This window comes from Cajanus cajan, chromosome 9 (assembly GCF_000230855.2).
Source record: "Cajanus cajan strain Asha chromosome 9, NIPB_CcT2T_4, whole genome shotgun sequence".
Taxonomy (NCBI): Eukaryota; Viridiplantae; Streptophyta; class Magnoliopsida; order Fabales; family Fabaceae; genus Cajanus; species Cajanus cajan.
The window spans coordinates 4,347,762-4,413,346 of NC_138525.1; the positions used below are offsets into that span (position 1 = coordinate 4,347,762).

The following is a 65,585-nucleotide window of genomic DNA, read 5'->3' on the forward strand; positions in this document are numbered from 1 at the left end:
ATTAGACCTCCGGAAAGATGGAAGAGTTGTCCATGCTGTAATACAGTACTTGTCATATTAAGTTGGACATCATTCTTTTCTTGAAGATAGACAAAACATCTATACTTGGAAAGAGTGAGTTTCGGGTTCAAGATAGATGCGTAGCATTTTTGGGTGATAGAATATTGGATTAAGAAATTTATATAGTTAAACAATAATCCCGTCATTTTTCGTCTCTGCCCCGTGATTTGTTATATAACATGTAGAATGGAAAAGAGTGATGAGGCTTTATATTTAATTAAGCCATTAATTATTATTTGCAAGAATTCTCCATAGGAAAATTAATGTGTTTTGATGACGGATTGAACATAATTTGCTACTCAGTAGTGTCGTGATTCCAAGCATTAACACGTCTGCAATGGAGGTTGAAATTCTTTTGGCGCTAAATGATCTATTAGGTAGTGGGATTGTCAGTGTTTGTGTTTGTGTTTTTATGGAGGAAAAAAACTATTTGAGAAATTATTTTATATTTGCAAGCTGTGTTTTTTTTCTTCTTGAAATATAAGTTATTTATTTTAAGTTTTTCCTTAGAATATAAGTAGGTTTTATAAATTTTATTTTATTTTTTAAAGGCTATTTTTAAGTTGATTTATTATATTAAAATTGGTTTTTTATAGTATCAAAACGAAATTAAGCTTAAACCTTTTTTTCCTTAAATAGTATCATAATAAAAGTTGTTTTAATTATAACCTGCAATAATAATAATTGATTATTCAAATAATTGTTTATTAAAATAACTTTTTTTCGAAGGTTTTTTCCAAACGCTCAATTGTTTTTTGGGTAAGGTCGTAAGTTTTTAATATGGCTAAAGTTTATGTTATCCGAGATGATAGGAAGGTGTAGCTAGCAACTACAGCTCTAGCCGTTTTCTACTGTCTTGTATATTTCTAAATGGTCTACGGTTGCCCTCCTTAGCTGCACTAATTTTAAATGTATATTCGATGAGGTTTGACATTTATTTTTCTTATCTTTGTTATTTTTATTTCTTAGTCATTAACAAATTTTGTTAAAAGCAGTGTTGTAAAGTAGTCGAAATAGTGTGGACACATTTGGAGCGTGAAAAATTACATTAAGATTTTTTTAAAAAAAATAAAGTGTTATAATATAAACTTATGCGGGAAATGTGGGAATTCACGTTAGAAATGGGTAGCCAACACATTTAAAGTGTCCATAGTATAAATACATTTTCACCATTTCAAAACAAGTTCTTATATAACATATTTGACTATTGTCAAACATTGTATTACATGAGATAAAATAAGTATAAATTATCGTATGACACAAGTATTGTGACACAAATTTAATATATGTGAAACAATATATATATATATAATATATATATATATATATATATATATGTGTATATATATATATATGTGTGTGTATGTATGTATTGCACCAAAGAATTTGTTGTCGTGATTATTTTCATTTCATGCTGGCGTAATACATGGATTGGTTGCAATATATATGCATATGAGCGTGTTGAGACGATAGAATTAGGGAAAGAATCAAGTGACATGATAGCAAAAAGACATGGAAGAAAATGTTAAGCAATGTGTGTTAATAATTGGCTAGGTAAAAACAATTTATACAGCTTTGCTGGTGATTCCGTGATCAAATCATAGAAGGGAACTATGTGGTCATCACCCATCTCCATCTAATGAACTTAAAATTCCATGTATGAAAGGGAACATTATGCATTCAAACAAGTTTATAACCATAATTTTTTCTTGTTATCTTAGTTTCCTAATTTATTTTAGCAGCTTTAAATTTGTTCAAAATATAAGTTTGGTGTAGAACGATGCCATTACAGATCAAAAAAATATAGCTTTCAACTAAAATTAGAGATGGAAAGATAAGAATTGACACATAATAATTTTTACAAGAAAAATCTTCAATTGATAAAAGAATATTTTCATTAAGTGAAAAAGAAATTATAACTTCTCTCCGAATATCAGGAGAAAACAATGACACAAATTCTCTTCCAATGAAAGAATATACTCATTTAAAAAATTCTTACTTCTAAGTTCTAACTCTATCAAAGGAGGAACAACATTTTTGCGATGCCTAAACTGAAGCATAAGGGCTGTTATTTGTGGATAGAATATGGAGCATTATCTATCAAATAATGTAGAAAATTTCTACTTTTCGACACGGATAAACTTATTTTAGCCTATGCCTTCCTTTTGTTGCCACAAAAGTGGCTTTAAACTCACATAGTTTCACACCAGTAATGTAAACTAAATTAATTATTTATGTTTCAAAATAAATATTTATTCTAGTTTTATATTCATATTTATATTAAAAACAAAATGTTTATGAAGAACATGTGAAGCAGAGCAATAAAAATAATTGAAGATAACAAGTGTTATGGATCAATTTCTGTTATGGATCAATTTCTTTATCTAAGATGATCAATTAAGATTAAATTTTCGAAGCTTGACCTAAGTGTTATATAACAACAATTTATTATAGAGTCACGAGGTTGTCTTGCATGTATTTTAGACTAGTATTTGTGTGTGTGTGAATATATAAAGTGTTTTATAACAAAAACATCCCCTTAGTTACTTAAGACATTTAACAACATTATAAAAAAACCAGTTAGATATTTTGTAGTAGGTGATCCTTTTTTTTTCTCCACACATAACTTGTGTCTTAATCTCTTCCAACATCATTATTTAATTCAAATACCGCTTGTGTCTAAAATAACAATTTAGCTATCTAAAAGCATTAATAGCAATGAACATGATCAAAAAATTAATAAATATCTTATTAATAACAATTTAAACATGAAAATCATTTATACAATAGTAATGTTCTTAGCTAAGAGGTAATATTTTTTCTTTAAGATCTTTAAATATATATATGATGTTTTACACAAACGTGACTATTTTATATAATTAAGATTGCAAAATTACAACTTAATCCTTTTTGCATAATATCAAGTTCACTACAATTTGCAAAAAGTTCTCAAATAAACAGAAAATAAATATATCGATAATATATTGAAATTACTTTTTATTAATATTTAGCTACATTTTTCAATTTAAAAAATCACTCTTTATTGGTTTAGTTGCTCAATTAACACTCAATTGACAAGCATCTAATGGAATATTTTCTTTTTCACACACACATTTCTTTACTTTTTGAGAGCTCCATTCTCACATTTGATTTTGTTCAAATTTTTTAATTAGTTGAAGAGAAATGAATAAGAAGATTTTTTCATAATTTTTTTTGTTTGGTTTAATTTATAGGAATGGAGAGTGAAAGGATTTAAAAACATTTTTAGTGTAATGTCTAAATTATTCTTACTTTTATTTTTAAATTCAAAATTATAAAGATATAAAAATATATATTTTTAAATCGCTCTTATTTTTTATGAATCAAACAAAAACACAATTTTTGGTTGAAGGGAAATGAATGGAAGGGGAATGAAAGGAGGTGGTTTTAAAAAAAAGTTTATTATTTTGTTAAATTTCTAATAGGGGAGGGAATATATTTTAACCTTTTTTGCTTTTCTTCTCATCTAATTTTAACCTCCTTTAGAGAGAAAGAGAAATATTTTAATTTTTTTTAACATATTATTCAAAATATTCTTACTTATATTTTTAAAATTAAAATTATAAAGATACAATAGTAAATTAATTTTTAAAATCACTCACCTCCTCTTCCCTCCTTTTAATTATGCATGTGGGACATCATAAAACTCATTCAAAATTAAACTATATTTATATACTATAAATTTTAATTATGGTATAATTTAAATATTTATTTATTATAAATCGTATGCATATAATTTTGAAAATATTTATGTATTACAACTTCTTAATTTTTAAGAATAGGTGTAAATTGAAAGATATCAAAGAATTTTAAAACTAAAATATGATTTAAATCTGAAGGTGAAAGACATCACAAGTTTTTGTGTAATTAATATATTTAAATTATAAATTGAATTAGAAACATAAAATAAAGAAAAATAAAAAGATAATTAGTTATCATGTTAACAGATAATTATTATGTCACAACATTTTTTTTTTAGGGTTATGTCACAACATATAGTTATCATAAACTAATGGAATTTTTAACGTTAGTAATTGAATAATTTAATTAAAGATCTTTAAATTTCAAGAATCTTTTTAAAGTGTGTTTAACTACATGGACTTGATTAAAAATTTGATAAAACTATAGGACCAAAAAATCAAATTAATCTTAATATTAATATATAATTTATTTATCATAAATTTAAAATATAATTTAAAATTTTACAATTTATTTATTTATTTTTGTAAAAAATATTTATCTCTTGAAAGTTTTTTTTTTGTTCGTTCCTGGAGTATCCACCGCCAATAGCAGTGACTATTGATGGTTTTAATTATATAAAATAAAACTATTTTATACTACATTCATTTTTATTTATAAGATCCAACTTTTGTTCTTTTATATAATTTAATACCTTACTCATAATTTTCAATTTAATTATTTAATATTTATTTCATAAATCAATCAAATTAATTATCTTTTATATATATATATATATATATATATATATTTATTGAGTCAAGTTAATATGTAACAAGTTACTTGTCATGCAATATTTATATAGCTATTACAAAATTTGAAATTGTTATACAATTTTATAAATTTTTTATCATTTATAATTTAAATTTTAAACATTACCAGGTAAAAAAACCACACCATAGTTAGATTTATTTACACAAAAGTGATTTTTGGTACACCAAAACTATATATAACTGATACGACATTTAGATGAAGAAAAATATTTTATTTAATACAGATTTTTCTTCTTACTTATACCACAGGTTCACATCCCAAGTTGATATAGATTTATTATAGAATTGACATGGTTAGTAGGAAGTAGATAGTACGTGACCACCAATATATATCAAAGTTTGTTGATTTTGTGAAAATACGAACGAAGTTAACCCAATGCCTTGAAACGTTACTGAATTTCCAATAGCATCAATAGTCCAACTGGTACCGAGAAATACAATCGAAGTAACCGTGGTGAAAAGTATAACTAAGTGATAGATCCATCTCTTTAAGATTTTAAAAAATACATACATATATCAAGAACAATAAAACAATAAATATAAAAGAAATAAGTGAGAACGTTTATCGAATAAAAAATTAATTAATTAACAATACATATAAATATTTTCATATCATTATTAATCACAATTTTAGATTATTACTCTATTGAGGGATTTGAATTGTTTTTGTAGTGACTAGTCATGATAAATGAGTATAATCATAGTACCAAATAATACAATGATATTTCACCTTAAATATTCATTTAAATTCTCAAAATTAAACTTTAAACTACAAATTAATTCAAGTCCATTGATAATTTATTATAAGAAATTAAAATTTACAGTTACTACTATTTAAAGATATATATATATATATATATATATATATATATATATATATATATAATCAACCAAATAATAGTAACTAGATAATAAAGTTAGAAATATATTTAAACTAAATAAATGATAGTTAAAATTAACAGAAAATAATTAAACAAAATAAATTATGGATATCTCATTAATTAATTAAAGTTAAAACTAACATACATTGAATAAGTAAGATGAGGTTAGGGACATCCTATCAAATAAATATAAATAAGAATAACTTAGAGTAAACAACTAAAATAATATAAAAATTTAAAAGAGGCAAAAGTCTCCTCCCCATACCTTAATAAAATAGTGAAATCGTTTAGAGACAGCTTAAAACAAAGTAAAATGAATTTTCGCACTTTTTTTTCTCGTGCTCTTTCTCTTCATTCTTTCTCAATTTTTCTTATATGAATCCATGCCTATTTATAAGTGCCTACTTATAAGCAAATTGGTAATGATCACCAATAACTTATTTTTTAGTTAGAATTGAATAACAAATTCTAATATCATTTGTTAGAGATAACCTCATTACTTATAGATGAACATCCGTACAAACGGTAGATTTATTTGTTACATTATTTATTTATAAATTTCTTCTCTTTTTCTTCTAACTACCTATGATATATATATTTAAAAAATTTAAAATAATTTTATTACTTATATTACATATTTAAGATTTTATAATTTAAATATTTATACTTCATAATAATAATGTAATTAAAATATTATTCAGGAAAACATTATAAATAGGGTTTTAAAATTTTATAATATAATTAAATATTATATATTTCCATTTTATTTTACTGGAAATATTGTAATAAAATTTTTAAAGTATTACAATTATATAAAAATATTGTTCTTAATCTCTATTTATTTTAAAATATGACAACTAGAAATTTATATTATTATTTTAAAAACATAATAATAATAATAAATTTGAGAATGCTAAAACTATATAATATTATAATTAAACATTGTTTTAAAAATTTGGAATGTTACATATAAAACCCTAATTCAAATTATCTCATATTTTAATTTTTTAGACTAAAATACCCTTGATGAAAGTGTATTTTCTTAATTTGATAAAATGAATTAATTATAAATACTTTAAAGAGTATATATTTTAATTGGTTAAAAAATATATGTATATTGATTAAAAAGGAAAAATAGTATAAGAATAGTTTTCAAAAGAGAAAAAATTATATAAATAGATCAAATTTATCATTATTAACTAAATTAATTATCTTTCTTTATTAAATTAAGTAATTGAATCTTAACGGAAATAATATATTGTACAAGTTAAACTATTAGTTAATTAACGAAGAGAATAAAAAAAATGTGAGAACCTTACTTTCAAATTATGTTCTACTTTAATTTATACAAAGAGTAAATGATGTTTTTTTTAAAAAATATATTTTTAATTTTTAGTTTTATTAGTTAAACATGAAAAAATCCGTACAGTACAAAATAAAATTGAATTTATTAAAAGCGCGTTTGTTTGAGCAATAACACCTCGTAATGTACTAAAATAAAGAACCAACAACAAAAAACTGTAAAGTAAGTTTGTTTGACAACGAGAAAGTGAAAACTAGAAACAAGGAAAAACAAAACATACAAGAGAATCTCATTCTTTCAACTGTTTCTGTTTTAATATGCATTATTTCTGTTTTAATGTCTATCGTTTACTTTCCTAAACATATCTTTAAAGAAAAAACAAATGTCAAACAGCGCACTAATTATAGGGGTTTAATTTTGCTAAGGGCACTCTCTTGCTGCTTCCAAGGAAAGAACCAATTGGAACATTTGATAAGGGCACTCCCTATATATACACAAACTCTAAAACCTTGTCTCTCACTCACCTTTTCCTCAGTTACCCTCACTTTGTTGGCGTCTGTTAACAATATTGATACTGTCTCCAAACACACTCACAAACACAAGCCCATTACATCACTTCACTGTCAAAACCCTAATCTTTCACCATTCTTCTGCTGCTACACCGACCCAACTCTTTCTCTCGTTCAAACTTCTCAAAAGGAACCTTTTTTACCATACCCACTTGAGATTTTCTTCTCTTCAGTGTTGTGCTGCTCAGTATCGTTGATTCAGTAGGCAAGTGAAGGTTCAATTTTCTTGTCGTGTTTTTGCGTTTTTGGTGAATCTCTGAGTACCCTTTAGATTGGTAGTTTGGAGTGTTGTGTTTTTTTTCTTGTTTTTGCAAGAGGGGTTTAGAGGGGGAAATCTTGGGAGTTGGGTGGATTGGTGAGAGAAAAAGCAGTTATGGTGACTGCTGAGAATGAGATTGGTGAGGATCAGAAGGAGATTGGTGTCCCCAAGTCTCCATGGAAGACCCCTAATGTTGATGGGAAGGGAGGTGATGTGCCTGTGATGATGGGCACTGAGTCTTGGCCAGCTCTCTCTGATGCACAAAAACCCAAGAATGTTGAGACTGCTGCTGCTTCTGTGTCAAGTGCTGGTGAGGTTGCTCAAAGACCTCCCTCTATGCAGGTTAGTATGTTCTTCTTTGTGTGGCATTGTATTGACTGATTGTGATATGGAAAATGTAATTCATAGATTCATGGAGATGTAATATTTTCTTTAGTTCAGAGAGGTATGTTTTCGTTTTGTATCCTGACAGAATTTACTTGTTCAGGATATCATTTGTGTTTTATTATGGTTTTCATGATTTTAGCCTAAATGTTGCCAGCATGACAATTGTGATATGGAATATGTAATGCATAGATTCTTGGAAATGTAATACTTTCTTGAGTTTGTATCGTGACTTTTGTTGTTTTGTATTGTAATAGAATTTGTTTGTTGAGGATATCATTGGTGTTTTATCATGGTTTTCATGATTTTAGCCTAAATATTGCAAGCATGTCAATTGTGATATGGAATACGTAATGCATAGATTCATGGAAATGTAATAGGTTCTTGAGTTTGTATCGATATTTTTGTTGTCTTGTATGTAGCAGAATTTTTTTGTTGAGGATATCATTTGTGATTTATTATGTTTTTCATGATTTTATCGTAAATATTACAATCGCGATAATTGTGGTTATTGATTAACATTGGATGGTATGTAAATAAGCAGTAAATAACATTTTGTTCTTATGGTTAAACAAATATTTTAGGTGCTTGTTTTTTTCCCCATTAATACCGCTGTTGTCGTGACGGTAATAAATGTTATAAGCTTATTGATGCATGATTCTTGTGTTTTGGTATTGAATACGATTTCTTGTTTGTATCTGCCTCGGTTTGTTATTCAACAGAAGGTGAATGGTTCTGGAAACCCTAACCCAATGCATAAGTTGCCATCGTCACGCCATCAAAAGTCGGGTGCTAAGCGCAACTCAAGTGGTGCACCTCCCTTTCCTGTACCAATGGCTTATCATCATCATCCAGTTCATCCATTTTATCACGCTATGGTACCTCCTCCTCACATTGCTGTTCATGGTTATGCTTTCCCACCTGGTCCAGGACCTTTTCCAGGTGTAGAAAGCCCTTTAGTGAAGCCTGTATCTCAGGCGCCAGCACAAGCCTTTGCTCCACCTGCTCATGCTGTCGATGCAAAAAATGTTCAGCCTCCTGTGCAAGGGGATCCAAATGCCTATGCTGCTAATTTTTCTAATGGAAGACCAAATATCCAAGAACAAGGTGACCATCTAAATCATGGTTGGCATCATCAAAGACCTTTCCCTTCCAGAGCAAACATTCCTATGCAACAAGGTTTTGGCCCAAGACCCTTTATAAGACCTCCATTTTATGGTCCACCTCCAGGATACATGGTTGGTCCAAGCTACCCAGGTATAATTTCAATTCACAATCCTCATAGGTTGTGCAATTACACAGACACACACGTTTACTTCCGTTTGTGCAGTGCCACTTGTAGATTTCTCAACTTGAATGCTGCTGTGTGAGGATTTTTCTTTGATTTTTTTGAAATTTGTGCATCAGTTAGTCTGTAATCATATTTTTATCTTCTGGACAGGACCTGCACCTGTTTGGTGTGTCCCTATGCCACCTCCCGGCTCCATTAGAGGACCCCATCCTCGACACTTTGTTCCATATCCTGTCAACCCTACACCTCAGCCACCGCCTCCGGAAACTGCATCTTTGAGGGCTAGTATTGTTAAACAGATAGACTATTATTTTAGGTAAGTTAATTGTTGACCATGGCCTCTATATCATATTTGGTCTTTAATCTGTTAGCTAAGATTAAACATATCTTAAATACATAATATAGTGACTGTCTTTTGGCTGTTCTTTTTATCTTGCTTCTGCTTATCTATATTGTGAGAATGATATTTCTAACTTTTGTTAATGTCATTGTATTGTCATTTTATTTTCTTACTGAGAAATGCCATACTTTTAGATTCATACACACAAAAACTGTGTCATAGGATGATTTCATAAATTTAACTTTTAGACGGGACTGTTTGAGAATTATTGCCAAAGATGAAGTGGAATTGATTTGTAGTGTTTGGACTTTGAATTGTTAAAGCAACATGAATGAGCTAATGAACATTAGAAATTGAACAGGAGCTCCTGTAATGATATCCATTTTCTGTGAAAATAAACAAAAGTAATTCATATAATAAAATATAATTTATACAACAAAGCAAACTGCTGACTTCGGAGCCTTCTCTTGGCAGTGATGAAAATCTGGAGGATGACCATTACCTTATTTCCTTGATGGATGACCAAGGATGGGTTCCCATATCCACTGTTGCCGATTTTAAAAGGGTTAGTCCCAATCATATTTTGCCTCCCTAATTTGTTTTAATTTTACTGATGTATGTTATCTGTTAGCATGTTCTAATTCATGTTATTCCCTGTTTCTCACTAGCCTTTTATGATATGAATTATCTTGTAGGTCAAGAGGATGTGCAGAGACATACCTTTCATTCTTGACGCACTTCAGAGCTCTAATACTGTGGAAGTCCAGGTTATTTTGCTTTTCTTGGTTTTGTTTTATACTGCATGCTTGCTGGTGTAAACAGGCCTAAGCTTCTCATTACCTCTAGAATCTAGTTTGTTGCTTTAATTACCGTTGCTCCTAAGCTGAATTATTTTTATTTTTGTTCTTGTACTTCTCTGCTATTAATATTGGGAGTTGGTAGTTTTAAATGTTTGTGTGATTTGTACGTAGTTTTTTTTATAAATATTTTAAAGTGATGGGATGCAATTTCATGTTAGTCAGAAGTTTAGATTTCAACACATTTTTCAGTTGTTGATGGTGTTTTTCTTCGTTCCTCAATTTATAATTTTTCTGGTTAACACTTGTAGTTCTGTTGGAAGCTTGGAGCCAGCTTTAAATGACAACTTCATTAAGTGCATGAAAAATTGCGGATAACTTACCAACTACTTATTTTTTTTTTGCCCAAGTATAATTCATTTTCTTAGTTGCCTTCACTTGTAACTTATATTTTTGTAGGGTGACTTAATAAGGAAACGCAGTAATTGGTCAAAATGGATTCAAGTTTCCTCAGGAAACTCAGGATCATCAAATGCTCAGATTCAACAGAGCCAACTTGTAGAGGGTCCTGACAATTCTCTTGAGGATGGTGATGCTGTTGGGGATTCAAAAAAAGAGACTTTGGAAGCGAATCTTAAAGATGCTGCTCATAGTTCAATTTTGGCTGAGCATACTCAGCCAAAAAAAGATATGTTGCAAGTTTCACATATGAACCGAGAACAAAACACTGAGAGCCATCATTCCAATGATAAACCACATGCAATAACTGGTGAAACTGTCAAGTTCCGTGATTTTGATACAACTAATAGTAATTTATGTAGCCAACAAGAAACTGAGCCTAAAATATTTGACAATAATGAGGCTGGAAACATGGATGTATTGACTGACATGGATGTCCGAGACCTTTCCAATGATTTTGGCAATACTTTTATGCTTGATGAAGAGATTGAGCTTGAGCAGAAGATTCTAAGGAAGACAGAGCTTTCTTCTAGTGCAAGGTACTACATAGTTCTGTCTTATCTTGTTTATATATATCCGGTGGAATATGCATTATGTGTTTTATTTATAGATTCTGACACCTGGCTGGCTCGTGATCCTGTGTATATTTTCCATAATTTTATTTGTAGTCTATAGAAGACAACTCTCTTGATTTCTTTGGAACGTGAAATTCAAAGATTTCTCTCTTTTCCCCCTTGTTAAAACAATGTGTTAATCTTCTGCTTGAGAAGTTAGAATACTTCTCTTTTTTTTGACATCCCATATGGAATGATATTTGGTGATTTTTGTGCCATTGTCATTAAGTATATGTTTACTTTTTTGTTTAAACATTCATCTAATTGAAGTTGTTGCCTAAAAGGATTGATGATGAAGATGATGAGATGGCTGTCATTGAACAGGATGTTCAGAGACTAGTAATTGTTACCCAGGTATTGCTGTTGATAGTTTGATTAACATTAAGTTCACATTTTTTTCTTTCCTATAAATTGGGTTATCATTCATATTAGATTTCAATTTTACATTGCCAGATTGCTCAAACAGCAAGACTGATGAAAACTAAAACAATTTGAGGGTCTTTTGATTTGATGGCTGTTCAGAGGCCAGAACTACATAATAACTTTAATGCGCTCTATACTAAATTATAAGTTATAACTATAAGGCTATGTAATGTCTGTTTTTTGGTTTGAAATGAAAACTGATTTAACCATAATCTGTTAAAATGTTTTAAGATGAATTGATTATTTAGTATTTTTCTATTTTAATGTACAGAATAGTGATCCTAAACAAGGATCTAGAATTGGTGCTAAAGAATCAAAATCCATTTCCAACGAGCTTGCTTCTGCAATAAATGATGGGCTTTACTTCTACGAGCAGGTTGAGTCACCATTCTTGTATTTTACCTGTTGTTATTTATTTTTCAGATCATCATCTTTATTTAATTTTTTGTTGCCCCCACCTAAACATCAACAGGAACTGAAACATAGGCGGTCTAATCGTAGAAAGAATAACTCTGATAGTAGAGATCGAAACATAAAATCCCCAAGCCATAATTCTGGTGTATCAAATATAAAGGTGGTTGAGAGTAATGGTGGAACCAGCTTTGAAGAATCTGGAATCAATAATTCTCGAAGGAAACAAAAAGTCTTTCACAAGCAACCATCTTCCCTAAAACAGCGGTTTTTCTCAAGTAATTTTAGAAACCACGGAACTGGACGTAACTCTCATGGAATCATATCTGAAAGCCCGCCTAGTAATTCGGTTGGGTTTTTCTTTGCTTCTACACCTCCTGAAAATCATGGGTCAGTTCTAAATGATTCTTCCCAGTAGCAATGCCTGTTATATTGGTTTGCGTAGTCTATTTCTTTCACTTTTGTCCTTTACTAGAAGAATATTAAGTTAGTATCTTATAAAAAAAAAGAATATAAAGTAACAGTTGTTTTAGAGATCATGAGTTGACAACATGTTGATTGTTTTGTTTGACAATTGAAAAGCAATTTCGAATAATTATCTTAATTTTGCAGTTTCAAGCCTTCAAAATTGAGTAGTTCACCTCATGGGGGTCTTTCTGGTAGTTCACCACATGCCGGTCTTTACGGTAGTTCACCACATGGGGGTCTATCTGGTAGTCCACCTGTGGGTTCCTTGCCAAAGTCTTTTCCACCGTTTCAGCACCCAAGTCACCAACTTTTAGAAGAAAATGGTTTCAAACAACAGAAGTAAGTGATAAATGATAATGCTTACTGTTCATATGCATGAGCAATCCTAGGCTAGGATATAGCCATATAGGATAGAATGTATTGCATTTTAAAAACTCATGTAATTATTCTTCCTTTCAGGTACTTAAAGTATCATAAACGGTGCTTGAATGATAGAAAGAAGCTTGGAATTGGTTGCAGCGAGGTGAACTTCATTTCTTAAGTTTTGATGAAAAATAACATTTGTGAAGATTGAATGCTGAACTAAACAAAATTTTGTTGTCCAAATTGGTAGTGCACAGATAGCTCATTCTCTCAATACTAATGTTTCTTTATGTTCTCGTTACCTTTATTCTGCATTGTCTGTCTTTTTATCAATTAATTTTGAGTTATCTTATAAAATACTTTTTGTATGGATATGCTGTAATATTTCTTTAGTGAAAACTGTTGAATAGTTACTACAGTTGGCATTTACATTATTGGTTTGCAGTGCTTAACTCTTTCTCTTTTTAACATGAACGACCAATAGCTGAAGCTATCATATCATATCAAAATGAGCCTGAAAATGCAGTACTCTGATCTTCATTAGCTTAGTTTGTGCATTATGCATACACTTTGTTATACATTTTGAATTTTCATATTATTTGCAAACTTAGTATTTATATTTTCTCACATTATACTTCTTTTTCAATCATACACTTGCTTATTCTGGTAGTTTTTTTTATTACGTTTTGTGTGTCTGCAGGAAATGAATACATTATACAGATTCTGGTCCTATTTTCTTCGAGACATGTTTGTGCCTTCTATGTATAATGAATTTAAGAAATTAGCCAAGGAAGATGCTGCAGCTAATTATAATTATGGCATAGAGTGCCTCTTTAGATTCTACAGGTATAAATATCAAATTTTACTCTTCTCACGTGTTTGAGAAGCTAGAACCATCATTTAGATTTCATCTTCTAGTCCATTTTGTTGAGGAAAGTAACAAGCTGATTTCAAGTCTTTTGAATATTCATATATTGTTTCTTTGGAGAAACTGATTAGATTGCTTTATGGCTGTGAAGACATTCATGCATAGTTCTGATTTTTTAACAATTCATTGTTCAGTTATGGATTGGAGAAAGAATTTAGAGACGATTTATACAAGGATTTTGAACAACTTACTCTGGATTTCTACCATAAGGGCAATCTATATGGCCTAGAAAAATATTGGTAAAACCAATTTACCCTTGCTTCTTATTATTTTACTGCATGTTTTCTGTTTTGTAATTTTATTTAGTCCTTTTCCTAATTTCATATGAGATTTGTCATAGTGAAAGAAGTTAATCATATTGTTTAGTTAGTGCACAACCAAAGTTGTATTCTGTTTTGGCGCTTATCTTCACGCCATCGTCACTCTTTAGGACTTATGCTTTGTTAATATTTATGGCATTGGCAGGGCATTTCATCACTATCGCAGGATCCGCGACCATAAAGAGCCCTTGAATAAACACCCTGAACTGGACAGGTTGCTCCGAGAAGAGTATCGTAGTTTGGAGGATTTCCGTGCCAAAGAAAATAACGCTGTGAAAGAAGACCTTAATTAGGTTGATGACTGATAAAACACCTTAATGGTAAATACACATGGCACAGAGTTTTGATGGTTGCATCTTCAATTTTGATGAGAAGTCTAACAACATAACAATATGAGTTGTGGAGTAGCGGCCTGCTTTTCGGTTTGAATGGAAAGTGGAAGATTGTTTGTTTGTTATATATTTGGTTGGTTGGTTGAATTGATTATGCCTCTTGAGAGGATTGCTGATTGACAAGCCTTTTCAGGTTTCTTTGATGGATCATTCTATATTATACTCACTGCATCCTTTCTTTGGTGGATCTTGCAGACTTTAGGGGACACCTTTTCTTGTCTCCAAATGTTGTACATAAGATGATAGACTAGAAGTTGTGACATTGTTACAGCATAAGAGAAAGAGGTTCTTGTTTTTATTGGTGGGGGGGTGAAAAGGGAGGAAAGGATTGTACCTTATATCTTGCAAAATTTGAACAATAAGAGTGAGATTCTTCTTACTTTTTTACTTGGTGTGCTCATTTGGTTTATCTGCAACATTTCTTGCCTCACCAAATTTGTATGGTTGAAAAAGGAAAATGTTTTTGGTAACACTAACATGGGACAGTGTCTATTTGATTTCGGGAGAGTATTTTTGAAATGTTTGTATATGAACAGGATAAAAGGTAAGATAAAAATTATCCCATGAATTGTGAATTATTTGATGTTCAAGTAATGGAATTGAGATTGGAACAAATATATTTTCAACTATGCCATGAAGTGGCTATTACCTTCATGTTAATTCAAGCTGGCCAAAAAAAGGGTTCTTGGTTCAAATATGTTTATTCTTTACAAAATAAGTATATTTTGAATTTGCTCCCTATAAGAAGTTTTCTAAAAAGTTCAAATATGATAGCCTATTAGAGTACGAGACCTAAGATTAGCAAAAGTTTTTATACTAAAAAAAAAATTAACTTTTTTTTTTTTTTAGAAAATCAAATATCTAAATTAAAGGAAAAGATATAAGAAATTAAAACTAAAAGTAAATCTTTAGAGATTGGGCACGCTACTCCATAGATTGAATTATTCTTCCATTGATTGAATTCTTTACAAGCTCGATAAATTGATTTGTAAAACTTGTTTTAAATAACTCAATTTATTCTCTCAAGTTTGACTAGTAAGTTTGGTAAAACAAACTGATATAATTATAATGCTTAACTAGCATAGAAAGTAAAAAATAAAAAATAAAAAACTGACGTAAAAAAAATATCATACCTTGTATTCTTTTTAAAAAATGAAAATAAAATAAATGATAAAAATAATTAATAAATATATGTGGATAGTTTATTAGATAATGCGAGTGATTATCAGTAGTTATTTATATTTTAGAGAAATGAAAATTTTGAAAAATAAATTTACAGAAAAATAATAACAAAAAACTAAATAAAAAATATGATCGAGAGAAAAAACGTTTTGAAAGTTAAAAGACAAATCAGTAATACAAATATATATACCAAAAATTGGCTAACATTTTTATTAATGGTATAGATTTAATTCATTCAATATTAGTTAAAAGAATCTACTGAATTCAAATTTGAATTGTCTTCTTTCCAAACAAAAAAAAAAAACCAGTAGTAGTGTCAATGAATTAGAATCTGAAAATGATTTCATTATAAAAATGTGACAATTCTATATATCTTAATCAGTGCCGTCAATCTTTCCACATATAAAGGTTTGTGTACCGGAGAGACCGTATCGGTCACGTGGGCCAACACGTGCCATTTCGTCAGACACCCATGCATAGCCACGTACAAGCATCACCATCAACGTCGGCTCGGCATGAGGCCGAGAACCGACATCAGTCTGGTTAATGCAAATATGGACCATCATCACTCATCGATTCGGCTCGGTCAGGTACCGTTCCGACACAGAACATACCGGAAGTATACAGGCTGCCGTATACGGACTAGACGGCTCGGTCATTTGCCGTTCCGACTAGTATTCATTAGTCGGCTCGGCCTCTTGCCGAAGGGTTAAGCAAGTCATAACAAGTAATCACAATCAAGAAAGGTAAGTACATGATTAAAGCCTAAACGACCAATTAGTACCGTATTACCTAATTTGGTAAATATCTGAGAGGGCCCATCACGCTCAGGCCCATGTCAGATGCTATAAATAGGTCACACGTAACAAGGTATGTCACTGTTCATTCATTACCCTAGAAAATCGTGCCCACACTGACTTAAGCATCGGAGTATCTTTTGCAGGTACCTCCCCCTCCGAAGAATCCACCTAGAGTTCTCGTTCGGTCCTCATATTCCCCTGAAGATTACGAGTGTACCCTCAGGCAGGTACAGTTTGGTTCACAAAGCAACCAAGGATCCAAGATGGTATAGGTATCATGTTTCATTCTTTCATTAAAATTGATAATTGGAATTTGGCGTTCAATATTAATTGAATTCTTATCGATAAATATCCTCTACGAGCTCGATATTTTTTCTGTTACCAAAAAAGTATTTAATATAATTGATTGAAAACCGTCAAAAGAATATCATGAATTCAAATTTGAATTAATTTCTTTCCAAACGCATAGTGACAATTAATTAAAAATTAAAATTAGGAAATGATTTTTGCTTTCATTCTAAAAATGTGACAATGCTATATGCATCTCAATTTTTACCTGTCAATCTTTCCATATACATTATTTTGGACCTTGACTCTATATATTCATTGACTTCCAAAAAGTAAAACTCTCATATTGAGACTTGAAATCTTATTTAGTAAAAAATAGAATAGATATTAGATAGACAAAGGCATTGAAAAAAATGGAGATTTTGAGTTTAAAAAAAATGGTGTTGATAATAATGATGATGGTGTTGTTAAACATTGTGAAATCAGAACTTCACTACGTTGGAGGGGACAAGACTAGTTGGGGACCCAAAGTCAACTTGACAGAATGGTCAAGTCATGAACACTTCCATTTGGATGATTGGCTTTGTAAGATTTCTTCTCTTCCCTTTTTTTTTCTTCTAATGTGTTTGGTTTTTTCTTAGGGTAAGTGATGGTTGGAATAGCAAGAATTTAACGAATCATATGAATTTTATGTGATAAAAATCTAAATCATAACACAATAATCAAATTTTCGAATTTCAATACCCTCTCAATTAGGGATACAGAAAATCATTTTTCTTTCAATTATTATTTATGATTTTAACCCTTATCAATCTAATCTTTTCCATACCATTATTTTTTAGTTTTTTTTGTTGCCTAATCATTTTTTCATTACTTGTTTTTAAATTTTTGAATTCAACGCTGAGTGTGTACAAGAGAGTAAAGAATTTACTTGTTTCAAACATTACAAAATTGGCAAATTTAACTCCCTAATTGGTTTGTCTAAATTTACTTATAAAATTTTAAGAAAACATTTTGTTAAAGACTACGATGCAATTCCCTCCATCCTATTCCGATAACCCCAACCCATGACATGATAAATAATTTATGATGGTAATGATGCTATCACTGTTTAGACTTAAAAAAAAAAAATTTCATTCAAATACTTGAATATATATATATATATATATATATATATATATATATATATAAAGTGAATAATATAATAAATCAAGATAATGTTTCTAATTTTCTCATAATAATTGTTTTTTTTTCAACAATTATTTTCTATTCTTAAAATTATAGACTAATTTCACTCGCAATATTATTATTGGTTTAACAAGTTTTGACACAGTTAAAATCAAATACAAGATCTATTATTTAGTAAAAAAATTGTGTTTGATTTCTTGTTTGAAAGACTCGTTAAACTAACAATAATTAAAATATGGCTAGTGAGATTAATCTTTAATATAATAGACTAGAAAATACCCTTTATAAAACAAAAAAAAAAGTCAAATCACATAATTAATGAGAGACGAAAATTTTGCTAAAATAGTCTCAAATGGATGCACAACAAATTGCAATCCCCAAATAAATTACAATGGTCAAGTTTTATGCATATCTTGACTCTAATTTACTTTCTTTCCACTTGTATAATTTCCGAATGAGGGATGGAGAAGGAGAAAAAAGAGACATAATCATGAAAAAGGCACATAATCGTAGATTACTTTATTATTGTAGATTGGTTTACTTATGTTTATTGAGTATGGTTTGCTGATGTTGTTTATGCATGCAAGACTTTGGATATGATAGGCACATGTTCAATGTACTAGAGGTGAACAAGACAAGTTATGAGAACTGCATAGACACAGGGTTTATTAAGAACATATCAAGGGGTGCAGGAAGAGATGTGTTTCAATTGAAAGAGATGAAGACCTACTACTTCTTAACTGGAGGAGGTTATTGTTGGCAAGGGATGAAGGTTGCTGTGGATGTCACTGATGGTGTTGATGGACCAGCTTCATCACCTTCACCTGGAAATGCTGCTCCAGCACCTTCACCAACAAGTGATGCTTCTGGGATTCAGTTCAACCAAATTCTTTTGCTGTTCATCTTTGCCTTGATGTGGGGTGTTTCTTCAAATTACATCAGCTATTAGAGTTGGTAGACTGCAAGGATTTATCATAGTATCAATTGTAATTGTTGTGCTGATTTTACTTTTTGGAATGGTAAGCTCAATTCAAGGTATCTTCTAATTTTATTAATGTGATTCACATCAGTGGTGAGAGTTTGAATAATTTGGACAAAGTTTTAGGTTCAAACTTCGTTACTATCATTGGAAAAAAAAAATGGTTCACAGTTGCTACGTAAAATTATTTGTTTGAAACGTATTTGTGGATTCATTGCATCGAAATATTTGATTATGTCACAACTATAGTTGAACAAAATAACCGACTGTTTTGAGCACATAATTTATTAACTATACCATAACTATACTCGCTTTTCTCTTTTAAAATTTGGCTATAAAATGCAAGGTTTCAAAAACTAAAAACATGAAGAAAAAAAAATTGAGCCTCTCTTGTTAATTGTTAGACTATTTAATATTTATATCATTGGTGTGAAAAGGTATGATATCTCTTTAAATTTTTAGGATGTGGTATCCTAAAGGTTTTGGATTATGTTGTGTAAGGTATTCCCATAAATCTTCTAAAGTGAGGTATCCTTAGAATATTGAGTGACTTGGAGTGTGACATTTTTAAGATAGTAGGATAAGACATCTATAATTCTAAAACTAAAAGTCAAAATTGTATTATCAAATTTAGTGAAGAAATTCTCAAACTTGACTTAAGAACTAGCTGTAAGTTACAAGTAATTAATGATTGAATTAAATTTTAATACTCTTTACTAACTCTTATATTTTTAGATAATGTTTGGATGAAAAATTTAAATGAAATAGTTCATTCTTTTAAAAAAATTTAAATGTCTTGTGATGAAATGTTTTGTCTAGAAGAAGAATTTATAAAGAATTTAAAATTCAAATATTATTTATAAAGAATTTAAAATCTAAATAATAATGAAATTCTTTAAATTAAAAGAATTTTAAATTTTTTTAAAAAGTAAGAATTTTAAATTTTTCATATTTTTTTCTTTCTTATTTCACCTATATATCTTTTCTCTCTCTCTTATCGCTTAATTATTAAATATTCAAAAAGTATTTTTAATTATTAAATATTAATTTTTAAAACTATTAAATATTTAAAAATAGCTAATATTTATTTTTATAACATTTAATCTTAAAATATATCAACATTCTTCACCGAAATTGATAAATAGGTTTATAGTGTGTTTGGATGGAAAATTTAAAGGAATAATTTATTTACTTGAAAATTTTCAAATTCTTTGAGGTGAAATACCTTGTTTGGATGGAGAATTTATAAAGAATTTGAAATTCAAGTATTGGTGAAATTCTTTGAAATAGTAGAATCTCAAATTCTTCCAAAAAATTAAGAATTTGAAATTCCTCATAAATTTTTTCTTATTTCACTTATATATTTTATCTTATCTCTTATCTCTTCATGTTTTTAATTATTGAATATTCAAAAATATTTTTAAAATTATTAAATATTATCTAATATTAATTTTTAAAATTATTAAGTATTTAAAAATTAGCTAATATTTTTTTTATAAAATTTAATTTAAAAACCTCAACATATACATATATTTTTAAAATTAATTTTACCATGGTAGAATTAAATTATCATATCCAACCTAACAATTTAAAATTTAAGAAATTTAAATTAACTTATCCAAACAAAATATTTTAAGAATGATAGAAATTGAAATTAAGGTAATTCAAATACTAAAAATTTAAAATTCCTTGAATTTGTAAAATTTCTCTTCCATAAAATAGTGTGTGAAAATGATTTTTAAAACAACTTAATTCACCCATTCTTTCTTGAGTTTAAAAACATCTGGGTGACAAGTGAAAGTAGAGTTTGACTATTTATTAGGTTAGGTAACATATGGGCTCAAACAACTCTTTCCAACAGGGTGAATCTATGAACCAAGATCCTTTTATTTTTATTTTTTTTTATTGAAGTGTATGCATATTGGAAAAAACATATGAACATTTTTATTGAGTCAATATATATAGACGTATAGGAAGCTCTTGAAAACTGTTTCTATACACACTCATATTGTTAATGAAGAGGTAAAGGAAAAACCTAGAAAGAATTGAACTAATGAAGAACAGAAAAAGGTTCAATTAATTTTGAAAGGCAAAAATATTAATCTGTATTTTTAGTTATGATGAATTCTATTATAAGTCACAGATGAAGTTAAAAGAGCTAGATTGAATACCCTTCCTTACCCATGACCATGAAAATGAACTTTCCCGTATAGAACCTAATGAGAATATTAAAGATACGTAAAAATGCTTTAGTCAAATATTTAACCATCGTGCTTCATTAGGAAAGAAACTTGTTAATAGGAAGTGATAAACAAGGTTTTGAGATGCCTAAGTAGAAATTAGCAGCCCAAGTTAACTGCAATTAAACAATCTTAAGCAATTTTACCTTCATATGATGAATTGCAAGATGCCTTTGAACAAATTCAGAATGAGTACTTAGGATTAGCCAAAGTTGTTTTTACTCAAAAAAGAATTCATCTCTATTTTAGAAAATCAAATTTCAAAATAAAAAAGATGGAAGAAATTAAAATTTAAAATAAATTTTTAGAAATTACCTAGTATTATTCCTCATGTAAGACCTACACACAAGAAAGTATTTCCACACCCTTTAACTCTTTAAAATGTATAAGTTTAGCAAAAGAAATAGATGATTAAAAAAAGGAGAACGATCAAATTACACATAATTTTAACTAATTATTATATCATGAGTAATTTTATATTAAAAATATATTTTATCAATTCAATCATTAAATTATAACTTTATATCACCTTGAATATTTATGTCAAATTTTATTAAAATTGAACAATAATAAAAAAAATAATCAAATTATTTTTTATTATAGTATATTTTGAAAAATATACATTATGTCAATCCTAGATTATATAAATGAGGTATCAAATAATTTTGAATATATAATTTAAGTGAAAAAACTTTGCAATTAACAATCAATTTTATAAAATTATCATTTAATTACAAATTATTAAACAATGTATTAGTTAATTAAAAATTACCTCGACGTAATTTGGTCCATCAAGTTTGCTAAATTTACAAAGGAAAGTGATAATATAAAACATCTGCAAAGATGTCGATAAAGCAAGACTATGATAGAATCCTAGTAATAATAGCTTTTAAAAACTTTATTGCATCTAAGACAACTAGTAGTCCTCTATTGAAGTGTTTTCACTGTCGCAGGAAATGTCACATTACATCTGCTTCTGGTATAAAAAACAAAGGACCTTTGTTTGGTAAGAAAATTTGGGTACCCAAGAGATTTGGTTTCCAAAAACTAACAATCAAGAATCGAAAAAGGTTTAAGTACCAAATATGACTAATCATTTTGGTAACAAAATAATATAATTACTATGATTAATTTGATTTGATACAATAGGGTCAAAAGAATCTCTTGAATTTAAATTCGAAATAAGTTCTTTCCAGATATATAGTGCCAATTAATTAGAATTTGGAAATGATTTGATTTCGTTCTAAAAATGTGTCAATGCTAAGTATCTCAATTGGTGCCGGTCAATCTTTCCATATACATTAATTTGGAACTTAGTATACATACATATTGAGTCTCAAGATCATATTTCGTCACAAATAGATAGAGACTTTGACAAAAGAAAATGGAGATTTTGAGCTTCCAAAAAATGGTGTTGATGATGATGCTGACCATGATGTTCATAAACATAACGAAATCAGAGCTTCACTACGTTGGAGGGGACAAGTTTAGTTGGGTACCCAAAGTTAACCTGACAGAATGGTCAAGTCACGAGCACTTCCATTTGAATGATTGGCTTTGTAAGTCTCTCTCTCTCTCTCTCTCTCTTCTTTTTAAATGTTTTGTTTTCTCTTAGACTAAGTGGATGAGCAGAATGGTTAATAATGGGGTGGCAATAATTTAACCTATTATGAGTTTTATGAGCACAAGAACCTAAATTAGTACACACCATTCAAATTTCTGAAGTTCAATACCCTCTAATTATTTAGGGGCCAAAGAGATCATTTTTCTTTCAATTATCATTTATGATTTAAACCTTTATCGATCTAAAATTTTCATATCATTTTTTTTCAATTTGTTTTGCCCAATCATTTTGTATTACTTGTTTTTTTTAAAATAATTTAATTCTTACATTGAAATCTCCCGAGTGTACGTGGGAAATTATATCTAGTGAGAGGGTTGTTTTTATATAAGAGTGAGGCATAATATGAACCATACAACCATACAAGAATAGTTAAAACTTAATGTTAAGTGGTCACTTAAAAAATCATGTGACTTCGTAAAAATATCACATGACTTGCTTTTTTTGATTTTGACTACTCACAATAAGATTTAACCGTAATTTAGTTCTGTAGATTAACTTTCTTTCTCTTTTGACTATGATTTACTGAAGTTGTTATGCTTGCAAGACTTTGGATATGACAGGGACATGTACAATGTACTAGAGGTGAACGAGACAAGTTATGCGAACTGCATAACCACAGGATTTATTAAGAATGTATCAACAGGTGCAGGAAGAGATGTGTTTCAGCTGACAGAGTTCAAGACCTTCTACTTCTTAAGTGGAGGAGGCTATTGTAGTGATGGGATGAAGGTTGCTATAAAGGTTACAGAAGGTGTTGCTGCACCCACTCCAGCACCTTCACCTAAAAGTGCTGCTCCAGCACCTTCACCAGAAAGTGCAGCTCCAGCACCTTCACCAGAAAAAGGTGATGCTTGTGGCATTCACCTCAACCAAATACTTTTGGTGTTCATCTTTGTCTTCATGTGGGGTATCTCTTCAAATTACATTAGCTACTAGAAATGGTAGACCACAAGTAGATTTACCATATCGATGTGTTGATTTTATGTGTAATGGTAAGCTGAATTATGGCATTCAATGTATCTTTTAGCTTTATTAATAAGTAATTTCACACTTGTGGAAAGTTTGAGTATTTTTTGCATGATGTTCTAAGTTCAAATGTTGTACACAAAAAAAAAAAAAAAATGGTTTGCTTGCTACTGTTCTTAATAGTTTTGAATGTCAATAAACTTTTCCTACAAAACTATTAATATTGACGAAATTTATCATCAAGAGTATCCCTTTGTGCCATTAGATTTGGAACTCTGCGCAAAGAAGTAGCTTTTGAGAAACATGACCAAAACACAAATAACCAAGCATGAGTTTTCATCAACTACATCAGAATAAGAAAGAGAACAATAACTTTGTCTGCTTTCTATCTTTTTGTTCAGGGTAGGGGATCGCAATTTAGATTTTAGAACCCGATTGGTTAAAAGTATCAATTAAAACTCAAAACAATAAATATATTACTGATATGTCTAAAATTGCCTTTGGAAAGGTATTCATGCTTAACAGTTTAGGACAGTGAGTATCTCTTTCACCGCTCCTCATGTTGTTCCAGTTCTAAACTCAAGGTTGGTAACAAAGCCACAGCCTCACCATCGATGACAAGAAGTTCACCATTCTTGAAGCACTTTGTCTTGAACTTTGCACTAAATAACACTCAGAAACATTATTTTAAAAGCAAAATTACTCGTCTCAAAGAGAATGCACAATAACAATGTCAGGACTTAACTTACAGATGTCGATTTTTATTTTCTCTCAGATTAGTTGCTTGCACTTCCCCAATAATCTTATCTCCAATATAGACCGGGAACTTAAAATTCAAGCTTTGAGATACGTACACAGCTCCAGGCTGCAATTATCCACACTATTAGAAAAGTGAAGGGGGCCAAGGAAGAAAAGAAATTTAAGAAAGCTATCAGAGAGAATCAGAATGAATGAATGATCATATTATTGCCTCAACTCACATCATTTATCAAGCACTTTAGAATTAAGTCTTTTATTCAAGTTGACCAAATCCAATGACTAGTACGAATCATGCAACCAGCAACCCACGATAAAATTTAAATTGAGTCACTAAAACACTCAAGTCTTTTATCCACGCATTCATATTTTCATGTCTCCCATAATAATATTAAAATGTATGCTCATTTAATCTATGCAATTTCACATCTTATCCTTCTTGATTTTATCATACTCTCTTTCATGACATAATTTTCCATTAACAGGTGTTGAATACTCTAGTCTACTGAAAGTATGTTCATGGGGGCAGGGGGATTTGGATCCTGGAATCAACTTTGGTTCCCAAAGCTATTGATTGTGGCAGAAATTTCAGTCACAAAAAAAATGACTTTACAAGTAAACGTGTATGCTATAAAAGTATAAATTCAGTATATAAAAAAAACAAAAGAACTCTCTTGATTAGTCTGTTTATTCACTCTAATTCAGTTTATTGAGATGAGAAAGCTAACTGTCTCAGTTCCATAGGCATATCAAAATTTAAAGAGAGGGTTGGCATGAAACTTACAAAATGTGATGAGATGATATGAGGAAAGAGAGAAGCCACGAGCATCCCATGTACCAGCGGACCTTCAAATCCAACATTTCTGGCAGCAACAGCGTCGGCATGCAAAGGATTGGAATCACAACTCACCTTGGAGTACTGAAGCACATCTTCCTCAGTAAAAACCCTTGCTTTTCTCAAGACATCCCCAGGCTTAAGTACATGAGGAGTTACAGAAGTAAAGCACCTTAGACTCAGAAACTGGACTTTGCGACAATGTAAACTCCTTATAACCATTCTTACAAGGATTCAATGCAACAAAACAAAGCTCTGATGTGGTCCCCACTAACTGAAAATCAAAGTAAAGGGAACCTTAATATTCCCACACTGATGACCAACAAAAATTATTGAAAGTGAAATAAACAAAAAGATAATCTCATAAACTAATTGTGAACTTAGTCACCCATCGTCATTTGTTTGATGTAGCAACTAGAGTTTTAAACAACACACTAAGCAGGTGTTGTAGTCAAAAGGTGATAATAATGCAGTATGCATCTTCACTCCAAAAAGAAAACACGGAATAAATAAGAAAAATATCTTTCGGGTTGTTGGTTGCAACGGTTTTAACAAACAGCTAAGCTGCATGCCAATAGTTGAAGAATATCACAACAAATAAAAGCAATATGAATCGAATTCCATCCATAAAAAGTAAATGCTTCACCCGCAGAGAGACAAGAAACTGTGAAACTGAGATATCATACAAAACCACGTTATTCTCCTTGAATTATTAACTTTGCAATTCTCTCCGAGCGGACCCCCTCCCCGCGCAAGGCTCCCGACTGGACCTCCCTCCCCCGCGCGCGCGGCTCAGCAAATAGAGAGAAAGAGACACGTTGCTTTGAGAGAATGAGAGAGTGAGGAGAAAGAGAATGAGACGTGAGAGATGTGAGTGAAAAGTAAAAGAGAAAGAGCGTTGCAATTTTTTTATTATCGTAATTTTTATAATTGTAATTTTTGATATTTTTTATTATTGTAATTTTTGGTATTTTTTTATTATTATATTTTTTAATTATTTAATTTGTTTTGTTAATTATTTATATTTATATATTATCTATAATAATTAATTTTATAAAAAGTTATCATAAGTGTGAAGTGTGAAAAAATGTAATATGAGTTGTAAAAAAGTAGAGGTGCTTATAAGTAATTTTTATTGGAGAAAAAATTATAAAAATATAATATAAGTTACTTATGAGTGACGTGACATAGTAAAATCCATTTAAAGTAATTGAGAATATTGTAGATGCTCTTAGACATTTATTCGTGTGCAAAATACAATTTTGTTATTCGTGAAAAAAGTGATTAGCACACAAATAAATTTGCCTTGGTCAGGCATATTACTTTCATATAATAATTATTATAGTTTACGAAAAAAAAAACTGAATTATATTATTGCAGCAAGAAAAAAAGTACCCATAAAAAGAAAAGCAATTTTCTAGTCTAGTGGAATTTTCTACCAGTAACAATCTTACTCGAGCAATGTAAGACCTAGACAGGTGTATACTAAGAGTAAAATTTTATCCTCAAAATCACTAGTTAAATCTCGCTAATTTTGAAGAGATGTATAAAAAAAATTGAACTAATTCGATTTATATTAAAAAAATTAATTTATTTTGAGGAAAAATTTAAACAAATCTATTTTACAAAATTGGTTCTATTATCTGATCTATTTTAATAAAATCGATCGGTTCAATTTGATTAAGATCGATTTTTTAAAAAATCAATCCATATATGAATATAAAATAAATAATCATACTAAATTGATCCGGTCCAAAAAAAAAAAAACTTATCCATATTTCTAAAAAATTGAACTGATTTACATTTAAAAAAATAGATTGATTATCAATCCTCTTTTATAAAATGAATTAATTTAATTGGGTTTGATATGAATTTTTAAAAAATTTAAACACAAAAACTTACAATTATGTCTCATTTGATCTACTTGTCAAGATCAACTACTTATTAAAAAAATGATAACATATAAAGTTGATAAACTTTGTAAGTTGAAACAAGGCAATGATGAGATGATTTGAGGTTAGTACTTGAGTAAAGTGCCAATGGTTTTAGTCAAAAGTTTGGCAGGCGGAGTGGAGGTGATGATAAGAGTGTAGTAAATAAGAAAAAGTTGACAGTGATACCATATTCCATCAACTAATGCAATGTTACTTTACATTTGGTGGACCACAATGCCTAACCCTCAATTCATCTTGTAGTGATAATGAAATAATATAAAGTAGAAAAAAAAAATACATAATCAGAAATAATAATATAGTCACGATTAAAATTTCAACTGCTTGAGGTACAGTCAAAGATTGAAATCCAGGGGATTTATTTTCTCTCCGTGATTCCATATTTCATACTGCTGCTCATTTTCAGTATCAAATATATTTGTTTAACTTAAAACCCACAACACAAAGTCAGTTCAACACTATTTGGTTGTATCTTGGTAAAATTTTCAGGAGTCGTTATTTTCTATTATTGGACAATAATCCAGCAACATCACAATAACAATTACCAATGAAGAGAACTATTACAAAGTTTCCAATTCTATGCACAGCTTATTTACTACCCCAACTTTGATAGTGTTTATTTAGCCTCAAATCCTAAAAACAAATATTGTCTATAAGAACTCCACCAAAATCCATAAACCTTAGGATTATTAGAACGAAAATTTTAAAATAGGAGTTTCGTACTTAATTAAACCCACAATGGATTAACCTTGAAATATTAATTATCTTCACCGACAGATATATGCGCAATAGAGAACGAGTTACATATCAGCGAATATTACAACAAAGTTGCAATTAAATATAAAAACACCCTAATTTAAATGAATGAATACTTATGGAATTAAAGATAACAACAAATACAGATGTCACTCACCGAAGACTTGGGAGTTAAAAAAATTATCAATGTAATATAAACATGAAAAATCATAGCGATTTACGGCCCGAATAAATTGACAATTGGAACATCTATCCGATTTGATCGAGTCATGCAAATCGAAGCGGTAATCAATCATGCAGATTATATCCTAATCTAACGTAATAACAACCGTAGATCACAAACGAGCTTTTTGTAAGAGCAGTGCTGTGCATTTACAAACCAGCAAAACATTCCCACAAACCGCTAAACCTAAAACAGAAGCCATACGAAAAGCATATACCTTTTAACAATCTTCAAAAGAGGAGATTTTAACAGTATTCAAAATACTAAAACTAAAAACATGTAAAAGGCGAGAGCAAAATGCTTTTCAACAACCTATGGCGCCTGTTGTTTACGTCTACTTAAACCGAGTCCTCCACAAAAAACTAGATTGCTACTTAATATTATAAACAGCATTGTTTAACGAGGATAAGTAGAACAGCTAAACACGCCTCAACAAAAGAACATTGAGCTGGACACATTTTCCTGCAACCTAGGCAACTGAGGGACTGGAGGTGCAGCCTGACCCTGACCACCATGACTCGAAGACGTCTCCGATTTATCCTCAAATTTCATAAACTGGCCCATCTGAGTTGCAGCCAAGTGAGCATAGCATATTGGAGCAACTGCATAGATTGGAATTTTACACATATGAGACTCTGTATATATCTACAAACAAGAACATAAATCACAAAGCTAGAAAAGGCTGCGTACGAACTTACCAACAGAAATGGCAGTAGTGCTCCTCTGATACCTGTTTTCAAATAACAAAACGACTTTACGACGATGCCAAAGGCTTAAACAATATATTTTAAGTACCCAAATAGATATAAACTTTCACTTACACATATGATAAGGAATGCACAAGCTCCTGTAGATCATCGGGAGAAAAACCAATCTCATCTAACAGAACATGATAATGTGTAGGCCTGCTAGTACCCTGAGAAGTAAATTTTCAAACAAAACAACCATAGGTTATCATAATATACTACACAAACGCATCAGTACGGAAAACTTATAGGGAAAGCCAGCCTCATACATTGAAATCACTTTAATTCACAACATTCAATAGTAACACTAGCATATAAATAAAAATTACAAATATATACAATGGTGAAAACCAGACATAAATATTAAAATGCTATATTAAAAAAAAAAAAAAAGAACGAGACCAGGATGACCAGAAATCTTCATTTGGTATTTTTCCAAACAAGTTCCACACATACAAAATGTAATTAAAAATAATGCATATGCATCTAAAAGAACATCGTATACATTATTAGATCAAAGGGGAAAAATCATAATACACACAAATTGAAAAACCAAAAAACCATACTAAAATAAGAAAGAACCACAAAATATACATAGATACTCACTATCATTCCAGCATGTGCACACATATAGAAATCGTAATTCCGAGGATGGCAAATTTTATTATCAATTACAGTTCCTGCAAAATTCACAAAGAGATTAAGAAATAACAAAAAACAAAAATATTAAATCCTATTAAACTTCTAAAAGAAAGTGACATACCAGGGGGAACATTGTCAGGAGACCCAGGCTGGAAGAATTTAGTATGATGATTCTTTTGAGCAACAATCACCAAGAATTTGGGATTCCATTTTTCATCAAGAAATTTACATGCCTAATATTTAAAGTCAGGAATAATCACATAAATACTTGAAACATTTCATAATTTGAAAATATTTGATCAAACAAACAAGCACCTCAATAATTTGATCAAGTTCCTTATTTAAAACTTGATTGAACTGCGACTCACTAACACCATCCCTACATTCAGAAGAAAAAATCAATACTAATTAATATAAACAAGAATAATAAAGTAATAAAGTGCAATAACAAAAATGAGAACATAATTAACATGCAGTTTAACACACAAACAAGACCAACAGAAAACCCAAAAACATTAATGGGGACAAGACACAAAAAAGACAAAATGGAGAAAATAACATATTGAAATAATAACTAGATAAACATAATAAATATAAATATAGAGAACAATTTCACCACTTCAGATTATGTGGACAAACCATGCATTGAAGGTAAATTAAACAAAGGTAAAGTAAATAAAATAATTATAATTTGAAAAACATCAGTTCAAATAAATGCAGAAACGAGAAACAATTTATGCATACGACACATTTTTTAAATTGCAAATAATAAAAAAATAATGTCTTGTAAAGAAATCAATTATTAATCACAGACGTTCATTTTAGCCACAACAAAACATTGACTTGCAGCAAAATATTCAGCATGTGCACTGTGAAATAATAAAATCTTAGTCAGACAGTCGTTAGTGTTAACCATCCCATAACTTGACGTCCATTGAAATATTAAAACAAACATTACAATAATAACAAAAAAAGAGAAACATATAGTTCACAAAACATTTAACCAAACATGTAGTACCAACTCAAACGACATTTATAAAAATTTAGGGAAAAAAAATAATTCACAGAACAAAATTTAGAGGAAAAATTAACCTGAAGATGATTATATTTTCAGGCTTCCTGTTCCCAGAACTAGTATAGAAGTCAAGTAGAAGTTCCCTGCAAATGTAAAATGCACTAGTAAATAAATGTTCATTTCCATAAAATACAGATTATCAAGAAAAATAAGCTACTATAAAATATTCATAAAATTGCGACTAGATAGCAACAAATACTTTAAAGCAATGTTCTACAAAACAATTTACAACACACAAGAAAAGGTGCATACAAAATCAGATTAAAAAATAAAAAATTTGGTAGCTATTGCACACTGTCAGCCCTGCCAAATATAAACATGCAAAAAAAAATGAACATCAATTTAGATACTAAATTATAGTCGATTTCAGTATCAAATACCTAATTAATTTCCAAAAAATTAAGGAGCACATTTGTTTGATGTATTAAATATCTTTGGAGGATAAAGTCATATATTTGATACAAAAAGTAAATTAACCTCATTATTCCATCATCCTCCTTTTCAGACACTTTCTTGAATAAATTATCAATCATTTCAACCTTTGGAGACTGGGTACGGACGCACGCCCTATACTTTGATATTAGAGGCCATTCTCGAGAGCTAACCACCTGCACATTCAGATATTATTCATACGAGCAATTACATATACAATATTGAAATAACCAAGAGACTTGAAACAATAAATAATATTTAAACAAATGTTCAGCATAAAGGCCACTAATCATTACCGCTGCAATTGAAGGAATATCTGTTTGGCCTGGCGAGCCATGAGACACATCCATGCCAATGATAATAGTAGGAGTTCTGGAAACCAGAGGAATAGAAGGAGAATGCTCAACACCCAACATTGAATTCAGGCCACCCAGCTACAAAAAAATAAATAATTCAATGAAAAGTACAATAACAAATGCCTCTATAGAAAGTGCACAGAAGATAATTACAATTATAGCATTACAACAACACAACTAAGAAAATAACATACCTTAGCATTGATTTTCAACAAAACATTAGTTAAATACTGATCATTGACCCTAGTTGGAGCTATACACTGAGTAACAATCCCAAAATCAGCCAGATTCTTCTTCTTCCACGGACCTTAACAAGTTAAATTAATCTTTCAGCAACAAAGAATCATCAATTGCAAGAGTTAAAAATGTTTCAGATAACTAACCATAAAGATCAGAATTTTTCCTTTCAGGAAGAAGACAAAGAAGAAACTGAGGAGCACCGGGAAGTTTAGACTGAATAAACTCAAACATCTTCTCAACTCTAACCAGGGGAGGTGCACGCCTAAACTGACCATTTTCTTCAAATACATCAAAAGGCTGATCAATCACCTGCCAAAAGCAAATAACAAAATTTTAGTCAGAAATCTAATTATGGTTTTGACTTGACTCGTGTTTGTGAAACTTACAATTCCTTTCATCGAACCACACTTAATGAGATCCCTCACAAGCCCACGTACATCACAGCGTGCAGAAAAGTTAACCACAGCCCATCTTTCAATTTTAGTTGGTTTAACAATTTTCTGGAAAAATAATTTGATCATTAGAAAATCCAAATCATTTTTATGAATATAACAAAATTACAAAACAAGTTGAATAAAATACCTTATTATTGAAGTTCCACCTGCCATTTCTTGGGTTGAAGTCTTCCCCGTTACCAAACTTCAACTGTAAATAGAAATTTATTAAACAGTTTTAATCCCATCATCACAAAACACAACATTAATCATTTGTGATCAAATAAAACCACTTCTCAATTAAGTTAACAAATATTTCTTAAAAGTCCAAATTGGAATTCTAGTGATAACTGTAATGCTAACTGCATAACTGTAAAATAAAACCACCTATGAAAAAAAAATTATAAGCACTTGCATAACTGTAATGATTACAAAATTACCCTTGGAGCTTGGAGAACACGACCCTCAACTTCTGTAAAGCCAGAGTTTATAGTAATCCCACAATTGCGAAGCATAGGTTCAGCGCCATAATTGCTAGTTTTAAGAGCCTGTAATATTAAAAGTAATATCAGGTAAGCCAGAAAGATGTAAGAGAATCCAATCACAACATATTAAATAAACATACATCAGACAACACCCTCATCCTCTCCTGTGGCTTCTGCCTAGACTTCTCCACCAATGAAGACCTCTGAAGAGTGGATAGCGCTTTTGTATAGCGTTGAAGGGATACCAAAGAGCAAAGCTAATGCATAAAATAAGTGGAAAGACATCGGTTAATAATCAAAGACTCAATCTATAGTTTTCAAATTCCCAATGCTAAAACAAACATATATCCCACAACTATACCTCAATGGGGAAATAAGTTGGCCGTTTTGGCTTTCCAACGTTGATGCATGGAAGTTCAGCAGAGTAACGGAGATCTATCTTGCGATGATTGACAAAATAATCCAATACGGTAACTTCCTCAGTGGCATCATCACCATCCGCTCCAGCTTTTTTCTTCAATGTAAACCTACGATGCCAGCACAATCATGGTTAAAAACTTCAATGATGATGAACAAAATAACCTTACTAATTATCAAATAAAACAGGATAACGAAATACAATTGCTCTTTGCAAGGAAGTTCACTGAGCCCAGTGATTTTGAATTCTTGATTAGATGGACTAGTTTTAATCCTCAAATTTTTCAGTGTCCTCTTGGCCTGTGTTCAAGAAAACAAATAAAAAATGACTTCATTGAATTTAACAACAAATAAATCACTAATAATCAAATAGTGAAGGAAATTTGCTTACCTTTGCCCAGTCAAGAGAATATGGATCTCTAACATTCTGATTGGAAATGAGAAAATCCACCACAGGCCCAGGGCTAATTACCATAGTGGTTGACACATCTGAACAATTTGCAAAAAAAAGAATATTATAAGACAAATTATGAAGAAAAAGATGTAGAATACAATGCATCAACAGATCAAACCTATGTTGAGAGACAAGCCACTCTGAGTTGTTCTAAAACTAGAATGAAATCCCCTACAACCCAGTACACCTCCTCCTACGTCAGCATAATTCTTAGCATCATTGTGAAAAAATGATTGCCGCACAAGCAAACAGCCTCTGCAAATAAACACACCTGTCAATAAAAATATAACAGAAAAGCAGAAAGCTCATAAAATAGCATTATCATTAGTAATATTAGTGGAAGAAAAATAAAAGGAAATATAAATAATTCACGCACTGTTTAGCAGCATGTTGCCTCAAAATGATATCAAGCACTCTGATTGCTTCTTGAAAATTTTCTGATTCCTGCCCCCGTAGGGCACTGGCAATTGCCTGCAATGGAATTTTGGAAGCAAAGCTCAGCTCAACATTATATGTCTTTGCTCTATTAGGGCGTCTCATCCTCTTCTTGTCAAATTCATTTGGTTCTCCATTTCCATCAGGGCTGCAGTTTCCATTATTTCTATACATACACAAGTAAAAAAAATTAGTTACACAACTTAAACAGCAACATGTAAGACAATTCAGAGAACTGAGAACCACCCGCATTCTAACCTGCTAGAAGTAACATCCTCCAACACCACAGTAAACTCAAGCTTGTTGCGATCCAGAGAACCTAGTGTAAACAAAGTCTTCTCACCATCATAAGCAAAATCCTTCCCATTCAATTCAGAATCATAAGTTTCCTGCACCCTGTCCAGCACTTTCCTCCCTACGCCCTTACCCTCCACAGGCCGGCCATCTTCATAAGTAAGAGACACCTGCTCAATTGTAAACACCGAAGGAATAATTCAAAGTAAACAGGGAACTTGAAGAGAGAAATTAATAAACCATGAGAAAATGAAAACACATACACTATACTGATAGAAGTATCCATCAGTGTTTCCAACGTTCACTTTGAAGTGATTAGTAAGAAGTTGCATCTTCATTCCTTTTGAAGCTAAGCCACGCCTCGCCATTGGAAGCCTCAAAGGCTTCTTCTTCTCCGGTTCAGCTTTGACAGGTACAACATCAGATGGCACCACGGGAGGTGGAGGAGGTGGAGGCAAGGAATCCTCGGTCTCATTTCCATTGGTCCCAAAAGAATCCATCTCCTGCATGTTAGATCATGCAATTATATCAGCAAATCCAAACTATAAAACACAATCAGCTATATAAGAAAAGTAATTAAATAATGTTGTCAACACAAGTAGTTACTTCCAATAATCCTTCGAACAAAAATATCTGCTGAGATTACAGTAAGACGCATTCAACTCTAAGCATATCTTCATACAACATAGTACAACACAATTTCATACACAGAAAACATGAAAACAAATAGTGTACAGATAAAACAATGATAAACATGTATTTAAGAGTGGGAAAACAGGTAATCTATAATCTATAATTATATTTATATTCATTACTCTAACAGAAAGTGATGAAACAAAGCAAATAAGCAAAATACATTTTATTCAACTAAATATAAGCATGCAGTACAGTAAAAACGCATGCAGAAACTCTAAGATGCATCATCTACATGCATTTTAGTAAAACACATTGTCATACAACATATAAAAATGAAAACAACTTAAATACAAATAAAGCGACAAATAAACATCATGTTAAGAGGAGGAAAATAGATAATCAAGTGTAATATTTATTTCTCTTTCTCAAACAGGAAGATATGAAGCAGAGCAAATAACAAGTCGAATGCATTTTATTCAAATCCATGCACATGCAATGCAAGCAAAAGAAAATACACGAGCGCAGTAAAAGACATACATACGGAACGTAAAAGTTAAAGCAAAGAAAACATTAAAAAATAAAATAAAAACGAAATCAAAAAATAAATACAAATAAAAACAAAAACGGTCCTCTGGAAGCAAAATCAGGCTCCATGAAGCAAATATCTGGCTTCGGAACTCAAATGCCCAATAAAACTCTCGAAGCGGCCGCCGATTCGGGCCATCATTTAACCGAACACGATTCTCGATTTTTTTTATAAAAAAAAAAACTGAAAAACTAACACGCCGAAATCACAATCGGTGAAAAAGCATGGAGTGAACTCCAACACTCTGAAAATTGAAGCGAAGACGCTTCGCCTCTCAAGCAAAACGCATTTAAAAAGTCAACCACGAACAACGAAAGCAAAATCACCTCAAACTAAGCACACACACACAAAAAAACCGACGATCAAAGCTCATACAAGCACATGCAGCGAAAACAACATCACAAAAATACAGATAAACGAACACAAGCAATACTAAAGCATTTCTAAAGCACAAAACCCTAAACAAACAGAAAACTCTGAGAAAACGGTAAAACAACCAGCGATAACGAAACATGAGAACGAAAAACGCAGCAAACAGCAAATGCAGCATGTGATCACGAGACAGAGCAAGGAAACGAGATAGATAAAAGAAAAAGCGAAGCGAAATTCGCGAGTAGAGGAAGAGTTCACTCTTCGCTCACCGGAAAATCAGTGACAGAAACTCACAGCAAGCACAGAACGCAAACCCTAAGGCGCAGAACCAGAGAGAAATGGAAGGAAAATGATTTGAAGTGAGGTTGCGTTAAGTCCTCCTCTCACTCTTTTAATAGTGGCAGCGAGAGTGAATCAGCACCGGTTACTCTTCCTCTCGACTAACAAGTGAGAAGTGATGCACTCTGCGGTGCCGCTGGATACAGTTCGTACTGTTGAACCCCTTCGCGGACGTTGGATGGTCTCTCACGCTGACGTGGACGGCGGAGATTTGATCACGTTTTTAAAGCTCCAATTGATGACGGTTTTCGATTTAGTTCATAAAGGTGGAGCACGGTGATTACGTTTGCATTTGTGGACCCACTTCCCTCAGCTTTGCTACTAGTACTTTTTTTTTTCTTTTTTCTTTTTTCTTTTTTGCTAAAGAGAAACATGAACATCGATTCCTTCGATACTAAAACTTTTTATATTCACGTTTCGTGATATTGGGTGCGGATAACGTTGCGAATAAAAGACTATAAGGAGTCACCAATGGGCAAAATACTAATTTATTCAGTTATTCACATCACACCAGAAATCTTGTTCGCGTAATTAATCGCGGCTACGATTTTTTTTTTTTTTTGCTGTGTTTTAAAATTTTAAATAAAAAATACATAAAAATTTGTTTGTTGATAAATATACTGAGTGTTTCAAAAATAAGTAAATTATAAAGAAGGTAAAAATAATAATTTGTTTAAAGCAAGTCTATTTTGAATTTTCTTTTTTTAAAAAAAATTATAAAAAAATCAGTTATTAAATATTTATTTTGCTCATAACTTGTACTACCATGTTAATAGGATCACTAAGAATAGAAAAATTCTCTTTGTTAAAACTTAATAGAATAATTGCATTTTTAGAAAACAAATTCAAACCAAGTTGAAAAATCCCCCTATCAATGGATATACAAGCTCGTTAATATTGAGTAGATATTTAAAGATAAACTTTAAATTATAAATTCAAAACAACAATTGAGAAATATTTGTTTTATCAAAAATTATCAAAAAAAATCTAACAATTATATATTAACAGCATAAAACAGTCTTACATCTATAACTAATAAAATATCACTATAGGTATTTTTTTTAGTTATGTATTATAAAAATTAACAAACTTATCATATGTATGACTTGTGATTTGTTGAGAATATAAATATATGTTACATTGCAACAACATAACCTATTTTCTCAAATAAAAATATATAAAACACTTAAAATATAAAATAGTTTAATTAGTGAACAATTATGATACTTACTGGTCAGATGAAATTGAATATTTATTAAAATAATTTAGAAAATTAAAGAAGTTTTTCCAAATGTTTAGCTAACTAGTATTTTCCCCTTTAAAAAAACAAAACTAATTAGTATTTTAGCATATTTAAAAAAAATTGTATTTTAGCATGTTCATTGAATATGATAAATTTTTATTATATGTAACTAAAATTTATAGTTAATTATGTATAAATAAATATTATATTTATATATGTAATGTATATAACTTTATATAAAAAAATAATATATAAGTTATATTTCAAAAAATATTATAATTTAATTCAAAGTAAAAATGATAAATACTATTTCAAATAGAAGGGAAAAAAATTAAAAATCCACAAACCATCTCATTAAATAACTATTGTATAAAATATTTATCTTCTCAAGCCTAAAATTGCTATAACAAAATATATTATATAACATTAATTTATATATTTTATATATAATGTTATATTTATGGGAGTGTATTTAATGAAAACATGAGAGTATATTAATTAGGATTTCAAAAGACAAATTTAGCATGAAAAAGTCATGTAAATTTTAATAAATTTTAAAAAACTTTGTAGAAAATGTCAACTTTTATGATTTTTTAAAAGATTTTTAAAAATTAAATTTTAATCAAGACTTTGTAATTTAGATTTTAATGGAATCATATTATAAGATTTCAAATGATTTTATGAATTCCTGAAAAAAATATGGATTTGCAATACTATAAAATTTAATAAAAAGTTATATATAACATAAATAAGAAAGAAAAGTAAAACTAACATGATTTTTATATCTTTTGACAAATAATTATTTCTATCTTTTGATAAATAATTGACATTAGTGTCCTCTTGTTTAATATTTATTCACATATTTATAGTTATATTAGTCTTCAATGTATTAACATATTCTCTTTCATGCATTTAAATCTAAATAATATGTTCAAAATTATGGTCTTCGTTAACCAATAGTATTGAAGATGAAGATTTATTTAATGATTGAATTAGAAGTTCATTAGAACATCATTCTTTGTGGGGACAAAATATGCAATGTTACATACTGATACAAGTTCAACTTGTATCCTAAATATCTTCTCAATCACATTTTTTAAGAATGTATGGCGTAAATTAAAAAAAATCATTTCCATGGGTCATTATCATGAATTGTAAAGTCTTTTTAATATTTGTTTCAAAATCTCATATTTTAATGTTAAAATAAATGGTTATTTAATGATTTGAAAAAGTTGTTCAATAGATAATATTTAATGATACAATAAATTATTTTAAATATTTTATGATTAAAAAATAAATATTGATAAATTATACATTAATTGATAGATAAAGAAAATGATAGGATAAGAATAAGATATAAATAAAAAGAGAGAGATAAGAAAGAATCAGAAAAAGAGCAAGATAAAAATAAGTAAGAAAGGTGAGAGAGAAAGAGAGAGAAAAAACGAGACAAAAAAAAAAGAGATATATGAAAGGTATGAATAAAAAGAAAAAGGAAATAAATGAGATAGAGAAGAAAGAAAAAAAAAACAAGAATGGTGACAAAGAATGGGACAAAAATATGAGAGAGAAGTAGGAACAACGAAAGAAATATTTAAGAGAAAAAAAAAATAATGAATAGAAATATAAGGAAAAAGAAAAAAAAACATATGAAATCTCAAAGATTTTGATAAAATTGTTTGATGAGTGAATTACATATAAATTATATAATAAGTTTCGCAAAATTCAGCATTCAAAATGATTTATTGAAATATTTATATTTTGAATACCAACAAATTTCTTTAAAGTAAAAAAGTCTTAATTGAATATCACTAAATTTTGATGAATTTTTACAAAAAAAAAATGATTATCTTAATTGAATATCATATCACTTTTTTATATTAAAAAAATATTGATTAAATATCATAAGACTTTTTTACAATAAAAAGATCTTAAATTCTATTGAAATTTTAATTCAATACACCCTAAGTCTTATTATGAGAGATAGAATGAGTAAATCATAGTCTTTGAATTATAAATAAAGACTATGAAACAATATTTCCTATGATGTTATTTCTTAAATGATAAAACAAAGGTGAAAAACTAACATTTTTTTATGTTAGATTCTTAGAAAAGTAAAAAAAATTAATGTATCAAATGTATCTTTATAAATATTTTTATAAACATTATGACTTACCATATAGATTTTCATGATTTCTAAAAATCATAATTTTCAAGATTTATGATTCTTATTAATCATGATTCTCAAACATGAAAAAATTTGTTTACCCCTTATAAATTATAGAATAAGTAATTCTATTAAGAGTTATTTTTAGAATGATTTGATCCCCTCTCACTATATATATTTTAACTTAACATATTTTGTGAAAATCAACTAGTTAATTGTAATATATCGACTTAATAATTTAAATTGATTTAATTGAATGTTTGGTATATATAGAAGCTTAACATATTTTGTGACGATCAATTTAATGATTTAAATTGATTTAATTGAATGTTTGATTGATATAATCTTTCGACCAAAATTGAAGTTTTGTTTTATAAAAAATATATGAAATATTTTCTCAATATATGTAGTAACTTAATATATTTTGTAATAGGGGTGAGCAACGGGTGAGTTTGGTCGGGTTTGGGTGAAAAATGTCCAATCCATTGTAAATTGACTTTAGAAAAATGTGACCAATATCCGACCGACTGAGCTTTCGATTTGAGGCGGTTCGGGTTGAAACGGATTCAGATTTGAGCGGGTGGGTACAATCGGGTTTGAATTTTTTTGTAGACCAAGTTATCTTAACGAAGATGAAGCTTAAAACGATAAACAAATATTTTAAAAATAGTGTATAAAAATATAATGAAGGTGACAATAGATGGTGTAAGTAGACTCGTAGATGAAACATTTACAAACTAAATAAACAAAAATAAAAGATAACAAAATTCATAGTTGTTACATGCAAAAAAAATCTAAAGTTAAATTACAAAACCCATAAGAAACCACAGTCGCACAAGTTGTACTCAAAATGGAGATAAGAAGATGAAAAAAAAAAGTCAAAGAAAGAAGCAAAAAGAAAACTCTAAAAATGGACTAGTGTGTTGAGAAGTTGAATGAGGAAAGAGAAGACAAAATAAATATATAAGTTATGAGAAAAAGGAAAAAAAAATAAGTTACAAATTAATGACTATATTATACTTGAAATAAATACTTTAAGTTTGGACTATTGTTGTTTAGTTATACAAAAATAATAAAAATCTAAACTTATCTCATTTTCGGTTGGACTCGATTTTTAGCGAATTTAAAAATTCAAAACTGAACCCGCTCAATATAACCTATATAATATCAAAAATTTTACCCGATTTATCCATAAGACTCGCCTGAACCCACAAAAAAATAATATTTTATATTTTTTATCAGATTTTTCGGATTCGATTTAGGTCTCATTTTAATGCTCACACCTATTTTGTAACAATCAATAAGTTAAGTGTAATCCATCAATATAATAATTTAAATCGATATAATTGAATGTTTCATTAATATAACTTTTCAATAAAAAATGGAGTTCTGTTGCGGGGAAAATGTATGAACACGGCCAAAAGCTCATTTACATTATAATATATTCAATTTAATAAAATAGCTCGCGAGTGTGCTAATTGCTAAATATTTAAAGTTTAATTAAAATTTGGAAAAAAAATAAATTTTTTTTAGCTGCATTTTTATATCTCTAGTGCTATAATTATCCAATTTTAGTTTTTAAGGTTCTAATTAAATAATTTTAGTTCTTCATTTATTATAATTATATAATCTTAGGGGTGTATTGAATTAGGATTTTAAAGGACTTTTTTAGTGGAAAAAAATCCTGCGGATTTTAAAAGACTTTGCAGGATTTTCATGACTTTTAAGATTTTGCAGGATTCTACAAGATTTAAAATCAGGATTTTAATAGATTCTACAAGACTTTTAAATCAGGATTTTAATGGATTCTGTGGGATTTTGTGGAGTTTTGACATTTGATAAGATTTAAAAAAAATTCATACATTCAAATTTAAAAAGAGTCCAAGATAAAAATAATAATAATAATAATGTCTAGATAAATAATAATAATAATTCTCCATAATATTCTATCATCTTTTTATAGCATCTACTATCAATTGTAACAATTCATCGGAATCCTCCTAGGTCTAAGCTTCATAGTTTTCTTTCTCTTTTCCTTTTTCTTTATTATTTCCATGTGAATCTCCCATTTGAATTACTAAAACAATATATATTGAAAACTAGTTATATAAATAATTATGGATAAGAGACAAAATCAATAAAATTATATTATTATTTTTAGAAGCTGTTAGGGCTGCTCAAATTATGGGAGTCGAAAAGTTGGATTGATAGTGCTACTCGAGAGAAATATAAACGTCAAATCAAACACATGTTGAGAACGTATAACAAGCCCTATTTGTTTGTGCTCGAGGTATGGTCGAATAAAAATAAGGACTACTCGAAAATAGATGAAGGTTTCCTGAGGCTAGCCCAAAACAATTAGGTAGATAGGTCAGAGCGGTTACTAAAAGATAAATCAAAGAGATAAAGACACGTGGGATAAGCAATTATTGGAAGTTATAAGCACGTATCTTATATGGAGAGCAGTTACCCACCCACGACGCATGCACGCAAAAGAAAACTGTTCTCGAAAATTTCTATAAATAGGCAAAAGTTGGCCTTCTACGAGGTCGAAAAACTCATACTAAAACTATACTCTCAAGCACTCTCTGCCTACTCATATGACTTTCGTGCACGAAATTGTTTTTGGGTATGATTCATTCTCGGCCATTTTTTCGTTTTCTTTTTAGGAGTAGTATTAGTGTAGTTCGTTCTTCTTATTTCTTTTGATTATGTAGTTCTAGCATTCTGGCATTGTAATTCCTGTTAATTATGCAAGTGAACCATGATTTGTATTGCAAATGTATCTATCGTTCATGCTGTTTATTTAAGGATTTACTTTCATGAATGTTGTTACTTGTTAATCATTGATGAATATTTAGAAACAAGTAGCTTTTAAATCTTTCTGCTCCATCTCGTTGTACTTCAAATATCTAAAAAAAAACATACCTAAATTGAAACGTGTGTCGTGCTAGTCCGAATAAAAAGAATCCATAAAACGAGTTTCACCGTAAACAAATTGGCACGCCCGGTGGGACACGTTTAAGTCAAACATAATTGGATTAGTTTTAGGTATGTGTGTTGCATGAGACTTAGGAGTGGGAGAACTATGTCTACATCTAATAATCAGAGAGATACAAACACGAACAATAATAATCACGTGGATGTAGAACAAACAAACCCCAACCCTGATAATGTGACCAATGTAACCAGGGGAGCAGTGTCTTCCCCTGTGCTACTCGAAAACATAGCTAGGCAAACAAATGTCACTCAGGAACTAGCAAACGTCACTAGGGAATACCCCTGGGGTATGCCACAGAATTGGCGAAATACCCAACCAGTACATGTCGAGATGCCAGTATCTTTCTTAGGACCAAACTCACAAATGCATGTGTCCCCACAGGGATACAATCCTGGGCCAAACGGTTTGGGTTTTGTTATGCAAGATCCATATCAACACGTAGGAACAAGTCAGGAAGGTTCTCTGATTCGACAGGGTAGTTATGTACCTACGGGTATTAGTAACCAAGCTATGATGGCCCTTCGACAACAAATGGACCATAGTAACCATGACATGGTCAACTTGTTGTCAACTCAAATGCATAATATTATGACTCCTCTGTATGAATTGATAAATAAAATAGGAGATAAATTAGGTGAGGGGCCACCTTCGAGAGCCATGAGTGCAAATTTGAATGATATGGAAAACCTTGGCGGGAATGGAAATTTCCATCAGAATGTAGTTCGACCTAATAGAAATCCAAATGATAACTTAGATCAAATGGTAGAAAGGATACTGAATAGACATGGATTCGATGTAGGTCGAAATGAACGACCTTATTTTGTGTCAGCTTTTTCAGATTATGTAACCCAAGTAGAACTGCCCAGGGGAATAAAAGTGCCAAAGTTCTCGAAATTCGCGGGAGAATTAACTGAATCTACAGTCGAACATATAGTTAGGTACGTAGTCGAATGTGGGGACTTAGCGAACAATGAATATTTAAAAATGAAGTATTTTCCAAGTTCATTGACTAAGCATGCTTTTACATGGTTCACAACCTTACCCCCTAATTCGATACACACTTGGGTTCAATTGGAAGGTAGTTTTCATGAACACTTTTTTAGAGAAGAAATGAAAGTGAGTATAGTCGATCTAATGAACATTAAGAGACAAAGCCATGAAACTTTAGATGACTATTTAAATAGGTTTCGGCAATTAAAATCTCGATGTTATACAAATATACCCAAACATGAGTTAGTCAGGATTGCAACGACAGGGTTAGATTTCTCGATACGTAAAAAACTAGTAAATGAACAGTTGAGAGATATGACTCAATTAGCAAAAAAAGTTAGGAGGATCGAACAAATCAAGTTAGAAAAAGAAAGATTGAAAAAGTTTGATAGGTTTGTTCGAAAAGAGAAGGTAGCTTATTTAGAAAACACTGAGACAAGTGAGGATAATAATTATGAACTTTCGAGTGAGGATTTTGAAGTGAACTTAGCAGAATTACGCCCTGGTCCTACCTATCAATGTCAGATGTTAAAACCAGGAGAGAATATAGAAGGAACCTCGACTAAGAAATATAGTTTTGACGTAAGTAAGGCAGAAAATATATTTGATATCTTATTAAAAGATAAGCAAATTGTACTCCCAGAAAATCATAAGATCCCATCACTCGAGCAGAAAAAAGGAAAGAAATTTTGCAAATATCATAATATGTATGGTCATTAGACTAACAACTGTGTGCGTTTCAGGGATTTGATCGAAAAGACGATTACTGATGGTCGCCTTGCTTTCGGTGAGAAGGACATGAAAGTTGACACGGACCCATTCGCTGCTCATACTGGATACGTTGAACCAGTTTCGATGGGGATCAACATGGTGGATGTTGCTGTCGAGGATGATGAGAACATCGAACCCATTTCTGATGAAAAGCTCGAGGAATTAATGGAAGATTTCGCTAAGGAACAGGAGCCCATCTACCCTAAAGAGGGAGATAGCTTAGTCGAATTCTTGTCTAAAAAGAAAGAGGTTGATAGAGAAGTAATGTTATGTCCTCGATGCAGCGCTGTTTTCGATAGATCTGCTGCTAAAGCCTTTGAAGAATCAGATATGATGCGGAACTATAAAGCTGAAAATATTCGACAAAAACTCAAGCCCAATGCTGGACCAAATGCTGGGTTAACTATGAGGCAGGTTCATATGCCTCAATATAATGCTCCAGTAGGAAAAATGGAGATGTATAATTCATCGAGATTCGACAATACTTTTGTGCCAAATGCGAATGTGCCTGTGGGAAAATGGACTGCTCCACCAAGGCCAATGATGGGAAGCATGGGTCGAGGAAAACAGGTAATGAGTTATGCTGCACATCCAATGCAAGGAGTTCCTGGGAAAGCTCCAAGTTTGACTACAAGGCCCGGTAGAGTCTCGAATGGAGGGTATGGGCGTGGCTTTCGACAGCCTTTCAACAATCTAACCAAAACTCAGTGGAGGAGACAACAAAGGATGCGTAAGGCTACCTTTGAAGGTGTTAGGGGAAACCGTTTCTCGATTCCTGTACCTCAGAAAGGGGAATCATCTCGAAAGTTCCTTGAAGATGATGAAGACATGATAACCGATTGTTTCGAGAGTGGTTTTGAGGACTCCCTAGAAGACATTTGTGGGATAGTCTCCATTATGCCTTCAGAATATGTTGGGGCCATGGAGGCCGTGAATGAACAAGAGGATATTCATCGAGAAGACTTCTTCGATGACCCCAACTATGAATCCAAAATCATATGGGTCAATCAAATCGAGGGTTATCCCCAAATTCAATTCTGCTGTGTTCGACTCTCCCACGGAGAAAATGAAAGGACACCTTAAGCCTCTATTGTTGACATTGATGATCGAGGGGCAAGAGGTGAATAAGGTCTTGGTCGATGGAGGCGCAACTGTGATCATCTTACCCAAGACAATGCTGAAGAGGTTTGGGAAATCCTTGGCTTATTTGAAACCTCACAATATAATGATCTCGGACTACGCAGGAAAATCTTCGCACCCTGAAGGCATGATTCTGCTTGATGTGCAGATTGGGAGTGTAAAGATGACCACCATGTTTATAGTGACGCCATCTAAGGCGAATTTTAATGTCTTGCTAGGTCGAGAGTGGATCCATGGGGTAGGAGTCGTCCCTTCCACGGTGCATCAAGAGATCTTCTTCTGGAACGATGACGAAGGGTTGGAGGTTCTCGAGGCTGACCAGAGAACATATGAAGTTGGTATGTATTTTGCTGATCAATAATTGATAGCATTTGCAAAGACCAAACCTTTCGATGCTTACAATTCTGGAGTGATGGATGAAGAAGAAGGGATTAAGAAAACTTTCTGCTGGGACGTGAAAAAAGGGTTTGTGATTCGAGCCGAAAAAGATTCGGCTCCACTTGATGAATGAAGAGTGAAGATCCTTACTCGAGCTTTTTAACTTGAATATCGGCCTATGTGGCCGATCAAACGGCCAACATGGCCGAGGGAAATGAAGGTGAGAAGGCATGTTTAAAGGAAATTGAAAAAAATAGCACGGTCACTTTGGCCGAAGAAAAACAAAAAAAGAAAGGGAAAATAGATTTCGAGGTCGAAAAGGATAAAAAACAAAGAAAAGAAGAAAAAGAGATAGACTTCGGAATCGAAAAGAATGAAGGAAAAGAAAAAATAGAGAAAAACCGAGAGGACCAAGTTGCCTCGAGACAAACAGAAAAAGAAAAAATAGAAAGAGACCAAGAGGTCGAAAAAACAAAAGAATGCAAAGAACAAGAGTTAGAACTCAAGTTGGATTGTATCTTCGATGATTCACCACTAGGATTTGAAAGAGCAACCAAAGAAGAGCATAAATTAGAATCTCATGATCCCCTCGAAGAAATCAACTTGGGAACTGTTGAGAACAAAAGAGTGACTTATGTTAGCAAGCTCTTGCAAAAGGACTTTAAGGAGGAATTAATTCGAGTATTGCATAATTATAAGGATTGCTTTGCATGGGACTATGATGAAATGCCAGGATTAGATCGAGAATTGGTGGAGCATAGGTTACCCATGATTCCAGGAAAGAAATCTGTTAAGCAAAACCATCGAAGGTTCGCTCCTAAAGTAATCGAGAAAATCAAAGAAGAAATTGAAAGATTATTGAAAGCAAAGTTCATTAGAACTTCGAGGTATGCTGAGTGGATCTCGAATATTGTGTCTGTTATAAAAAAGAATGGGAAACTCAGAGTATGCATTGATTTTCGAGACCTCAACACAGCAACCCCAAAGGATGAGTATCCATGCCCATTGCTGAAACTATGATAGACGTTGCTGCATGTAATGAAATTATGAGTTTACTTGATGGTTATTCTGGATATAACCAAATTTATATTGCAGCTAATGATGTATCGAAAACTGATTTTCGATGTCCAGGTGCTCTTGGTGTTTATGAATGGGTGATGATGCCATTTGGATTAAAAAACGCAGGTGCTACTTATCAGAGGGCAATGAATTTAATATTCCATGATTTAATTGGTAAGTTTGTACAAGTATATATTGATGATATAATTGTTGGGTCGAAGCAAAAAGAGGATCACCTAAGCCATTTAAAATTATCTTTTGAGAGAATGAGAAAACATGGTTTGAAAATGAATCCTCTAAAATGTGCTTTTGGTGTTACAGCAGGAGAATTTTTGGGGTTTGTCATACACCAGAAAGGAATTGAAGTTAATCGAAATAAGACAAAAGCTATCATGGAGATTAAACCTCCATCGAACAAGAAAGAACTTCAATCTCTCCTAGGTAAAGTAAACTTTATGAGAAGATTCATATCGAACTTGTCTGGTAAAACTAAAATATTTTCCCCTCTTCTACGTTTAAAAAAGGAGCAGGAATTTCGATGGAATGAGGAGCACCAGAAAGCGTTCGATGAAATCAAAGTTTACTTGGCTCATCCTCCAGTGCTTGCACCACTCTCTAAAGGGAAGCAACTAAAGTTGTACATTTCAGCTAGCGATTCGACTATTGCGGGCATGCTGGCGCAAGATGATGATAATGGTATCGAGAGAGCCATTTATTATTTAAGTCGAATGTTAGTCAGAGCAGAAATTAGATATACTCCTTTGGAAAAACTATGTTTAAGTCTTTATGTTGCTTGTACAAAGTTGAAGTATTATCTTAGGCCTTGTGATGTTGTAATATTTTGTCGAAGTAATGTGATTAAGTATATGTTGTGTAAACCTGTTTTACATTCTCGAGTTGGTAAATGGGCACTCGCACTAACTGAATACTCGTTAACTTTCAAGCCGTTAAAAGCAACTAAAGGTCAAATAATTGCATATTTTCTCGCTGACCACTCGAAAGAAACAAAGGAAGTCATTTACTTAACCACTAAGCCTTGGCAATTATATTTCGATGGCTCGAAACACAAATTGGGCACTGTAATAGGTCTTTTAATCATCTCCCCCGAAGGGCTCCCTACTAAATTATCATTGAAAACGAACAAGAGATACTCGAACAATGAAACCGAGTATCAGACACTAATAACAGGACTCGAAATTCTCGAAGAGTTAGGTGCTAGAAATGTATTAATTCGAGGTAATTCGCAATTAGTCATCAAACAATTAACACAGGAGTATAAGTGTTTAAATGAAAAGTTAATTGAATTTAAAACTCGAGTTGTGCAGCTACTTAACACTTTTGATGAAGTTGAGTTACAACATATTCCTCGAAACTCGAATGTCATTGCAAATGAGTTGGCTCAGACAGCCTCAGGGTATAAAGTAAGTAAAAAGTGTCTCGAGTATTTAATTCATACAGAAAATGAATTGATGGAGCATCGAGAGATTATGAGTGTTGGTTCCTCGAGTCAACCAGATTGGAGGAGCAAATTGATCGAATATTTGCAAAATCCCAATATAAAGGTCGAAAGAAAGATCAAACTACAAGCTCTTAATTATGTCTTGTTAAACAATGAATTATATAAAAAGGGTTTCGATGGAATTTTGTTCAAGTGCCTTGGAACTCACGAAAGTTATATAGCTATGGCAGAAATACATGAAGGCATTTGTGGAGCACATCAAGCAGGTGAAAAAATGAAATGGGTTTTGTCGAGAAAAGGTTTGTATTGACCAACTATGTTTAAGGATTGTATCGAGTTCGCACGAAGCTGCGAAGAGTGTCAAAAACATGGACCAATACAAAAGGTACCTGCTAATGAGTTACATTCAATCATTAAGCCTTGGCCATTTCGAGGTTGGGCAATGGACATTATAGGGCAAATATATCCACCATCTTCGAAAAACCACAAATATATATTGGTGGCCATAGATTACTTTACAAAATGGGTTGAAGCTATTCCTTTAAAAGAAATCGAGCAAAAAGACATAATTGATTTTGTCGAAGATCATATTATTACAAGATTTGGGATTCCTTAAACAATTACTACTGATCAAGGCACTGTCTTTACGGGTCGAAAAGTCGCTCGATATGCGGAATCGAGAGGGATCAGGCTGATAACTTCAAAACCATATTACGCACAAGCAAATGGACAAGTCGAGGCTGCTAATAAAGTGGTGATTGGTTTGATCAAAAAACATATATCAAACAAACCTCGAAGTTGGCACGAAACTCTGGTGCAAATTCTATGGGCTTATAGGAATTCGCCTAGAGATGCCACGAAAACTACTCCCTATAAATTGGTATATGGGCATGATGCTATTCTTCCTTTAGATATTAATTTACAATCAATTCATGTGCAAAAGCAGAATGAGTTGCCTATTGAAGACTATTGGAATTTAATGTATGATGAATTAATATCTTTAGACGAAGAAAGATTAATCACAATACAAAACCTTGTTCAACAAAAAGAAAGAGTCGAGAAATCGTACAATAAAAAGGTTAAAACACAACGATTTCGAGTTGGGAACTTAGTGTTAAAGGTGATTCTTCCCATGGATCAGAAATCTCGATATCTGGGGAAATGGTCTTATAATTGGGAAGGCCCCTTTATAATCGAACAAGCATATTCGAAAAACGCATACGTTATTAAAGAGATAAATTCGAATGCGAGCAAAGTGATAAATGGAAAGTACTTGAAATATTTTCATGAGAGGACAGAATATTAATTGTTCGATACAAGCCAAAAATAAATTAGAAGGAAGTACAGAATAGAAAAGAAAATCTAATTATTACAGAATTTGGATTTAAAGTCTTTGAAAGCTTTATAAGCCTGATCCAAGCTTTGCTTTCGAGAGATACACTGAGCCTCTAGATATTTCTTTTGCTCCAAGGCCTTAGCAAGTTTAGAAGAAATCATTTTGCCTTCCTCCTTAAGACCTGTCTGACGTTGCTTGATTTCTTGACTCTGAACTTTAATAGCATCCTTCTTCGAGCGAGTCTTCTCTAACTAATGCTGCAGAGACTTGATAGTGGTTTCGATATTTGCGTCTTCTTTTTGCAATTGTTGCAAAGAAGAAACTATCTCTGTTGTTGAATTCTTGATTGAAATCAAGTCATTACGGAGGTTCTCGAGCTTAACCCGGTCTCCTTCGCTTTCAAACTCGACATGAGCTACTTCTTGAAATGCAGTGGACCATTGAGTTTGAAGGTCCCGTGCGAGGCTAAAGGGTTTGACAAACTCTTGCAGCTCAAAATGGACCTCAGGAGGAAGGTTCGGGTAAGACAATAGATCGTCCATCATTTGTTCAACCTCTGTCTTGAATTCAGGAATGAGGAAGGCCTGATCAAGATCTTCAACATATGCCTTTGATAAAAAAGAATCAAGTAAAGATTGATATGATGGAGTCTCAGAAACTTGCTCGACGGTTCTTTCTTTTTCCTTCTCCGACTCAGAAGGACCACTTGTCCAATTATCCAAGACCTCGAAGATACTGTTAATATCTTCGTCTTCATCGTTGAAGAAGCTCATCAAGTCCAGGTCCGGAGAAGGAATTGAAGAAAGGCCTTGGACAGAAGAGGTAACACCGCCTTGGGTCGAAGGGGAAGTAGTGAAAGGCCTGGGAGATTCGGTCGAACCTGTACAAGAAAAAAAAAGGAACAAATATACGTAAATTTCAAAAAGAACCACTACAAACTAATAAGGTTGATAAGGCATATACCCTTGTTCGGACTCAAGGGGGGTTGCAGCTCGAAAGAGGGTTCACCTTGTGCAGAGTCCTGTAATGTCTTCACAGTTGTCGAGGGTTCAGACTCAACAACCTTGTCCCTTCGACCTGGGGAGGGACTTCTATCGAAGCTACCACAGAGGCAATCTCAGCAATGTTCAACTGAGGCGTGGTCAACTGCGAACAAGTTATGCAATCAAAAGATTAAATGGAAAATCATAGAGGCGAAAGTTAGAAAAATTAACCTGTTGGGCTGCCTCAGTGACAGGAGGTACATCTCTCGACAGGTCTCGAGAGGAATCAAGCTGGATGATTTGAGCATCCTGTGAGAAGTTAAGTGGTGTTAGGGAAGTCGAAAGCACATGAAGAGTGAAATTGAGCTAAAAAATTAAATCACCTTGGGAACGAATTTCATGGCGTCTTGAAGCAGCTTCTCGCCAGCAAGTTTTTGAGGTTTCTTAGAAAGAGGAATCACTAATTTCCCCTTTCCTTTATCTGGCTTCTTGGTAGTCGAAACCTACGAGTGAAAGAGGCAAGTTAATGATGAGACTCGAAATAGGTAAGAATCACAAAGGATAAGAAATAAATGAAGTAACTTCTTACTATTTTTGTGCTGCCTGAGTACACTTTTTGTTTTTTCGAGGTCTCAATACTCTAAAATGCAAGAATCCAAAAGGTAAGCAAGGCTAGAGACTAGAAATTCTAGTGAAAAGAAAGATTCGAAAACGAATTATACCTTAGAGCGTATTGAGACCTTATCAGTAACGGTCTTCCGTTTTCGACCCTTCAAGGATGTCCCTTCGACATCCTCATCGTCATTCTCCCAGTCGGGAGTTTGATCAGCATGTTGTGGAACACACTGAGAAATAGTAGCTGTAAACAACATGGAAAAAGAAAGAAAATTGAGTGGAGTATAATCAAGAATTCGAGAGATTCCCTAGTTTTAGTTATTTACCAGGGGGAGGATTAGTGTTATCGACCCAACATAGAGGCCACCATCTCCTTCGAGGAAAATCATACAGGGAACATCGCGCGTAAGTAATTCGATCCTTTACGGGGATTGCTTTATGATCAAGGTAAAATGGGTCGAGTGTTTTTACCCAAGGAAGATAGGATAAATACTTGGCTAAACCGAAAAGGACATTTGGAAGAGGAGGTATCTTCTTAGGGCAAAATTTTTCGAAATTGGTTTTTCCTTTAGGGTTAATTACCTTTTTCGAGCGAATGTTCCTCTGTATCATTTTCGATAGAGACACGGATGCATCGAAGATAGTACGACCAACGTTGTCAGGTCGATAACATACTTTAAAAAATTGCTCAAACTGATAAATAAGGATTTGATTCTTGAAAATACCTGATTGCTTGGGCCCCTGTGAACAAGAAAGAGGAGAATTTATCAGTTTCTTCAAAAAGCCATCAAAATCGATGAGTTTATCTACAATATAATAAAACCACCATCGAAGATAGCACTTCGAAACTAAGAATGAAGGAGAGAAGGTGGATGGTGTAAGTTTGAGTTCTTTATCAGGGCGAAGGATGAACTCAAGGACCTCTTCGTAATTCCCTTCTTCGACACAAATATCTGCATCAATGCTTTCTTTACGTCAAAGAGGAAGGGGTTTCATTTGAAAAAGCCCAAACTGTCGAGCAAAAAGTTGGGGTTGATAAGGATAAAGCCTAACATCTTTCTGCCTCATGCCTGAGATAATGACATCCCATGACAAAAACCCAAACCACATGTCAGTCGAAGAGGGACTTATGTTTCCAACTTGATTATTTTGGCAAAGCCAGGTTGGACCTATTAAATTTGGTCGAATAAAAGGGGCTAAGTCTTCAGTGAACTCAGTGAAGTTAAGAATGGCTCTGACATATTTTTCAAAATTATCGACCAGACGCTTCTGAGGGGTAAGGGTCGTCAAACAAGCCCCTTCGAGTTCACAGATGGGAATTGGAATGGAAGGCAAACGAAGTTTCTTCTCGAAGATCGCGTTAAGCCATAGTTGAAGTAGCCATAAAGGGCCGGAGAGATTCCGAGGCCCAGATTCTCGAGAAAGGCTCTCTGAAGCTTCATCAAGACAAGTGTATAGAGAGGCCAAAAGAAGTTTGCTTAAACATATTTTCTTTTTCGAATGAAGAGCTTGGGCTTGATGGAAGCTAAGTGAAGGAGATTGATGTTCTCCACTTGTTCCATGCTTGGACCGTGATGCTTTTGAGGTTAACTCCTTGAAATCTCGGAAATCTCCATTGAAGAAGCTTCAAAGGAGGTGAAGTCTATGAAGGAGGTTCGGTTACTTCTCTTGGATAGAGAAGTTTGATGAACCAAGGCAAGGTTGAAGGAACCTTGAGGGAAACCTAAAGAGATAGTTCTCCACGGTTTTTAGGTGACTCTTGATTGAGAGAAAATTCAGATTTCATTCTCAAAATGTTCAAAAGTATCTACAAAAGAGGTATTTACAAATATATAGAAAAGAGGTGGCTTCTAGGAGAAGCTAACCTTAACCATGGTTCACTAAGAACCATGGTAAGGTTTACTTAACTCCTACGGTTTTAGCAAGCTTGCAAGGGAAGCTAACCTTGACCATGGTTCACTTAGGAACCATGGTAAGGTAAGCTTACCTTACTTGAGTTTAGAAGCTTGCAAGGCAAGCTTCAAAACTCAAGAAGGAACAACTAATGAATTCGGCCATGAAGAGAGCTAGGCGGCCTTGCACTTATTTTGCTCCTTGATTTAATTTGCAAAATCTTGATTTGGTGTAGTTAGGTTCATCATATGATGATGAGACCTAGCTACATCAAATCTATGAAAAATTAGGAGCAAAATGAGTCCAATATCAAAAATTTAGCCTAGGCCCAATTCTGGCCCAATTACTAGTCACACCTCAAGCTTTGCTAAATGTACCCCCCTTTTCCTTACTGAAAAAATACAAAATGAATGTGTCAACTGGGGAGGTTAAATGGAGCTAAACTCTCCAAGTAACCTACCTTAAAAACAATATACAAACAATAGGAAAAAGCAAATAAAGTGCCTCTCAAATACAAAGGCAAAAAAAATAACCTATACAATAGACTATGTATAAACTGTACAATATGAACAAATAGAACTAGGCCTTCTCTTCATGATAGAGCATTCCAAGTGAAGATTATCTTGGGCCTAACAAGCCCATTAGTCTTCTCAAGATCCAGCTCTTCCTGTATCCTCCTAGCCATAGCTCTGGTCACTGGTGTTAGAAAAGAATGGCCAAATCCAAGAGGGGGGGTGAATTGGATTCAATGACCCTTTAAAAATTTATCAGAGTTTTTGGATCTTCACTTTCAATTACAAACTTTTCTGTGACAGAATTCTCACTTGAAGCACTTCTCAAGACTTGTTATGATAATATGAATGCAATATGCTAACTTGATTACAACATCATGAGGTTCATCAACAATGTTCAATTTACAGATTTAAAACATCAAGAATTACATTCACTTGTTAATCAAATTTTATCTTCCTTAAAACTCAATCAAGAAATTACAAAACAAGAGATAAGGTTGAAGAAGATTGCACAAGTCTTTTATACTGGTTCAGCCACTCCACATGTGACCTACATCCAGTCCTTAATCACCACCTGATTAAGATTTTTCCACTATCTTTAAGCAAGAAGGTTTACAAGCAAACACACATGCATATACTTCACTACTAAAAGATAATCACTTTCTTGACCCCAAGAAAGTACCCCTTGTAGATCCCACTACAAGAACCTTAATCACTTGAGAAACCCTTCTCAAGATTTTCCACAAAGATTCACAAAGAAACAAAAATGAAACGAATTCACCTGGAATTCTTGAACAATTCTTTGTCCTTCTCTTTCAAGGGTATGATGATGATGATGATTTTCACAAGTTCTTTCACAAATGTTTTTCTTCTTGGATTTTCACAAAGAAACCTTTCCAAGATGTCACACAGACTCTCTAAAGTGTTTTCAGAAGTTGATTATCAGTTCTCACTCAATTGTCTTATGTTTCAAAATAGTTCAAGTCTATTTATAAAAGTTCAAACCCAGATAATCGATTATTTTAAAGAATAATCGATTATTTTGTTCTTCAGATTTCTGGAAATCAACCAAGAACAATTTAATCGATTATTTAGCTGGATAATCGATTATTCCAGAGAGTTGTTTCTGAAATAATCGATTATTTTGGCAAATAATCGATTATTACAGCAAGGCATTCCACTTAGCCCATTTGCTGAAATAATCGACTATTTTTAACAATAATCGATTATTTTGAGTCAGTTCTTAAAACTTCATTTTAAGTCTCAAAATAATTTTCCAATGTTCTCAACTCATCATCATCTACTCTCTACTTGATTTTAGACAAGATTTGCTCAATGCACAAAGCACACACACAAGTATGATAAGTGTCTAATTAGCTTGATTTAACATTCATTTGAGACACTTATCTAATAGTTTTTGTGTTGTTATTAATGTTATTTTGATTTATATAGGCATGGAATCAAAGAGATACTCTTGATCAATGTTAGCACATAGAATAGGAAGCCTTTAATCTAATTTTGTGCTTATTTTGTAGGAGTTGAAACCTGGAGAAGAATGGCTCAGCCATTCTGAGGCGCTCAGCGGAATAAGAACAGAGAGTTTCCACAATGAAGGCGCTCAGCGGATCATATCCGCTCAGCGAATTGGTCCCTGGAAGAAAAGGAATGCTCTCTGCCTCCAATCCGCTCAGCCATTTCCAATCCGCTCAGCGGATTTCATCCAGAAATGTGAAGGTGCTCTCTGCCTCCTATCCGCTCAGCGAATAAAAGGCGCTCAGCGCCTAGGTTCCTTCATGGTGAAGAATTCAGGTTTCTTCATGGTGAAGAACTCTCAATCCGCTCAGCCGTTTCGAGGCGCTGAGCGGATTCATATCTCTCTTGCTTACTCTGTTTTCATATATAAGGAAAGAAAGAGAGAGAAAGGGGACTGACACGAGAGGAAGAAAAAAAAACAGAGTACTCTGGAGCTCGTGGGAACGCGAATCTTCAAAGGATCTTCTTCTTCTACCTCTCAACTTGTAACTTGGTGATTTCTTGTAATATGGAGAGCTAATCTCTAAGTTTGGGATTGATGTAGTCATCAAACTCCTATGTATTTCTCTTTGATTCATATATATATATGATCTATTACCCTTTGTTAGTGATTTGTATTCCATTCTTAATGCTTAGATAAACTGATCACTTATCTTTGATTTTGGATTTAGAATTTAGTTGGAAAACATTTTCTGGATCTAGACTTGAGTCAAATCACCTATTATTTTTAAGAGCCAGGGATGGTCTTGATCTTAATAGTTGTAACAAGTTCTGATTCATAATGCGGAATATTGAACTAAATGAAGTGAGGAATCATTCATTGAGTTGAATATCCCAGAATTTCTTATGCCAAGGGATTGGGTTTGAATGAAAATAGAGAATGCAATAACAATGAGTAATGGAAATTTTAGAAAGAATCAATAGGAATACATAGGAGGGAGATTGATGAAATCAAATCCCAACTGTTTCTTATATCTGTTTTCTTTAAATCAAATTACTCTTTAGTTTCTTGAAGTTGGAAAATCATATATCTCAAATTTGAATATGTGTAACTATTCCAGTTTTAAATTTATAAGCATCAACTAATATAATAGAAATCTAAGTTATCTCACAAGTCCCTGAGGTTCGACAACCTTTTATTTTTACTACAGAGACTTGGGTGCGCTTGCCTATTTAAAAATCTTAACAAGTTTCTTGGCGCCGTTGCCGGGGACTTGTGTCAAGATAGTTGTGATTTCTATTGTACTAGTTGGAGCTTATTGTATATATTGTTTAGTTTTCATTTTGTTGAATATATTCTTTACCTGTTGTTCTAACTTTTCTGTTTAAGTCAGTCTTTGTATGCGAGGAAAAATTCCTGCTGAGCAGCTGTTATTTGATCCAGAGATTGAGAAAACAGCTAGGAAAAATAATAGCAGAAGAAGGCGACAAAGGAAGCTTGAACAGGAGAGACGGGAACAGGAGGGTACTTCCACTTCAGTTTCAGCTCAACACTTTAATTCTGAATCAATGGCTGAAGAAGGACCAGGTGGTCATGGACCTCATCATCAGCCAAGGAGACTCCTTGGAGAATACAATCATCAATTGGGTCCTAGGCACTTTTCCAGTATAGCTAGACCAGCTAAGGGGGTGGAGATGAAACCAGCATTATTATCTCTCATCACTGCCAATCAATTTGCAGGGATGGACCATGAAGATCCCTACACACATCTGTCAACTTTCTATGAGCTTATTGGCACTATGGGCATTCCTGGAGAAGATGAAGAAGCAGTCTACTTGAGATTATTTCCCTTCTCTTTGACAGGAAAAGCGAAGACATGGTTGCAGGCTCATCCAAATCAGAGCCTAACTAGATGGGAGGACGTAGAAAGGAAGTTCTTAGCTAGATTCTTTCCTCCTTCTAGATATATAAGTGCCAAATCAGCAATTGCAACATTTTCTCAAGGCGCTGATGAACCTTTGTGTGAGGCCTGGGAGAGATATAAATCCTTGCTGAGGAAATGCCCAAATCATGGGTTTGATGATGTTGCACAACTCAACATGTTCTGTAATGGGTTAAGGCCTCAAACAAAGATGTTATTGGATGCTTCTGCAGGTGGTTCTATGATGATGAAAGATTCTGAGGAAGCAATCACTATTATTGATGCTTTGGCAGCCAGTGATTACCAAGCTCACCATGACAGGAGCCAGCCTTCCAAACGGGGAATTCTAGAATTGGATACTCAAAATGCAATTCTGGCTCAGAATAAGCTTCTTTCTCAGCAGATGGAAGAGATAAGGAAACAGATGTCCAAACTTCAAGTAGGATCATCTTCACGCTCTCAACAAGTAATGAGATGTGATTTTTGTGCAGGTGATCATCCAAATGGGCAATGTTCTATATCTGAATCAGAACAGGAGGAGGAAGTTAATTATATGAACAATCCAGGAAGGCAAGGGAATTTCTCTGGTAACTATAATCAGAATCAAGGCTGGAGAAATAATCAAAATCAGTACTCTGGGTGGAAACAAGAAGCAGGACCATCACAAAGGCAGCCTCCACAAAAGCCATATCAAAATCAGTCTTCTTATCAGCCAGATAGGTTGTCAAAAATGGAGGATGCTCTTACACAATTTATGCAGGTTTCCACAACTAACCAGAAAAACACTGAAGCGTCTATCAGAAACCTGGAGGTTCAAGTGGGGCAGCTAGCCAAGCAATTGGCAGATCAACAAAGCAAAAATTTTTCAGCAAATACACAAGTCAATCCTAAAGAGCATTGTCAGTCAATTACAACTAGGAGAGGCACTGTGATAGGAAAAGGGATTGGTGATAATTTGAGAGACAATAATGGTGGAGAAGAAGAAAAAAAGAATGGAGTTGAGTTATGTCGCCACCGGCCCGAAACGGGCTTTCGGCATTCGCGAAGGATGGTTGGACTCGTTTTATTTGTTTTAAAAATGTGGATTGCTAGAATGACTTATTCTCAAACTGAGACCTCGTCAAGCGAGCAATTTTATTAAAAGGCTCACCAATCCATATTAATCCCAAGCGGGACCCTCCATGGATTAGTGGTTTTCGTAAAAGGAGGGTTCGTGGAGTCGCCACCAATGTTTTACTCAAAACATTGGAAAAAGGGATAAGGCAATTGATTTAAAAATCAACTTTGGCCACTACAACCAGAGTTGGGTAAGGGAGTCGGTTACGCGTGGGGAAGGTGTTAGCACCCCACAGCGCCCCTTTCGGGTTCCCTATGACAGATTATTTTCTAAAATAACAGCGTAAAATTACTAAATTACCCCTATTTATTATAAGCGATTATAAATTAACTATCTACATGATGACAATTTAAATATGCACACAGAAAGCAGTAAAAGGAAGGATTGAAAGGAAACCTCTTGAAGCGTGCTTTTATATATTGCAAAGAACTGGGAAGCGTTTTGGCGTTCCCTCGCTCTACAAGCCCACTCCTCGCTCTCCTATAAAATTTTGACTATGGAAATCCGGAGGATTTCCCTTCGACTAGGTTCGAATCTCCAAGCTAAGTGCTCGGAATTCCAGAACTTCGTCGGATCGACTCCCAGAGAGATTTCTAGGGCAGAACACTGCTCAAAAACCCCAGAATACTCAAGGAGGGAGTCAAAACTGAGTGAAAAAAAAAGTGTGGAATGACGTCCAATTGTCGTCATATTTATAGGGAATAGGCGCAATACGGCCTACAGGGGCAATACGGCCGTATTGAAATTTTTGAACTTCAATACGGTCGTATTGAAGTTCAATACGGTCGTATTGAAGTTCAGAAATTTCAATACGCCCGTATTGAGTTCGCTGCGGTTGTATTGAAGTGTCAATACGATCGTACTGACTTCAGTATGGCCGTATTGAAGCTTCAATACGGCCGTATTAAGTTCAGTACGGCCGTATTGGGCTTTTTCCCTCCACTTCTTTATTTTGAGCTATTCTAAGACCTCTGGACCTACAGAGAACCCTCCTAGGGCCTTCGAGGAGTCCTTCTGGCTGATTATCCTTCAGTCTTCGAGAGTCTTCAAGCTTTATTTCCGACCCGGACAATTTTAGGGGTCTACAGCTGCCCCCCCTTTACTTAGTCGGACGGCCTTTTGGTGTATCGGCTGACAAGTAAAGGAGTTGACCCAATTGTCCGGGTATTGTGCCGACCTTCTGACTTGTAGCGTCTTCCGGTGGAAAAATGTTGAGTAGCCTCTCCAGGTGGGTGCATACCTCGGCGCTTCTGACATCCTCGGTAGCTGAGTTTACCTTCTCCAAGGTCAACTTCACTCGACGCCCGAGCCGGAAGTTGGACATCAACGCGCCTCTGATGACGCTGATGGTTGAGTACCGCCTTTCCAGGCTTAGCTTCACTCTTTGTTTGAGCCGGAAGCTAAATACCCTTGTGACAATGGTAAGCAGTGTGAGTTTTGCCTCTCCAGGCCTTGCTTTGCTTGTTGCCCAAGCTGGAAGCTGTAAGTACCGTCTCTCCAGGCTTAGCTTCACTCTTTGTTCGAGCCGGAAGCTAAGTACTCTTGTGAAAACGGTAGCAGTGTGAGTTTTGCCTCTCCAGGCCTTGCTTTGCTTGTTGCCCAAGCTGGAAGCTGTAAGTACCGTCTCTCCAGGCTTAGCTTCACTCTTTGTTCGAGCCGGAAGCTAAGTACCCTTGTGAAAACGGTAGCAGTGTGAGTTTTGCCTCTCCAGGCCTTGCTTTGCTTGTTGCCCAAGCTGGAAGCTGTAAGTACCGTCTCTCCAGGCTTAGCTTCACTCTTTGTTCGAGCCGGAAGCTAAGTACCCTTGTGAAAACGGTAGCAGTGTGAGTTTTGCCTCTCCAGGCCTTGCTTTGCTTGTTGCCCAAGCTGGAAGCTGTAAGTACCGTCTCTCCAGGCTTAGCTTCACTCTTTGTTTGAGCCGGAAGCTAAGTACCTTTGTGACAACGGTAAGCGGTGAGTACCCTTTTTCTAGAGATAGCTTCGCTCATTGCCCGAGCCGGAAGCTGCATACCTCCGTGTTTGTGACGACGGGGTAGCGTGAATATCTCCTTTCCAGGGATTCTCCAAGGTCAACTTCACTCGACGCTCGAGCCGGAAGTTGGACATCAATGCGCCTCTGATGACGCTGATGGTTGAGTACCGCCTCTCCAGGCTTAGCTTCACTCTTTGTTTGAGCCGGAAGCTAAGTACCTTTGTGACGACGGTGAGCAGTGTGAGTTTTGCCTCTCCAGGCCTTGCTTTGCTTGCTGCCCAAGCTGGAAGCTGTGAGTACCGCCTCTCCAGGCTTAGCTTCACTCTTTGTTTGAGCCGGAAGCTAAGTACCTTTGTGACAACGGTAAGCGGTGAGTATCCCTTTTCCAGAGATAGCTTCGCTCATTGCCTGAGCCGGAAGCTGCATACCTCCGTGTTTGTGACGACGGGGTAGCGTGAATATCTCCTTTCCAGGGATTCGTGATGATTTTGTCTCCACAGTCCACGATGCTGCTTCGACGGTTGTTTTTTTGATTTTGTGCCACTAAGGGCTGGATAACGCAGGGATCCGTCTAGGGGATGTGCAGTCATTCACAGGTTCCTGTGCCCCAACTTGCATTGCATTGTTGGTACCCTTGGGGAATTTCTGACTCCTTGGGGTATAGACACAGATGCTCTTTCTCTCTGAGTTGAGCGATGCCTTATGTTTGGCTGACGTCCTTTGACGTTGGTGGAGTATCCCGGTTCATCCTTATTCGGGTATCTCTTTTTGATTTTTTGATTTTTGCTGCCTCTGTGTAGGCTGTTATCCGCTGGGGATTCTGGATGTTGATTTTGTCTCCACAGTCCACGATGCTGTTTCGACGATTGTTTTTGATTTTTGTGCCACTGAGGGCTGGATAACGCAGGGATCCGTCTAGGGGATGTGCAGTCATTCACAGGTTCCTGTGCCCCAACTTGCATTGCATTGTTGGTACCCTTGGGGAATTTCTGACTCCTTGGGGTATTGACACAGATGCTCTTTCTCTCTGAGTTTGAGCGATGCCTTATGTTTGGCTGACGTCCTTTGACGTTGGTGGAGTATCCCGGTTATCCTTATTCGGGTGACTCTTTTTGACTTTTCTGGTTTTGTAGCCTCTGTGTAGGCTGTTATCCGCTGGGGATTCTGGATGTTGATTTTGTCTCCACAGTCCACGATGCTGCTTCGACGATTATTTTTGATTTTTGTGCCACTGAGGGCTGGATAACGCAGGGATCCGTCTAGGGGATGTGCAGTCATTCACAGGTTGCTGTGCCCCAACTTGCATTGCATTGTTGGTACCCTTGGGGAATTTCTGACTCCTTGGGGTATAGACACAGATGCTCTTTCTCTCTGAGTTGAGCGATGCCTTATGTTTGGCTGACGTCCTTTGACGTTGGTGGAGTATCCCGGTTTATCCTTATTCGGGTAACTCTTTTTGATTTTCTGATTTTGCTGCCTCTGTGTAGGCTGTTATCCACTGGGGGATTTTGTCGTTGATTTTGATTAGCCTCTTCTGTTAGGCGTATCAGCTTGACGTTCAATGATTGGCTGAGAGCCAGATTCCACTTGGGGAATGATTATTGATTTTTTTTTTATTTTTTCTCCTTCTGCAGGGATGCCTCTTGAGTAGGCGACTGGGGATTTGGGGATTGATGTTGATTGGCCTCTTTTGTTAGGCAGATCATCTTGACGTTCATTTGTTAGGCTGAGAGCCAAATTCCACTTGGGGAATAGTTTATTGGTCTTCCTTTTGAAGAGATGCCTCTTTAGTAGGCGATTGGGGATTTGAAGTTTTTATTCATCCCAGAGTATTATTTAGAAAGCCTCTTCAGGCTTAGCTTCACTCATCGCTTTTGAGTTGGAAAGCTATCCTCCATTGGGGAAGTTTAAAGTCCTTAGACATTTTTCTTGGATGATCAGATTTCGCTGATCGCATTCTGATAGCTTTCACTGGGGAATTTGGCCCGTGAGTGTAAGCTTGAGATATCTCTGGGGAATCGAGCCTTTCTAGGCTCAACTATTCTGAAGGAAGAGTATTGTTTCTGCGAGCCTCTCCAGGCTCAGTTATTCTGAAGGAGTATTATTTCTGCGAGCCTCTCCAGGCTCAATTATTCTGAAGGGAGTATTCTTTCTGCGAGCCTCTCCAGGCTCAATTATTCTGAGGGAGTATTCTTTCTGCGAGCCTCTCCAGGCTCAGTTATTCTGAAGGGAGTATTCTTTCTGCGAGCCTCTCCAGGCTCAATTATTCTGAGGGAGTATTCTTTCTGCGAGCCTCTCCAGGCTCAGTTATTCTGAAGGGAGTATTCTTTCTGCGAGCCTCTCCAGGCTCGATTATTCTGAAGGAGTATTATTTCTGCGAGCCTCTCCAGGCTCAATTATTTTGAAAGAGTATTATTTCGGCGAGCCTCTCCAGGCTCAGTTATTCTGAAGGAGTATTATTTCGGCGAGCCTCTCCAGGCTCAGTTATTTTGTGGGAGTATTGTTTCGGCAAGCCTCTCCAAGCTCAGTTATTCTGAATGAGTATTGTTTCGGCAAGCCTCTCCAGGCTCAGTTATTCAGCGGGAGTATTATTTAGGCAAGCCTCTCCAGGCTCAATTATTTTGCGGGAGTATTATTTCGGCAAGCCTCTCCAGGCTCATTTATTCTGTATGATTTGTTGAATTTTCTGTATTTTGCCTTTTTTTCGATTTTGGCTTTTTCTGTGTTTTTGCCTTTTTTGTTGATTTTGGCTTTTTCTGTACAGAAATGTCTCAGTTATCCTGAGAGAGTATTATTTCGGCGAGCCTCTCCAGGCTCAGTTATTTTGTAGGAGTATTATTTCAGCAAGCCTCTCCAGGCTCAATTATTCTGAAGGAGTATTATTTCGACAAGCCTCTCCAGGCTCAATTATTCTGAGAGTATTCTTTCGGCAAGCCTCTCCAGGCTCAGTTATTTTGAGAGTATTCTTTCGGCAAGCCTCTCCAGACTCAGTTATTTTGAGAGTATTCTTTCGGCAAGCCTCTCCAGGCTCAGTTATTTTGAGAGTATTCTTTCGGCAAGCCTCTCCAGGCTCAGTTATTTTGAGAGTATTCTTTCGGCAAGCCTCTCCAGGCTCAGTTATTTTGTATGACGCTGTTGATTTTCTGAATCTTTGCATTTTGTTTGCTGCTGTCATACACAAGCAATTTTTCCTATTTTTTCTAATTTATGTAGTTGCCTCATGACGAGGTCTTTGAAAATTTCTTTATGGCCAATACGGCCGCATCCATTTCAGTATGCCCGTATTGAATTGAAAATTTGTTCATAACCCTAATTTTGGTACGGGCGTACTGAACATGATACGGGCGTATTGTTTTTTCTGAAGTTTATATATTTTTTGTTTTTTCAATAAACAGAGAATAAGTGATCTTCCAGTACACCTATCATCTGTATGCATGTATGCAGTATGATGCACCTAATTCTATTTGATTCTTTTTTTTTCAAAAGAATTAACCGATGCGTTTTTGTTTTTGGATTTTGCCATTCCTCCAGACGGACTGTGCTCTGCCGATTTCTGTTACCGAGGAATGATGCATATTTGATTTTGGTGTCATCAACCAAATGATTCTTCCCTTTCTTTAGAAGATGTGTCAACCCTCCTATTGACCACTATATCTCCATGTTTCCACTGGATTATTCAAAAATCGTTGGGACAAGAGAGAAAAGAAGGAAAGGATATATATTTTCAAAAGTTTGTGTTTTAGAGGGGATTATTTTATTTTTTTGAAAAAAGGATTTTGTAAGAATGGCTGGCCATGGTAGGCTTATGTGTTTAGGCTTGTTCGATTAAACACTTATGAGGTTAAGCACATCTTTGTTATTAATGATTGTGCTTTGACAACTTGGATAGCTTTTCTTGAGCTCCTTGTTGAATTCAATTGATGGTACCATCATGGATTTATTTTGTTTTTTTCTTTTTTTGACGGCCCTAACTTTTGCCTAAAACACCCATTTGTGATGTCTTAGCGGGCTTTTGTTTTTGTTCATTATTTTGTAACCCTAATTTTTGCCTAGGTCACCCTTTTCGTGGGATTCCTAGCGGGTTTTTGTCTTCATTTTGTAACCCTAACTTTTGCCTAGGTCACCCTTTTGTTGGGTTCCTAGCGGGTCTTTTGCTCTTATTTTTGCGCAGTCCCCTTTTTGGGTTTCCTGCCGAGCTTATTATCTTTAGGATTTCTTTTATCCATGATGGCACTTATTGATGCCAAGAAAAGGTGCTCCAAGCTGTCATGCACACTTCCACATAAAAATGATGCGGGTTTATTGATTATTAAGACGATTTTAACCTCACTTATGTTCATTCAAACAGGGTTAAATAATGTGGTCTAGAATTTTATTGCAAGCGAGAAAAAAAGCAATTAATGAAGAATGATTTTATTATAATCATAATGGAAACATGTGCCCTATCGAGGCTCGGGGGTCGGGCTGTCCCCGAGGAGTGATCTCTAATAGTCACTGAGTCTATACATCCCTATCGGAAGGAGAAAAACATTTGACGACGACGACGACCGGCCTTGACGATTGTGAACCGGCCTTCCTAAAGATCTGGCTTAAAGAACGTCGAGAAGGATCTTTGTTCCTCTTCGTTCTTTGATCTTTATTAGGGTTGTATCCTAACCCTTGTTTCCCCGGATTGTCCTTGATAATAGGTAGCTCCGGGATTCCTTGGGAGTCCTTGCCTAATCCTTGTCCTGGCAAGTATCCGTTCTTGGTGAGCATATGAGCTACCTTCTTCATTTCTCGGGGAAACGTTTCAACATTGGCAATTTCCAATGCTTGGAAGGCGGTTTCCAAAGCTTCCTCTGCTGCATCCACATAAGGTATGGTGGATGGCTTGCTGATGAGTATGTCATCTTCAGCTTGTACAGTCACCAGCTTGTCACCCACTGTGAATTTGACTTTCTGGTGGAACGTAGAAGGAACAGCTTTTGCATCATGAATCCAAGGTCATCCGAGGAGACAGCTGTATGC

At 33.4% G+C, this 65,585-nt stretch overlaps 8 protein-coding genes across 14 annotated transcripts in view; 6 read left to right on the forward strand and 2 right to left on the reverse strand.

Moving 5' to 3' along the window:
* LOC109808383 (UBP1-associated protein 2B) overlaps positions 1–205 on the forward strand; it is a 4,562-nt gene extending 4,357 nt beyond the window's left edge. For all 5 annotated transcript variants that reach the window (XR_014429418.1, XR_014429419.1, XR_014429420.1 and 2 more), the window contains one exon: positions 1–205. This exon is cut by the window's left edge. The gene's annotated coding sequence lies outside the window, so the exon portion shown is untranslated.
* Positions 206–7,251: 7,046 nt separating this feature from the next.
* On the forward strand, positions 7,252–15,199 carry LARP1A (LA RNA-binding protein). The gene is made up of 14 exons (XM_020378445.3): positions 7,252–7,964; positions 8,729–9,263; positions 9,448–9,613; positions 10,112–10,202; positions 10,333–10,404; positions 10,894–11,432; positions 11,792–11,861; positions 12,202–12,306; positions 12,403–12,731; positions 12,954–13,148; positions 13,269–13,332; positions 13,873–14,018; positions 14,235–14,339; positions 14,566–15,199. Exons 1-14 carry the CDS (start codon positions 7,737–7,739, stop codon positions 14,711–14,713), a joined length of 2,793 nt encoding a protein of 930 aa, XP_020234034.1. The 5' UTR covers positions 7,252–7,736; the 3' UTR covers positions 14,714–15,199.
* A 155-nt stretch (positions 15,200–15,354) lies between these two features.
* On the forward strand, positions 15,355–20,356 carry LOC109810436 (early nodulin-like protein 20). The gene is made up of 2 exons (XM_020373908.3): positions 15,355–17,667; positions 18,858–20,356. Exons 1-2 carry the CDS (start codon positions 17,496–17,498, stop codon positions 19,217–19,219), a joined length of 534 nt encoding a protein of 177 aa, XP_020229497.3. The 5' UTR covers positions 15,355–17,495; the 3' UTR covers positions 19,220–20,356.
* A 2,517-nt stretch (positions 20,357–22,873) lies between these two features.
* Positions 22,874–24,173, forward strand: LOC109805171 (early nodulin-like protein 20). Its single transcript, XM_020367174.2, has 2 exons — positions 22,874–23,048; positions 23,658–24,173. Exons 1-2 carry the CDS (start codon positions 22,874–22,876, stop codon positions 24,047–24,049), a joined length of 567 nt encoding a protein of 188 aa, XP_020222763.1. The 3' UTR covers positions 24,050–24,173.
* A 180-nt stretch (positions 24,174–24,353) lies between these two features.
* On the reverse strand, positions 24,354–26,525 carry LOC109794775 (hydroxyacyl-thioester dehydratase type-like protein). 2 transcript variants are annotated; one of them, XM_020354226.3, is made up of 4 exons: positions 26,357–26,525; positions 25,620–25,944; positions 24,829–24,944; positions 24,354–24,741 (listed from the first exon to the last, which is right to left on the reverse strand). In XM_020354226.3, the coding sequence occupies exons 2-4, from the start codon at positions 25,890–25,892 to the stop codon at positions 24,627–24,629; spliced, it is 504 nt and encodes a 167-aa protein (XP_020209815.1). In that variant the 5' UTR covers positions 25,893–25,944; positions 26,357–26,525; the 3' UTR covers positions 24,354–24,626. The 2 variants fall into 2 exon arrangements, with proteins under 2 accessions (XP_020209815.1, XP_020209807.1); XM_020354218.3 differs by having other exon boundaries at positions 26,317–26,524.
* A 2,186-nt stretch (positions 26,526–28,711) lies between these two features.
* LOC109815423 (protein argonaute 4) lies at positions 28,712–36,724 on the reverse strand. Of its 2 annotated transcripts, none has more exons than XM_020380159.3 (23): positions 36,500–36,724; positions 34,875–35,114; positions 34,576–34,781; positions 34,259–34,483; positions 34,001–34,137; positions 33,820–33,917; positions 33,631–33,728; positions 33,373–33,538; positions 33,152–33,268; positions 32,967–33,074; positions 32,675–32,737; positions 32,479–32,592; positions 32,236–32,401; positions 32,047–32,159; positions 31,793–31,930; positions 31,542–31,672; positions 31,082–31,147; positions 30,305–30,368; positions 30,111–30,222; positions 29,954–30,027; positions 29,423–29,517; positions 29,300–29,331; positions 28,712–29,203 (listed from the first exon to the last, which is right to left on the reverse strand). In XM_020380159.3, the coding sequence occupies exons 2-23, from the start codon at positions 35,109–35,111 to the stop codon at positions 29,031–29,033; spliced, it is 2,733 nt and encodes a 910-aa protein (XP_020235748.1). In that variant the 5' UTR covers positions 35,112–35,114; positions 36,500–36,724; the 3' UTR covers positions 28,712–29,030. The 2 variants fall into 2 exon arrangements, with proteins under 2 accessions (XP_020235748.1, XP_020235740.1); XM_020380151.3 differs by having other exon boundaries at positions 36,475–36,721.
* A 9,094-nt stretch (positions 36,725–45,818) lies between these two features.
* On the forward strand, positions 45,819–46,217 carry LOC109810449 (uncharacterized). Its single transcript, XM_020373915.1, has one exon. The coding sequence runs from the start codon at positions 45,819–45,821 to the stop codon at positions 46,215–46,217; it is 399 nt and encodes a 132-aa protein (XP_020229504.1).
* Positions 46,218–47,250: 1,033 nt separating this feature from the next.
* On the forward strand, positions 47,251–50,058 carry LOC145951714 (uncharacterized). The gene is made up of 7 exons (XM_083063608.1): positions 47,251–47,269; positions 47,330–47,467; positions 47,615–47,989; positions 48,380–48,516; positions 48,619–48,714; positions 48,922–49,051; positions 49,388–50,058. Exons 1-7 carry the CDS (start codon positions 47,251–47,253, stop codon positions 50,056–50,058), a joined length of 1,566 nt encoding a protein of 521 aa, XP_082919734.1.
* Positions 50,059–65,585: the final 15,527 nt, after the last annotated feature.

Excerpts from the sequence above, each read along its gene's own strand:
- LARP1A (XM_020378445.3), top strand. The coding sequence starts at position 7,737 with ATGGTGACTGCTGAGAATGAGATTGGTGAGGATCAGAAGGAGATTGGT. Across the intron at positions 7,965-8,728 it reads AAAGACCTCCCTCTATGCAG|AAGGTGAATGGTTCTGGAAA; the intron begins GTTAGTATGTTC and ends GTTATTCAACAG. Across the intron at positions 11,433-11,791 it reads GAGCTTTCTTCTAGTGCAAG|GATTGATGATGAAGATGATG; the intron begins GTACTACATAGT and ends GTTGCCTAAAAG.
- LOC109810436 (XM_020373908.3), top strand. The coding sequence starts at position 17,496 with ATGGAGATTTTGAGTTTAAAAAAAATGGTGTTGATAATAATGATGATG. Across the intron at positions 17,668-18,857 it reads CCATTTGGATGATTGGCTTT|ACTTTGGATATGATAGGCAC; the intron begins GTAAGATTTCTT and ends TATGCATGCAAG.
- LOC109805171 (XM_020367174.2), top strand. The coding sequence starts at position 22,874 with ATGGAGATTTTGAGCTTCCAAAAAATGGTGTTGATGATGATGCTGACC. Across the intron at positions 23,049-23,657 it reads CCATTTGAATGATTGGCTTT|ACTTTGGATATGACAGGGAC; the intron begins GTAAGTCTCTCT and ends TATGCTTGCAAG.
- LOC109794775 (XM_020354226.3), bottom strand. The coding sequence starts at position 25,892 with ATGGTTATAAGGAGTTTACATTGTCGCAAAGTCCAGTTTCTGAGTCTA. Across the intron at positions 24,945-25,619 it reads ATATCATCTCATCACATTTT|CCTGGAGCTGTGTACGTATC; the intron begins GTAAGTTTCATG and ends GGATAATTGCAG. Across the intron at positions 24,742-24,828 it reads GAAAATAAAAATCGACATCT|TGCAAAGTTCAAGACAAAGT; the intron begins GTAAGTTAAGTC and ends AGTGTTATTTAG.
- LOC109815423 (XM_020380159.3), bottom strand. The coding sequence starts at position 35,111 with ATGGATTCTTTTGGGACCAATGGAAATGAGACCGAGGATTCCTTGCCT. Across the intron at positions 34,484-34,575 it reads GAGGATGTTACTTCTAGCAG|AAATAATGGAAACTGCAGCC; the intron begins GTTAGAATGCGG and ends GTGTATGTATAG. Across the intron at positions 29,518-29,953 it reads GTGCACATGCTGGAATGATA|GGTACTAGCAGGCCTACACA; the intron begins GTGAGTATCTAT and ends TTTACTTCTCAG.
- LOC109810449 (XM_020373915.1), top strand. The coding sequence starts at position 45,819 with ATGATCGAGGGGCAAGAGGTGAATAAGGTCTTGGTCGATGGAGGCGCA.
- LOC145951714 (XM_083063608.1), top strand. Across the intron at positions 47,990-48,379 it reads GGCGCAAGATGATGATAATG|GTCTTTTAATCATCTCCCCC; the intron begins GTATCGAGAGAG and ends GCACTGTAATAG. Across the intron at positions 49,052-49,387 it reads ATGGGTTTTGTCGAGAAAAG|GCACTGTCTTTACGGGTCGA; the intron begins GTTTGTATTGAC and ends CTACTGATCAAG.